Raw genomic sequence first — 68804 nt, 5'->3', positions numbered from 1 at the left:
GAGATTGATCTATATTTGTTCCCTATCTTCTTTTTTCTCCAGTATTTGGCTGTTGGAATTGTGCCAGAAAAGTTGCCTACACCATGCGTTCATCTAAATTATCTTTCCATACGCATAAACTTCAATGATGTGGAAGAGGTTTTAACTGCTCTATGCCTCTTAAGAAGTTCCCCTAATCTAAAAGAACTAGAAGTTTTGGTGAGTTTCTTTCTACTGACTATTAATAATTTAGTACTTGATTTTCATGTCGTGCTGATACTTGACGTTTCGATAGCTAAACTATAAACTGATAATGCATTACCAAGATCATTTGCTTGGGAGGTAAACTTCCAAAGATTTTAATGCCATAGAACTTGTGTAGGCTCGCCCGGTGGAACAGGCTGCCGCTGTGACATTCACCGACTGTTGGAAAGACGTCCGCTGTAGTAGTTCATTCGACCAACTGCGACGAGTGAAAATAGGTGGCATCCTTGGTATAAAACCTGAACTAAATTTCATCAATTTCCTGCTATTAGCTACCCCAGGTCTTGAAAAAATGAGTGTTAAGCCTGCTTCCACCCATGGAGGATGGGAATTGATAAAAGAATTGCTGCATTTTCGGCGATCCTCCAAGCAGGCAGAAGTCATTTACTTGGACCCTTAACACATCAGTGAGTTTGGCAGCCCTAAGAAGGCTGTGGCCTAATGTCTCCATATGGGATTCCAAGTTTAATTATGGTTTAGAATCTCGTTGAAATATAAGGAGATATCATGTCGTTAATGAGAAATAGTATCTATATTTTAAAATATCATTAATAAATAAGTTGTTGATATATCAGAAATTATTGTCACTTACAACACAACAAAAAAAAAAGAAAAAAAAAAAAAAGAGAAGAAATTATTGTAAAAAAGACTATATATATATATATATATATACATATCAAAGAATAAATGAAAAAAGGTGCTGTCTTGTATGTTCAGATATAAAGGAAAATATCACAAATTTACAAAAGAAATTATTAGATTAATTAAATAATGAAATATGGATCGTTATGAAAAATATGTATCTTTGAAGTTGCATCATTATTAGCATTTAGCTAATAACTAGAAAGTCAAGCATCTGGGTACATTCAAATGGTTTGGGATTGTAGTTTCTTCGGTCGTAATTGCGAGAGGTCTTTTATAAAATTCACATGTTTGGGTAGGTATTCAAAGGAGCTGGAAACAAATTCTCTACAATTGTTGGATGGACCAAAACTATTTTCATATTAAAACACTTTTTTTCCCCTTCAAAATACATTAAAAAAACAACAAAAAGCCATGCACATTCAAGGATGAGCTTAATTTTATATAGTAGTCAACCAATCAAAGTACATTCTGGATGCATGTGATAGATTTGATAAGAAAAATACAACTCTATCTTACAGAATTTGTTATAACGAATTAAAAGAAAGGTTGTCTTTTTTTTTCCAAAAAATAAAGAAAGAAAGGTAGTTGTCACCAAATCTCGTTGAGATTTGTGGATCCCATATACAATTGACTCAAAGCAAGTTGATGGACTGTAAAATATTGGGAATGTAGCCAATATTGAAGCAAATTAAAAAAAAAAAAATACTTGTTGGGGAGATACGTGCAATGCGTGTGCTTAATTTCCGATGTTATGTATCATTATAATTGTTAACATTATAATTTAAATATCATATATATATATATATATATATATATATATATATATATATATATATATAACTAAGGATATATAAAAAGTGGTAAAGCCTCTTCAACAGTGACTTCTATTTGACTGTGTGGAATTACGATATATAATCTAGATATTATATTTACAAATTCTATATATTTTTATGAATTTGTAAACAAGTCAAGTTTAACTTAGATATACTGTGATTTAATGAAAGGGATAAAAGCAAAAAATAAAATGATGTCACAAGCCAAGTCCTATTCAATCACTACTCATAATTAATGTTGGAGAAATAATTAGCACTAAGGACACGTGGGTCTAAAGTAGTATCGGGGCCCGAGCCCATTGGGTCGGCCCGGCCAGATCAGACCTAAGTACAAGACCATTCGTTATCTCCAAAAAGACGCATATCCCAAACATATCAAGATAGACTTCTATCCCATCAAATATGGGATAAGGTACCTAATAAAATGACATTAGCTAAAGAGAGTGTCATATACAGTTTGGACTCTACTACCCAATTTAAATTCTATGAAGATAAGATTAAAGGCTATGTGATCTATGACTCAAACTACTAATCAAATTATGCTCCAAGTATTCTAGCAGTTTTATAACTGTAAACTGCGAGCCTATAAATAAGACCACTACGCTAGGTATTTTGACAAGCAGATTCTCTAAGTTCTGAGATTATTGATATTCTCCAGAAAATAAAATGTTTGAACTGACTTAGGCATCGGAGTCGGGGTATGGTTGGCACCCCCACGAGCCGACGAGCCGTTTATTATTTTGCAGATTACGAGGAGAGTTAATTATAAGGAAGGCAACGAATCACAAGACAACACGTCACCGTACCGGAAACTGTACCAACAGTTTGGCGCCGTTTGTGGGAACGAAGAATCGTTCTTACGAAAAAATAAATCCACAACGGTGACTGGGTGATCAAATCAAGTCTGAAATCTCACATCGGAGTTGAATCACACCAAATTGGTGCTGACAATATAATAGATCTACGCTCAGAGTGACACATCTGAAAGCCATGTAGCGCCGGAATTGTTGACTGGCCTTCTTCGGCTACACAGTTCCTCTGAACATCGAGAGAAAAACGAAGTCCAAAGGAAGAAAGGAGACTCTGGCTCTAAACTTGGGTCTGGGTAGGATATTTTACACCCAAGAGGGCTTGATCCAGTAAGCCCAAGCAAGTTGGCCTAAAAGAAAAAGAAGAGAACTATGATCCAGTATTCCGGTTCCTAGTTCCTTCTCTGAAGAAGCTAATGGGCACGAGATCAAAACCCTCATCAATGGGAAAATCCAACAGGAGTCGAAATTGTCAGAAAGCGAAACTAGAATCTGCTCGATCTCAAAGTCTTCGGCGCGACGCTAAACCCAGAAAGTCTCCACCTCGGGTCAGTCTTCGAATCAGGTCGCTATCTCGAAGATCCGGTTTCCTAGCCGCCCAGATGGTCGTCGAAAGCATGTTGTTCGTTTCAGTCCGAGCTCTAGATGGATCCGGAGATGATAAGGCTGGCTCAGGAGCAGATGAGTCGGATGTCACCCGCCGAGTTGGCTCGGATCCAACAACAGATGATGTCTAATCCAGAATTGATGAGGATGGCTTCCGAAAGTATGAAGAACATGAGGCCTGAAGACTTAAAAATAGCCACAGAACAGTTCAGCGTCGCATGTCTCCAGTTGACCTGCTGGAATTGATTAGAAGGGGTTCGGATCCATAACCCCGGGGAAGGAGGGGATGGCCTGACTCGGATGGACTAGCAACGTCATAAGAGCTCGGGTCTTTGCCAGAGGACCAAGGGCTTCAATCTCAAAGCTTTGAACGACACGTGCCCGTACTCAAAACGTTCATATTTAACAGCCAGCCAAGAAGTAATCGAGCTCTGGCTGTGACCCGTAGGAATGTGAAGCCAGATCCGAAATCACCACCGCCAGAAAGGAGATTAGAGCACCTCATTTTTCTAGGGCTTACGGCTCTAGAAGAAATCAGAGACCCAAAACCCCCCAACAGGAGTCAGAGCTGGATCAACCTTGTGGAGAAGGCTTCACAGGACCCCCGAGCTCCGATTTTCGTGGCTATGTGAACCTCCGAGGCAAAGGTGAAGGAAAGAATCACCCAGAAGTTTCTGAAATCCCGAGGATCCGAACCTCCGAGGCAACGAGAGACCCCGAAGATCGGATCAAGTTAAGGAAAGGAAGTCAAAAACCCTCCAATACTCCTAGATGTTGCTTTTGGGGTTGGGTTTAAAAGCATGGATCGCGTCTGGAAATTTAATAAACAGTGTTGGAGATTGTTGCAGTGTCGGTGAATCTGCACGTGGTAAAGACGAGGTGAATCGGTTTCACTTGAGCGTTAGCGTCGAGCCTGATCAAAGATTCGTGTTCCAATTCGGTGGGGAGCCGGAATCCAGTTCTCAAGTGTTTTAGGTCCGCGGGGATGTCAGACGTGCTGTGTTTTATTGCAAGCTTGGTTTCAAGAACGCCAACGACCGAAGTTTGCTATCTAGGCCTACACATACACAGAGTCAAAGAAGAGAATGACACCGAGACCGAGTCATTAGGTTGAAGGCTTGGCTTATCTGTATCCAAAAAAAAAAAAAAAAAAGAAAGAAAAGAAAAAAAGAAAAGAGAAAGGGTATACTTCAATGATGTTTTACCAAGGGGGAAAATTAGACCTGAGGGTGTTCTACCCAAGTGAAAAGTTTGATCCGAGGGCGTTCTACCAAGGAGAAAAGATAGACCCGAGGGTGTCATACCGAGAAAAAAGTATAATCCGAGAAGTTTGATATGATGGCGTTCTACCAAGGAGAAAAGATAGACCCAAGGCTGTTCTACCGAGGCGAAAAGTATGTACCGAGATGACACATACCGAGAGTATTATTCCGAGGGTACTATCCCGAGGACCCTATGCCCGAGCGTCTAGTTCCAAATGGCACACTCCGAGGACCCCTCCAGATTTGCCATCCTCTGAAGTGCATAGTCACATGCCGAGGGACCAATCCGAATCGAGGGTCCAGTTTGAGGAAATCTCCCAAAGAGCCCCATATCGAGTGGCGTGCAAGATAAGGAACTCCAAGTAAGATAGTTCATCAAATTCACCAGATAAGTTCATACTCTTCTTTTACAAACATGATTCATGTTAAAGTAAGGATAAATGTTGGTTTTTATTTTATCAACCAGAAAAAAATATATATATGCATGCACTTGTACGCTTTGCCGGAAAATATATAGATATTGATAAAATAGACTCATGTGTTGAGGCCTCACTCCTGCTGTGAGTGAAAGGATCACGAAATCATCCCGACAGATGAAAAGAATATATGGTGTTACTGTGCATTATGCTATTTTGTTTTAGTATATGCAGTGCTTTGTTAACCCTTTTCGCAGAAAAGATATGGGGAGACAACTCCTACAACAAATTATACAAGGAAAGTCTCTCGGTTAGTCCAACACCGAGAGCCAGGGAGACAACCCTGCAGAGAAAAACAAGGAAAGTCTCTCGGTTAGTCTAACACCGAGAGCCAAGGAGACAACCCTGCAGAGAAAACAAGGAAAGTCTCTCGGTTAGTCCAACACCGAGAGCCAGGGAGACAACCCTGCAGAGAAAACAAGGAAAGTCTCTCAGTTAGTCCAACACCGAGAGCAAGGAGGAACAGAGAGTCCTCAGGTATTGATTGAACTCTGCTAAGAATGTCTGATTCCTTTCCTCGAACGACCCGAAAGGGTTATGGGAAGGATATCAAGGCAAGAAACTTCTTAGTTAGTCCAACACCGAGAGCAAGGAAGAACAGACAGTCCCTAGGTATTGATTGATCTCTGCTAAGAATAAAGCAGCAGTCCGTAACAAAGTAAAAGCACTTCTTCATCAAACTTCTCCAAAGATGATCAAGCTACATCAACAAAGATGAAGACATACCCGACTCCCTTCCTCGAACGACCCGAAAGGGTTATGGAAGGGATACCCAAGATTAGGTTACCTTCCTCGAACGACCCGAAAGGGTTATGGAAGGGAGACCCAGGATAAGGTTACCTCCCTCGAACGACCTGAAAGGGTTATGGAGGGGATACCCAGGATAAGGTTACCTTCCTTGAACGACCTGAAAGGGTTATGGAAGGGAGACCCAGGATAAGGTTTCCTTCGAACGACTCGAAAGGGTTATGGAATGGAGACCCAGGATAAGGTTTCCTTCCTCGAACGACCCGAAAGGGTTATGGAAGGGATACCCAGGATAAGGTTACCTTCCTCGAACGACCCGAAAGGGTTATGGAGGGAATACCCAGGATAAGGTTTCCTTCCTCGAACGACCCGAAAGGGTTATGGAAGGGATACCCAAGGAAGAATCCACCAGACTTCCTTCCTCGAACGACTCGAAAGGGTTATGGAAGGGATGCCTAAGGAAGAAACCCCTCGATTGGGGGTTTTCAAAGGATAAGGATAAGGATAATCTAAGGCTTCATCACCACAAGATATGGCTCCTCAAAGACCGAGAAAAAGGCAAAATTCACCAAAGCTGATTCAAACTCTCGAGCAGAAATCTCGCAAGAAAAGGCTCAAACTTAAAAGGGATACCCAGGTACCTGACTATCCACCTCGAACGACTTAGCCCCCAGTCGCGGACTAAAGTTATGGGGGGTAGCTCAGGGAAGATAAAACTGTTGCAAAGGAAGGGAAAGCTCAGCGACCTAACTACCCACCTTGAACGACTTAGCTTGTGATCGCAGGCTAAAGTTATGGGGGGTAGCTCAAAAAGGTAAAGCTTCAGAAAGGTAAACAGGAAGGTAAAGTTTCAGAATGATAAAACTTCAGGATGACAAAGCTTTAGAATGATAAAGATTCAGGATGATAAAGCTTCAGGATGACAAAGTTTCAGAAAGATAAAGTTTCAGAAAGATAAAGTTTCAGAAAGGTAAACAGGAAGGTAAAGTTTCAGAATGATAAAGCTTCAGGATGACAAAACTTCAGAAAGGAAGGCAAAGATTCAGGAAAGATTCAGCATGATAAAGCTTCAAGAAGATAAAGCTTCAGGATGGCAAAGCTTTAGGATGACAAAGCTTCAGAAAGATAAAGTTTCAAAAAGATAAAGTTTCAGAAAGGTAGAGCTTCAGAAAGATAAAGCTTCAGGATGACAAAGCTTTAGGATGACAAAGTTTCAGGAAGATAAAGCTTCAGAAAGGTAAAGATTCATGATGATAAAGCTTCAAGAAGATAAAGCTTCAGGGAGATAAAGCTTCAAAACGACAAAGCTTCAGAATGATAAAGCTTCAGAATGATAAAGCTTCAAGAAGGTAAAGCTTCAGGAAGGTATGAGGATAAAACCTCTTTAAAAAAATCATCAAGTAAGACTCAACACTTTGATGCAAATAGTTTTTTCTATTCTCCTCTATAGAATTTTTCAACAAACCGATTGTTTGTTCAAAATTTTTAGGGGTAGCTTAAATTTCAAAAAAATTAGACCAGTTCTTCCCTTGGAAAAAACTGACACAAACCGATTGTTTGTTCAAGTTTTGGGGGTAACTCTAGTATAAAAAGTAAGATTTATAAGAAACCGAGATATATCTCGGAAGAAGTTTTTGAGTGAGAAACTTTAAACTTTTTTCTAGGTAAAGATGTTCAATTCAGTTTGAACAATTATGATGTTCTACGGCTAATAAGATAAGGAAAGTGAAAGTCAAAATGTCCAAGACTTCCATTCATTAACATTGAAATTTTGTTCATTACAAAAAAAAAAAAAAAAAAAAAAATTACATGAAAAAGAAAAGATACATTTGAAAAGGAAAGTTCAAGTATTTACAGGCTGAAGCCCCGAGATTCACTCCGAGCTCCGAGATCTCTGTTACAGCATCGTCCAGGATACCAAGAGGACCTGACTATCCGCCTCGAACGACTTAGCCCGCGGTCGCAAACTAAAGTTATGGAGGTAGCTCAACAAAGTTAAAGCTTATGCAAAGGGAAAATCACCGAAGCTGCACCAAGCTCTTAAATTAAGTTCTCTCAAGAGCAACTCGGACAAATATAAGGGGAAACAACCCCTACAACAAACCTTACGGAAGACAACCCCTATAACAAACCATAAGGAGATACCACCTCTACAAAAAAAAAAAAAAATAACCAAGTAAGTTCATTGATTCTAAAAAGATTTTTCCTATCCTCCTCGGTCATAACTTACACAAACCGATTGTTTGTTCAAGTTAAGGAGGATAGCTTAAAGTTTGATTTGTCCCTCCTAGTCCCGGAGGTTGAAACAAAAAGATTTTTTCCCTCCTAGTCCTGGAGGTCGAAACAAAAGATTTTTCCCTTCTAGTCCCGAAGGTCGAAACAAAAAGATTTTTGAAAGAAAAGATTTTTTCCTTCTAGTCCCGGAGGTCGAAACAAAAAGATTTTTGAAAGAAAAGATTTTTTCCTCCTAGTCCCAGAGGTCGAAACAAAAAGATTTTTCCCTCCTAGTCCCGGAGGTCGAAACAAAAAGATTTTTTCCTCTTAGTCTCGGAGGTTGAACAAAAGATTTTTTCCCTCCTCGGCTCGGAGGTTAAAACAAAAGACTTTTTCCCTCCTAGTCCCGGAGGTCGAAACAAAAAGATTTTTGAAACAAAAGATTTTTCTTACCCTCCTCGGAGTTAACTTACGCAAACCGATTGTTTGTTCAAGTTATTAGAGGATAAGTGAGAATTGATTTGTTATGGAAAATTTTTCTATAACAAAGAACTCAAACATTACAAAGTTCAAAAATAAAGATATTCACAGGTGAGACCAAGCTAGATGGTGTTCAGATTAGAAGATTCAGTACGCCAAGCACAAAACCTCGGGCAACCAGAAGCCCCCAGTCGTTGTAAGTCTCGGACAACCAAAGCCTCAGCGCTAGTCTGAGCCTCTAAAGCCGCCAAGAGAGATTTTTGTGGAAGCGGTCTACGAAGCACTACCGATGAAGAAGCTTCGGGTATGTTAAGCCTTTTTCTTCAACGGTTTACCCTTTTTTTTGTCAGACAGAACCTTGATCTCAGGAAAGTTGTACGCAAAGTGTTCTCTCAGAGTGACATTTCATTACAATCTTGGTGAAATCAACTACATCAGTCCGATCCATCTCCTATCGAGAGTAGAAGATCATCTTCACAGCTTTGGCCCGACCGACAATATTATGTAGAGGCACTTATGTAGAAGATATTTATGGGAAGTTGCTATTAGTACTCTGACATATCACAAGTGCCCAAGATTTGAATTGGCATCCATCAAATCAGACGCCACTCCAACCCAAAGATTCGAGGCACTATTCGTCATAATTACTCTGAAAGAGACGGCAATTGTCAAATACAAATTATGGAAGATCCAAATTCAGAAATTGAGGTACTTAATTCTCTTACATTCTAAATTCAAATAAGAGAATTAGGGGGATAACTGTTGGAGAAATTGATGTGGTCTTTTGTTTACCAAAATATATCAATAATAAATAACCACTCGCAATAGGATGAATCCTTGTAGGATAAGGCTATAGAGAGGGTGTCGAACCTCAAAGACTGCAGGGGTATTGCTATCAAGTTTTTCAAGATTAAAAATAACTTAATTAAAAAAAGATATTTGATTTTTCTTTTCTTAAAATAAATACATAAAAGTAAAATACATAAATTTAAAGATAGTAGGGATGAGATAAAGAATAAGGGATTGATTTCACCGCTCACCGTATAACAATGGTCAATCATAAATTAATAAGGGAAATTCATACTATGCATGATAAATGGCTCGTCTCACTCGAGTAGTCAATAAATTACCTCTAAAGAATAAGTATAATCCATCTTCGGTTGGCATGGACCGTCCACCTAACCACTAAGATGCGGTACGACCCGTCTTCCCTAGGCATGGACTAGCTACGTCTTTAATAGGATACACATAATCAATGGAATAGTATAACCCATCTTCGGTTGGCACAAACTGTCTACCTAAATTACACTAAACTAGGGTGTAGTACAATTCGTCTTTCCTAGGCATGGTCTATCTAATCCTCTTGATCATATATCAATTAAAACCGTTGTATAACAATCATTCACATAATCACAGAAAATATGAAGGATTGAGTTCAATCAATATAAAAGACTTTCTAAGACAAGATAAGAAATTCATAATGATTGAATATAAAATTAAGATCAATTCTCACAGTTATACAACCATCATGCATAGAGAAAATCCCAAACTAAAATACAATTAAACCATTGTTACTTGGAAATGGCTACATCAACACCCTATTAGGAATTTAACCGCTCATCGTGGTGCTGGGATGACCTCCTGCCATGTTTTTCTCCTCTTCAACTTGTCAGGCCTCCAAGAAGAATTTTCTGTCTAAATCTAATTACAAGCTCAAGCACCAAGCACCAAGCACCAAGCACCAAGCACACCTTCTCTTGAAGCTTAGGGGTCTATTTATAGGGAGCACACAAGTTCTAGAAGCCTTTGAAATTCCCGAAAAATCGTCTCTTGAGTCTTCTTGTCTAAGTAGGAGATTGAAACTTCAATCCAAGTAGGAAAAGGATTCCAAATTCGGCCAGAATTGTGGTCTTTTATTGCGGGGCGATTTTGGCATAGTAAAAGTCCGAATTATAGAAAAGCTATTTCTGACATATTTGTTGAATATTTTATTAGCTTTCCAACGCCACCAATTTCATTGTAATCCAATATCTGACACAAAAGTTATGATCAAAACACTGAGACATATGCATAATCCAAATTTGAATCCAATCCGATTTTGACTCTTGTTGGAGAAATTTCGATTTAATCCTTCACTTGATTTGATTAAACTTAACCACATCATATAGGTATTCTATTATGATTGGTTAAGCTTAAACATATCTTCTAGGTCTTCTCAAAGTGTGCTTTAAGCCCAAAATTAATGGAATTAATTGCATCTTTATTTAAAACCTGAAAACATTAAAACAACACAAAATCAAACAAATAATAATGCTAAGGAATTAACATATATAAGTTAAGGGGCTTGAATGTGCAACATTTGACGCTTATCAGAAATAATTAGCACCAAAGACACGTGGACCTAAGGTAGTATCGGGGGCCGAGCCCATCGGGTCGGCCCGGCCATATCAGACCTAAGTATAAGACCATTCGTTATCTCCAAAAAGATGTATATCCCAAACATATCAAGATAGACTTTTATCCCATCAAATATGGGATAAGGTACCTAATAGAATGACATTAGCTAAAGAGAGTGTCATATACAGTTTGGACTCTACTACCCAATTTGAATTCTATGAAGATAAGATTAAAGGCTATGTGATCTAGGACTCAGACTCCTAATCAAATTATGCTCCAAGTATTCTAGCAGTTTTATAACTGTAAACTGTGAGCCTATAAATAAGACCACTACGCCAGGTATTTTTGACATGCAGATTCTCTAAGCTCTGAGATTATTGATACTCTCCAGAAAATAAAATGTTTGAACTGACTTAGGCATCGGAGTGGGGGTATGATCGGCACCCCCACGAGCCGACGAGGCGTTAGATTACGAGGAGAGTTAATTACAAGGAAGGCAACGAATCACAAGATAACACGTCACCGTACCGGAAACTGTACCAACAACTAAGTTTTGACCTAAGAATTTAAACCCATCTTGAGCTCATTTGAAGAAACAAACCAAAAAAAAAAAGAACCAAAACCTATGCAGTTCTTATTAAGCTTACACAAATTAACAGTCCAATTACTTGTCAAAATAAAATAGGAAAGACTATCAAAGCCTTACATTCATGCAGACACTCACACCATCTTTCATTCTAAAAACATCAAAAGCATTGTAAAAGTGACTTAGAAATAACAACCTATAATGCAAATTATAGCAGCCAACATACATCATTAGCATTAAAAATGATTAAGTAAAACATATTTGTTCATGATTAACCTATTCTTCTTCATTTCTGACTTGTATGCAACTGTCCAACCCTGACTATTCAAAATCCAAAGCCTCTTCAAACTGATATGCTTTTGTGGAATAAATGTCTGGAATACAGACAATATATATTATAAACCATTGTTGTAATGATTCTTCTTTTTATTAGGTAACATGTATATTTTGTAAAGATAATGTTTGTAAGTTTCATTTCTGCTAAACCTTCACGAGACTTCACTCATCCGCTAGAGTAACCTAGGGGTTTAAAATGCTTGTTGTTTGTAAAGAGGATGTAGGTTAGTTGTTTGTATTTTAATTTCTAGTTGTAATGCTAGGGACTAGCATTGTGTAAGTTTGGCGGTGTGATAAGTCTTGAATTATTCTATTCAAGACCCCTTAATTTGCATTTGTTAGACCTAGTTTGTGTTGTATATATAACGTTTTGTTATAGTTTTGTGTTATGTTTTATTTGTAGGTTTTAGTTGAAATCTAGTTCAAAATACATGAATTAGATCTGAAAATACATAAAGAGCAATTTAGTCATTTTCAGAGTTGAAGGTTGATCCTAAAAAGATAAAAATTGTCCAAGGCATTTCGATCGATCGATTATTTGTATAGCCAATAATTCGATCGATCGATCGACTTTCAGTCGAACCAATTTCGATCAATCGAGATACGATCGATTGATTCTCAGAACACTAAGAATATCGATCAATCGATCGACATTATATTCAATCGATCGACTTCGTATCTTCCAGCAGGTCAAGATATTTTTAAATCTTTATGTGATCCAAATCAAAAGTTGAATTCTATGTACAAAAATGGACGCCGAACTGCTCTGAATATTTGGCTAGAATTAACTCTTGTAGTCTTTTTGTAAATCTAATTCTCTATATATATGAGGATTATGATTTAGGTTTAATTATGCATCTTTTGGGAATTCCGATTTTTTCATGTGTATTTTAGTTAATTTTAGTGCTTTTCATTTCCTTTGATGCACATTTTCTGAGCCAAATTCCAAAGAGCTTGTTTCCTTTGCATTTCTTTTTAAATTTCAAGTTATAGCTTAGGTTTTGTATTTCCTTTTCTTTCTGTTTGTAATATGAACTTTACATAGTTTAATATAGTTGTTGTTCTTTATTTTAAGCTTATTTCTTTACTGTTTTTAATAGAATTCATGCTTAGATTAGTTTATTTCATGTCTAGCTAAAACCCTTTCTTAGGGTTTTGATCAAATTTCTTTCAAAACCATGAAGTGTTCTTGATGTTCTTGAGATTTTCTTAATAAATGTTTGATGATTGAATAAGATTAGAGGATATCAAAACTCATGCTAAAAGGTTTTGTTATCAATATTCTAATCTATTTATTCATGAAAAAGGGATTTACATGCCTATGAGTTTTTTGGATTTTTGAGTAAAACTAACGTTCTAAAAATAGAACGATGTCTTGTGCAATGGTTCTATTTGACATAATGCATGTTCACCTATTAGAGTTATCTTATAGGGTAAGTTAGGAAACACTGGTCGTTTTACACCTTTAGTAGTCTATTGTTATCAATATTCACACCTTTTGTAGTGTAAACGTTTTTTCAATTATAGACTAAGCTTTACGTGGAGTTGTTTAATATGAAACTAGATGCTTTATTTTTACGTCTTAACGAAAGTGTTTTCGTGTCAAGGTCGTTGTAGTGGTTGACGCCCATTATGCGCCCATGTCATGCATGTTAGAAATAACTATATAGACTTGAAACATTTCATTGGTTGAGGATTTGATGCGATCATTACCCTAAGTTTCTTTTGAGTTTGTTTCATTTTCTTTGTTTTCATCACTTGATTCGTTGTAGCTCATCCTACAACTTTGCTTTTGTTTTTATTTTTAAGTTAAGTTAAATACGTTCATTTGAATATCTCATTACTCAAAACAACCCCCTAATTCTTGTGGTTCGATAACTCTTATTATAGTACAATTGATTCATACTATTGCGAGTGGTAAAACTTATAAATTTAAAATCCACGTAGCAATTGGTGCGTTGACCTCTGAAATCCAAGTAGCAGTAGATATGGATAGAAGAGACATGCTAATATCATTTTCCCAACCTTCTCTGCTAGACAAGGCATCAGTCACCTTGTTCTCAACTCCTCTCTTATACTCTGCCTTAAAGCTATAACCAAGCAACTTAGTAAGCCACTTCTGTTGACATGGTGTACCAATCTTCTGCTCAAGCAGAAATTTGAGACTCTACTGATCCGTTTTGACCACAAAGGTTTGCCCTAACAAATATGGTCTCCATTTTTGGATGGCCATCACGAGAGCAAAGTGCTCATTTTCATAAATCAATAAGTGCAAGGCGCGCCCCTTCAAAGCCTTACTAAGAAATGCAATGGGCCGATTACTCTGCATGAGGACAGCTCCAATGCCTACTCCAGTTGGATCACACTCAATGACAAAGGATTGAGTGAAATTTGGCAAGGCCAAGGCAGGAGCATGGGTGACAGCTTCCTTTAACATTTGAAAATCATGATTAGCCTCTTCATTTCTTTCAAAAGCATTCTTTTTAAGTAAAGAAGTCAATGGGATAACAATTGTTTCATAATTTCTTATAAACTTCCTATAACATCCTGTGAGGCCTAAGAAGCCTCTCAAGGATTTTACATTCTTAGGAAGTGGCCAATCAACCATTACCTGTATTTTCTCTAGGTTAGCTTGCACCCCATCACCCAAGACTTTATGCCCCAAATAGTCCACTGTATGACATCCAAATTTACACTTTGAACGCTTAGCATAGAGCTTGTGCTCCCTAAGTAGGTTCAGTGTAAGAGAGAGATGGTTTAAATGTGTGTTAAAGTCTTGACTAAACACAAGGATGTCATAAAAGAAAAAAGAAAAAAAGGATAAACTTCCTCAAATATGGCTTAAAAATAGAATTCATAAGGCTCTGAAATGTAAATAGAGCATTGGTTAAGCCGAAATGCATAACCAAAAACTCATAATGGTCTTCATGGGTGCGAAAAGTTGTTTTTGGCATATTTCCCTCAACTACCCTGATCTGTGTTAGAATATAAAGAAAATATATTATATTTTCTATATATTTCTTATTTGTTGATATTGTAATATTCTCTATTTACGGTGGGGATTTGATTATTATATTAGTATTTACTCTAAGTCCTATGAATAAAGATCTTTGTATTGTAAGCAAGTAAGTTAATAAGAGCACAATGTAGTCCTTTGGGCTTTACCTTATGGACGTAAGTCATAGACCGAACCACATGAATTCTCTGTCTCTTTTCTCTCTTGCTTCCGCTAATATTTTATTTATTATTCAGTTCAAATTAACATGATATCAGAGTAAAATCATCTAAATTAGGGTTCTAGTTTTTCAATTTTCTCTGTGTTGAGGGTATCAGTGTTGTTCTGTGTTGATTTTGGGTGCGATAATTCTACAGTTTATGTTGGGTTGAGTTTGGTTGTTTCGGTGCCTTTTTCGTGATTTTTGTGGTTTTCGATGTGTGGCATCGGTAGATGCTTTTATGGTGGTCGTCGTTTTCACCAAGGTTAGCCTCTCTCCAACGACGTATGTGGTTTTTTACGGCGACCCTTCCAGCAGTTCTGTTTTGTTTACCAGCAACGGTTGGCTATTAATGGTGGTTGTCAACGGCTATTATGGTGCGTTTAATGGTGATTTGATTATAATTCACCGTAAATAAAAAATATTACAATACCAACCAAATGAAGAATATACAGAAAATATAATAACACAATCAACCGAAAAACTCCAATCATCTAATATAACCACAACGTCGTCGAATTGCAAGACCAACTCAACCAATTAGACCATCTCAAACACGAAGCCCAGCTTATAAAAGAAAAAGCAAAGCAAAGGAAATTGAAGAAAAATGAAACTTGGCTGCTGGAGACTCCGTGGGACCCAAGAAAAGAAAGAAGAGAAGAAAACAAGCAGCGCTGTACTGCAGCAGCAGAGAAATTAAAAGAATTAAATTCCTTTCTTCGTAGAAAAAGTGAAAATTCCTTTCTTAATTTCTTTACGAAGAAAGGTTAAAACGGTGCTGTAAAAATTCCTTTACTCTTGACGAAGAAAGGTTAAATTTTTCTCTTATTTAACTGATTTTTTTTCAGTTTTAGCCAGACTCGATCCCACGCACGGCGGAGGAGATCGAAGAAGGAAGAACATAGAGCTTTATTGCTGGAGATTTGTTTCTAATATACAAGTTGTTTCTTTTTCATGTCTTTTTATTTGTACTGCACAATATATTTTAATATATATGATGAGCCTCCATTAAGGCTCTAGTATATTTTTATTATGTATTCTTAAGACTATTTTAATGTTTTTAAATGTTTAATGATTGAATGTTAAGAATGATTTTAAATTTGAGAAAGATTTCATGTTGACTAGTTTTTGATTCATTATCATTTTTGTTTATATCAATTGCTTACTTTTTGTTTGAGTTGTTATGATTCGAATTTATCGTGAACGCTTAATCTCTTTAAACATGTTATTAAAATAATTTTTTTATTAATCCAGGTTCATTCTATATTTTATTTTTCTCTGTGTTTAATTGTTTTATCTTCCGACTAGGAGAGTTGATTTTCTACATAGTTGAGTGAGTTAAATATGTCTCAAAAATACGTAATGGATGCTAGGTGAATCCCTAAAGCCTCAATATTTTCTAATAACTTTCTCAAATTTCACTTTTATTAATTTAGTTTAGATAATTTAATTTTAGTTTATCATCTCTCCATTGATAAACTTTTTAGTAAAAAAATTACTCAATTTACTTTTTGTAGGATAATAAGAATTTTACTTAACATCTACCATTTCCTTGGATCAAACTCGAACTTACCGAGAATTTATTATTTGCAAAAGCTTAAACTAAGATTTTGCACTCTTTTTGAGCCGACATGTTTTATATTTGGATTCTTATTGTTGATGATGGAAGGCTGTTTAAACAGTGATTTGAATAAAGATAAAGAAGAAAAGTTTATTTTCCAAACCGTGTGTTTGAAGGAGGTGTAGGTTCCTTCTAAAGACCTGTATACGGACTCGATATTCAGGTTCGTAACACATCATTTCAGAAATAAAAGCTAATTGAAATGCTCTCTTTTCAACTAAGCAAATCAAATATGTAGAAGGAGTGCAATTTTTTAAAGCACAAGTTTGTGTCTTTATTATGTTCTGTACTTTGTGATGAAACTGAAAATAGGAATTGTTTGGTTAATTGTAATTATTTTCCTGGTTAAATACATTTTGCCTCTGGTTCTTGCAAAGGATTTCGGCTCTCTCCCCCACTCTAAAATGCTCACCAAGTAATAAATACTGATTTCTGATTCCTTTTTTCCTGAAATATTTCAGAAACAAAGAGAAGCACCAAAGTGCCTGTGCTGAACGGAGATGGAGGCAGACAGGATCAGCAACTTACCAGGGAGTGTTATAGATCACATTTTGTCAAATTTGCCAATGAGGGAAGCAGTTAGGACAAGTGTTTTGTCAAGCAAGTGGAGGTACAAATGGGCTACACTTCCACATCTTGCGTTTGATAATCAATGTTTCTCTGTTCCTTTTCAAGATCATACAGATGTCGAGAATAAACTTGTGGCCATTGTTGATCATGTTCTGTTACTTCATAATGGCCCAATATACAAGTTCAAACTATCTCACCCGGATGTTCAAGGGATTCCTAACATGAATAGGTGGATTCTTCATCTATCAAGGAGCTCTATCAAAGAGTTGGTTCTTGAAATTTGGAAAGGGAAACGCTACAAGATGCCTTCTTCTCTATTTTCTTGTCACGATTTGATTCATTTAAAGTCATCTAATTGTTTGCTAAAACCTCCGTTGGCGTTTAAAGGCTTCAGGAGCTTGAAGAGCCTTGATCTGCAGCGTGTGACCATGGCCCAAGATGTGTTTGGAAGTCTGATTTCTAGCTGCCCTCTGCTAGAGAGATTGACATTGATGAACTTTGACGGTTTCACCCATCTCAACATTGATGCACCAAAACTCCAATTTTTTTGTACTGGAGGTGCTTTTGAGGACATTAGTTTTGAAAACACCTCCTGTTTGACTGTCATTTCCATTGGATTATATGTAAATGTTGGTGATAAAAGGCGAGCTTATTCCAATTATAGCAATTTGCTCAAATTTTTTGTCCGTCTGCCCCATATTCGAAGGCTGGAGGTTCAGAGCTACTTTTTGAAGGTAATAGTTGTGTGAGCATAATTAAGGGACCCTCATATGCCACAGGAAAGTGAAGGAGTTCATTGGGTTTTGCAAATTTCTTATGATTTGAAACGAGGTTCTTTCTTTCTGCACTAAAGGGTTTTTCCAGGTTTCAGTTATTGAATTCATTTCTTTGTGTCATTGTGCTCATTTCTTGGCATTTGCACCATTGACTTGTCTGCTTAAATAGTTTTGTAAATCCCAATGAACTGAATCAGTTTTCACGGGGAGGTCCAAGTGCTATGTTACTGCATCTATTGGAGATTGATCTATATTTGTTCCCTATCTTCTTTTTTCTCCAGTATTTGGCTATTGGAATTGTACCAGGAAAGTTGCCTACACCATGCGTTCATCTAAATTATTTTTCCATATGCATGAACTTCAATGATGTGGAGGAGGTTTTAACTGCTCTATGCCTCATAAGAAGTTCCCCTAATCTAAAAGAACTAGAAGTTTTGGTGAGTTTCTTTCTACTGATTATTAATAATTTAGTACTTGATTTTCCTGTCATGCTGATACTTGACGTTTCGACAGCTAAACTATAAACTGATAATGCATTACGTACCATCAGTTGCTTGGGAGGTAAACTTCCAAATATATTAATGCCATAGAACTTGTGTAGGCTCGCCCGGAGGAACAGGTTGCTGCGGTGACATTCACCAACTATTGGAAAGACGACCACTGGAGTAGTCCATTCAACCAACTGCGACAAGTGAAAATAGGTGGCATCCTTGGTATAAAACCTGAATTAAATTTCATCAATTTCCTGCTATTAGCTGCCCCAGTTCTTGAAACAATGAGTGTTAAGCCTGCTTCCAACCGTGGAGGATGGGAATTGACAAAAGAATTACTGCGATACCGGCGATCCTCCAGGCAGGCAGAAATCATTTACTTGGACCCTTAACACATCAGTGAGTTTGGCAGCCCCAAGAAGGCTTATGTGAAGAAAAAAAACTCTGGATTTCATGTCGGTCTGAACATTGAACAATGCGTTTTTCTAACCCTTGTACTGGCATCTATGCTAGCTCCTTGCATTTATTTTCTGCATCAGTGTCGTTGAAGTGTTTTGGACGACTACTTGTAACCATGAAATATGAATAGGAAATGATAATTGCAAACAAACAAGCTGTGGCCTAATGTCTTCATATGGGATTCCAAGTTTAATTATGGTTTAGAATCTCGTTGAAATATAAGGAGATATCATATCGTTAATGAGAAATCATATCTATATTTTAAAATATCATAAATAAATAAATATATATATATATATATATAATTGTGGATATACCAGAAATTATTGTCACAAATATAAGGGAAAATATCACAAATTTACTAAAGAAAATATTAGATTAATTAAATAATGAAATATCGATAGTTATGAAAAATATCGATAGATTTGATAAGAAAAAGACAACTCTTTACAGAATTTGTTATAACAAATTAAAAGAAAGGTGGTCTTTTTTTCCAAAAAAAAAAAAAAAATTGAAAAAGAAAGAAAGGTAGTTGTCACCAAATCTCTGGATCCCATATACAATCGGCTCAAAGCAAGTTAAAATTGAAACATTATATAGACATTAGAGAAAAGATAATAATTAGAGAGAGTACACTGTACACATATAGTTTAACTCTAATTTAAAATGATCATGTGTTGTTATTTTGGATATAAAATGATTAGGAACCTACCTTTCTAGGTCAAACCCAAGCTAAATTTTCAAGTTGGGCGGGTAGCAGCAAGCACTTTTACGGTTTTACCCATCGCCCACTTTGAATAATCTCCCTTTTGCCACTTATCTGCTCACCCATCTTTCAAAACAAGTGCAACTGAATTTTCAGCTTTCACCCGTCTTTCATGCATCCACGACACTAAAAAGAAGAAAAGAAGGCATAGATAGATAGACAATAATATGACTCATTGAGTGAAGTAATATCCTCCAACGAAAATAAAATAATAAAATATATATATATATATATATAATATTTTGTAATATTAATTTTGTACCATATTCATGTCGTTGCAATTTCAGCTTCCCAAAGTGGAGCCTGCAGGCTTTTAATATTTATCATTTAATTTGATTCAAAAGGGAAACTTATGAAATTTAATAGCTAATGAAATCTCAGTTTGCCTCGACCTTCAAAGGCTTGAGCCTTGTGTTGTTTCTCTTACTCGATCTTATCCAGTCAAACTCCAACAATCAAGAACTCAACTCAGCCCCACACAGCCTTGGATGTTGGATCTATCATTCAAAGCGGCTGATGAACGACCGAAACAATACAAAGCTATCTTTTTTCTTTTTGCCAGAAGAAGCATAATTTGTTTTTTTCCTTTATTTTGGACACAATTTTTAATTAAACTTAGATTCGTCTTTAGAAAGAGTAATGCTATAAATGATTTTGCTATAAATATATTTTGACTATAGGTAAATCGGAGACATCAAACAATGGCCGGTGACTTCCAACGGACATCAGTGGGAGATTTTGGGGAGCTCCTTCAACCTGTAAGCGATTTCAACAAGCTCCAATAGCATTTTTTAGCGAGCTCTGTAGGCTAGAGGTGAATTTTGATGGCAACAGTTTAGGGTTGACAATTTTTTACACGACCCGCGAACTCGACATGGAAAAATAGGGTTAGGGTCTATTGTAATCGGGTTCGGGTCATAATCGGGTCAACCCGATTAGAATCGTGTTTGGCGGGTTGACTCGACAGACACGATTTTGACCCGGTTATGTTTAAAAAAAAAAAAAAAAAAAAAGGCAGTCGGTCGTCGAATTAGTATGCCTTGAGAGCATGGTCCGCTGGAGAGCATTTCGGGCTGGGAAGCGAAGAATGTGAAGCGGTTGAAGAGATGGAGAAACTGCTCGCTGGAGAGCATTCCGGAGCTCTGCAACTGCGGAGTGGCCATAGAAGACACCGACATTTTTGGAGTCCCAGCCAGAGCCTCTTCTCGAATGACTATGCCTTTGTCGTGCACGCCTTCTTTTCTCGTTAAAAACCCCCAGCCTCACGATCGAAACTTTGTTTGCTCCTTTGATATTGTGGATGCTAGTGCTACTCAAGGCATGGTCTGCACCAGTATTGATCAATTACGAACCGAGTGGAAAATGAAAAAAGAAAAGAAATATCAAAGAAAGAAACCGGCAATTGAAGACATGAAGGTAAAAACTAAAATTGATGGTTGAAACTTGAAACATGTGAAATTGGTGTCGGGTCGGGTCAACGAGTAACACGATTATTAGCCGTGTTTATCGGGTCACGTGTCACAACCCGATTAGTAATCGGGTCGAGTTCGTGTCGAACTCGTTTATGTAATAGGGTTGACACGAACCCGACCCGAATGCACGAATTGCCAAGCCTAGCAACAAACAATGAATTGAGAGATAATATGCACAAGAAGGATAAAAGCTTAAACTCGAAAATAGTTTATGGTTTTAGAAAAGAAATACAATTTTATAGAAATTAAAGATGATTTAATAGGTATCAGAGCTAAAAGTCCTAAGTTCGAATATTGACTCCGCAATTTACCGTTATTTCAATTAAACATTTTACGTATTAAGCCTCATCTATTAAAAGGGAGAGAATTTGAGCACACACACGAAATGGAGTATTAAAGTATTGATTAAATGATTAAATTTATTTTATTAATTTAAACTTAGATTTAACCTAAACGAAAGGAGGTGGGACAATAAACAATGACAATGAACATTTTGTTTTGGGACATTAATGATTTTTAGCTACCTAACAATTGCACACTTGTTTTGGGACATTAATAATTTTTAGCTACCTAACAATTTGGTCATCTGCAACAATCCTGTGGACTGGTCAGCCGACTCAGCCCCCAAAATGAAGGAGCTAAACCCTTTGTAAAACCCTGCTCTATTTCCTACGTGCTACTTGCTTTCCTCCGATGCCCGAGTGTTCACAGCCACACGCTCACGGCACAACCGTCACCGTGCTGTACTGTGCTGTGTGTTTTACCACACACAAAAAGACAATTTGGAGGATGCGGTTGTGGGTCCCAGCTAAGACAACTTACGTGTGGGCCGTGACGATCTTTGTGGCACCTACACGTGGCTAAAAAAAATCTCCCCGGGTCTCCCTGGGTTCAGACCACACCTTGAAAGGGGGGTAAACAATTAAACAAGAACAACCTTTCAAACACGACCAGTGGAGTTTCCATACCTACCTGGTTAGACAACGAACCACAGATCGTTAACTAATCCAAAGCTCTAATCCTCGGATATTTACTTATAAGATAGAGAGCCATGGCCGTAGTTGTAGCACTAGCGGCAGTGGGTGTGTGGTTGTTGAAGCAAAGCCATGGGCGTAGAGACTCCCCTTCTCACGAATAACCATAGCAACCATGAGGACGAAAAGCCGGTGAGCTATGTTAAGGAGTTCGGGCATGAGTCGAAGAGGCTTTGGAAGCTTGCCGGCCCGGCTATCTTCACCTCGATATGTCAGTACTCGCTGGGTGCGCTCACTCAGACATTTGCGGGTTTCGTTGGGGAGCTCGAGCTCGCCGCCGTGTCTGTTGAGAACTCTGTCATTGCCGGGCTTGCCTTCGGAGTCATGGTAATTTTTAGTCGTTTGTTTAATTTTTCTTAGCTATCAAATTAGCACCAATCTTGTTTCAGTTCGTTTTGCATGAATGAATATATACCTTTGGAAAATAACACAAATTAAAGAATCGGGTGGATAACTAAAATGAAAAGAGAAAGTGAAACTGGGGGTGGATTCGTGGAACTTCTACTGTTGCCTTCCCACCTAATGTACTTAAGAATGAATTCCTATTCTGATATCAATCTCTCTCTCTCTCTCTCTCTCTCTCTCTCTCTCTCTCTCTCTCTCCTTTTTAAAAGAAAAAAAGGAATTTAAATCTACTCGGATTAGTCCATCTTACTAATTACTTTAAAACATTCAAAACTATAATTTTATTTTATGTTACAACTTACATCAGAAAAAAAAACCCAAAAATGCATTAACAAACTAAGCCTAAAGAGATTTTAAATTGTCTTCTTTTTTCGTACACAAACTAACCAATGTAAAAAGCCTTTTCAAACAGTCTTAAAAGCTGTCTTTATTTATATATATAAAAATATAGTCTTAAAAGCTGTCTTTATTTATATATATAAAAATATAGTCTTAAAAGCTGTCTCGTTGGCTGGACAAAAGTCCAAAGTCCCGACAAATACAAAGTGAAAGTATAAATTCCGCAATGGGGTTTGTTCTTGCACGACAGGTTGTGTACAAACTTGTACGCAACCTATTCACATGGGTGGAACCATTCACTTAGGTGAGAGTTGTGCACAACCTAACTTTTTCCTTCCCCAATATACAGCTGCTGAGGTGCTATAATTTTACTACATTTTTTTTAATAAATTGAAGTAGCCGTAATATTAGTCATTAAAATATAGATTATTATGTAGTAATTTATATAGCACTCATTTCCATGAAATGTAGGCTATCTCGTGAATTTATAAATGTCAAAAAAAAAAAAAAAAAAAAAAGCTCTGTACAGTAACCCCAAGTATTTACCCTGAAGTACATCAAATTTGTAGAGTCTCACAATGTCATAACTACTCATAGTTAATGAGTTTTCAATGATGCCATGACTCATAATATTCTGTCTCTTTTTTGTTTTGGAATTTTTGGGTGAAATCAGTTGGGAATGGGAAGTGCATTGGAGACGCTTTGTGGGCAAGCATACGGTGCGGGTAGCATCAGGATGTTGGGGGTGTACATGCAGAGATCGTGGGTCATTTTATTGACTACAGCTTGTCTTTTGGTTCCTATCTATGTTTGGTCCCCTCCCATCCTTGAGGCCATTGGGGAGACCGATGAGATATCTGAGGCCGCTGGTCAGTGTTTATTGCTCTTATTTTTATAATCTTATATACTCAACACAATAATAAAAAAATAGACATAGTAATTCCATTAATTTTATTAAGTTAAAATAATTAAAAGAACTGGACACTCCGCTGCAGGCAAATTTGCTCTTTGGATGCTTCCACAACTGTTCGCGTACGCGCTCAATTTTCCAATCCAAAAGTTCCTACAAGCACAGAGGAAAGTCTTAGTCATGGCTTGGATATCGGCTGTGGTCCTTGTGATACACACATTCTTTAGCTGGTTTCTGATATTGAAGCTTGGGTGGGGCTTAACTGGAGCGGCAATCACCTTGAACATATCGTGGTGGCTCATTGTTATTACTCAATTGCTCTACATTTTCATTACTAAGTCCGACGGTGCGTGGGCTGGATTCTCATGGCTCGCATTTGCAGACTTGTGGGGCTTTGTGAAGCTTTCATTGGCTTCTGCTGTGATGTTATGGTGTGTGTTTCTGTCCTCCTTTTTACTTGGGTTACTCGTATTGTGTCAGGTGATACTGAGTTTTGCCTGTCAATTGAATTTCAGCTTAGAGTTTTGGTACTTGATGATACTGGTGGTGATAACAGGCCGTCTTCAGAATCCTCTGATTCCAGTTGACGCCATCTCTATTTGGTATGCTGCTTCTTCATCACCGTTTTGGATGGATTACAGAATATTTCAATTTCATAAACTCTCCTCATTTGTCCTTTCCATACTTTTGCAGTATGAACATACAAGGATGGGATGCGATGATTGCCCTTGGGTTCAATGCTGCAATAAGGTAATCTTCCCTGCAAGCTCTGCTCTTTACTTGTTGCTTACATGATATGTACAAATTCCTAGTCAATCAAGATGGTATACAAATTGGAATCCTACAATGACTATTCAAACCCCATATAGTTGGAGGATTACAATTTCCTTGTATTTTCCTCTTTCCTTCTCACTTCTCAGTAAGCAAAAATAAAGAGAATTGTATGAACTTACTTACCATTGCTGTTCCAACAGTGTGAGGGTATCGAATGAACTTGGAGCCGGCAATTTTAAGACTGCAAAATTTGCAGTGATTGTCGTTTCAGTCACATCCGTTGCCATAGGAGTTGTTTGCATGAGCGTAGTGTTTGCAACAAGGGATTATTTCCCTTACCTTTTCACCAGCAGTGAAGCCGTTGCCGTGGAAACTACCAAACTTGCTGTCTTGCTAGGAATCACAGTGCTTCTAAACAGCCTTCAACCAGTCCTATCTGGTAAGTACAACAACAAATAATATTGCAGCCTGACAAACATAAACATAAACACAAACATAATGTTATTCCCTGTTGGTAAAGGTGTGGCTGTTGGAGCCGGATGGCAAGCTATTGTCGCATATATCAACATCGGGTGCTACTACATTGTTGGATTGCCTGCCGGCATACTCCTCGGATTCACATTTGGTTTTGGAGCTGAAGTGAGATATTAGAACTATTCTCTTGGACTTTCTTGGTACATCAACGTACCATCTTTTTTCTTTCTTTATTGATTCATTTGATTTTACTACTTCCAACTTGCAGGGTATTTGGTCAGGAATGATTGGAGGCATTTGTTTGCAAACCTTAATCTTGATAGTGGTCACTTCAATAACCAACTGGAGGAGAGAGGTTAGTTATCTTTACTCTTATCCATTCTCTGTTTCATTTTTGAAGCCTGAAGTTCTTCATTGTTGAAACTGGAAGAAATAATTGTCTCTATAAATCAAATCTGCAGGCTGAACAAGCAGAGACCCGTGTGAAGAAATGGGGAGGAGGGTCAACTGGAGAGGACTGATCTTTATTCAGAAGGGTGACATCATTGTTGAGAGACCATTGACAGCTTGACACACGATTGTGTTGGGAAATTTTCTGTCAATTTTATGCAGGAGTTTAAGGAGTGAAATATTATGTCACCTCATCAAGCTGAATGCCTCTTCACTGTGCTATATTTAGGAGTGCTTTTGGTCATTCAATTTTGTTTTGCTTAGGAGTGCTTTGCACATTTAAGATATTCTAAGACAGTCGCTTAACGCTTCTCTGACCAAGTAATGCAATCAGATCCTTTAAAAATATTGGGTGCATTGATATCTCCTTCTAATGAAGTTGTGTTTACTCTTTAGTCTTTCCCTCTGTACAAATTGTTGAGGTTGATCGAATCGGGTCTTTCAAATGCATTTGGATCCTTCATTTCACCAAATTAAACTCAAATTATATGATTGTCTGATGTGATGGTAGGATAATTCTATAAATTATGGCTTCCTTTAAGTCAGGATGGTTCAAGAAACCTAAAGCCTCCCAATTACAAACGTTAAAAGTTTGACAAAATATAACTTCGATCTCTTCCTCATTTTATTAAAGCTTTAACTCTTTAAATAAATTACAAGAATACGATTCCTAAACAACTTTAACTCTAATATTCACATGTACGTGTCAATATCTTCGTTTGCTTCAGAAGCTGTATTGTGCAGCTTATTTTTTTTGACTTTTTGTCCAACATTTTCTATTTATTGTTTTTATGTTCTGTATTGTATTTTTATTTGGGTTTGTTGTTAGAGAGCTTACTCTCTTTTCTATTTTTTTTTTTTTTTTTTTTCATATAAATCTTTTTCAATTTGGTTGAAAAAAGAAAAACACACACAACCTCTTATCCTTAAGTCCACCTTGCACGTATGCATCACTTTGGAATGATAGCTCCCAGCCTGCCAACCTTCTCCCCCCCCCTTTGGGAGCAATCAATCAATCAATCAATCAATCTCAGCGTGTTGGTAGGCGATTCTCCACTTGCAAGGTGGGCTCATTTGAACCCTTGTTTTAATCTATCTAATAATTTTTTTTTTTTCCTTTACATGTTCACATAAGAAAGTGAAAAAAATTTAAATTATTGACTTTTGCTTCATGAAATATAATCTCCAACCAATTGAGTTATCCATTAGGGACAATCCATCTAATAATTAACAAGCTTTTTATTTATCCTTTTGCAATATATATATATATTTTAAAACAAACCAAGATAATGATGTTGATAAATATCAATCTTCTTGTAACTTTGAAGTTCAAGATAAAACTAAAGGCTTATCACTTATCCAATAGAAAAATTTTAAACTTATTATTCTTTTATAATTTGCAAAAAAAAAAAAAAAAAAAACATTTCGTATCTAGAATGTAACTAGACCGTGTTAAATTTTTTTAGAGGTTAAAGTAACTTTAATTACATGTTAGCAAATTGTAAAAAAATTATACGGTTCATAATTTTTTTTAGTGACTACGTGACTCTAATCACAAAATTAAGGGTCAAGATCTGATCACGCCACCATCAACGGCACTGACGAGGTCGACTCCTGGCTCAACCTCGTGGAAAGGCCGAGTTGGCCCCCCTCAGAGCGAAAGATGGTGGATAGCTCTCGTTGCATTCACGGCGCATTATTAACCGTAGATCTAGTTTCTGATTCGACGTGTCGCATTCTTGTCAAAAGAAAAGGGGGACGGCGACGAGTTAGACTCCAATAGTACGGACTTTTGACGTGTGTTTGTTTCATAGTACAACACAAATTATTTGACTTCAGAAGCCTAAACCTATAAAAGAAAGCTGATTATCCTCTGCGGTGTCCGCAAGACAAGCCAGTAGCGTTGGTCAAACCATTCACCCACCCGTCACTTTACTTTCTAAACTGCCCTCAGTCCTCACCATTTATATGGGAAATCGTTGATCGAGCTGTGTATGCAATACTCGTGGGTATCGGCTATGGAGGACTATTTTAGCAGCGGCGACGAATTCTGGTACCACGATCACTGCGACGACGACGATGATCGAGACGCTTCGTATGGGTTACAAGAGATTGAGACCGAGGTGCCTTTGCCCTTTACCAAGGTTCCGTCCAGCGAGGTAATTGAATGCGAGCACTTCAAAAGGTTTTTCTTTTAGTCCTTGTTTGGCTGCGGAAGGGGGAAAAAAAAAAAGAAAAAAGAAAAAAGAGAGAATTTTTATCAAAACCATTATTTTTCTAAATATCAACTAGCAAGTTTTGGTTTTTGTTAAGAGAACAGCGAAGAAATTAAGTGGAATATGATGGGTCTCTTATTCCCATTGCAGGTAATCACAAAAGAATCTCTTTTGGCTGCACAGGTATTGTTTCTACTGTGATTGTAAGCGCGTGTTGCTTAATTTTTTTTTTTTAATGCTTTTTGTTATGAATTATAACAAAAAAATATGTTGGTATTGATTTGTTCAGAGAGAGGACTTGCGCAGGATAATGGATTTGCTTTCATTGAAGGAACACCTTGCGCGAACCCTACTCATTCATTATCGCTGGGATGTTGACAAGGTGATTGCGGTTCTTGTAGAGAAGGGGAAAGATAAGTTATATGAAGAAGCGGGTGTGACAGTTTCGGAGCATGATGACAATCTTTCCTCGGAGCTTTCTTCGACAGTTATGTGCATTATTTGCATGGAGGAAGTGTCTGCAAGTGAGGTGACAAAGATGGACTGCGGTCACTACTTTTGCAACAATTGTGAGTCTTGTTTTAGGCATTTTCTTCTTTTCTAAATCACAGCATTATTTGAGTGAATTTTCTCAGCTTTAGATTCAACTCAACAAAAACTAAATTACTCGTTTCTTGGGGTTGGCCAAAACAATATCAGATAATCTGTTCATTTTTTCCCAACTTTTGTCTCTTAGATCCAAAAGAAAGAAGAAGTGAACGATCCTATAAACGAAAAAGGGGTGAGCTCCCTAACAATAAACTCAAAATAAACTAAAACAGTTCTAAAATAATTAAAAATGGTAGAACATGGGTTAAACAAATGACATGGTTCTCTTAAGGGACCGCACACATAAGCTTTTAAGACAAGCCTATATGTACCCCCACTTAGGAACGACAACAACCACCCGAAAGAGGCTGAAGCGGTAAAAGCACTGTTAAAGTCTGAACATGAAACTGCAGAAAAGAGATGCACTAACACAAATTCAAATACAAAGAGTCTCCCCTAAAAGGAGACAATAACCCAAGTAAGATAAAATAACATAAAAGCAGCAAAAAAATCCAAAACATTGCAACAATAGGGACTGGTAGGGGGGATAGCTCTGACACGTAAGATCTACGCGCCGGTGCAAGAGGTCCATGCTTTGGTGCGTGGATGGCGGAAGAAGACGAGCTAGTGTTGGGAAGCTGGATCGCTGGTGAGAGCGGTGGAGTGGCACGTGGGATGCCGGGACCAACGGAGGAAAGTAGATCTGGCTTTGAAAAAACTAAATTTAAGAGCTTTGAAACTAGTCACCAACGCGGGGGAGAAACCGGCAAACATGGAGGAGGAAGAAACCAACGTGGTGGAGAAGCCAAGACCCTGAGGTTTCATAGCCGGGCGAGATAAGTCGTACGAAATGACAGATAAAACCTCATGAGAGGTGAAAAGGGCTAGAGAAACCTTTAGGCTAAAAGCAACAAAAGCAAAAATATTCATAGAGAAAGGAGGAGGAAAAGAGGAGGGAAGAGATGAGGTCCTTCCCCCCTCCCTGAGCAGCTGAATCGAAGGCAAGCGGATGGCGGGGTTGTGCGAAAAAAAAAACTTTCGCTTGCAAGTGGACGGCCGATGTCGGCTTAGTTTTAACCATAATTTTGTGTTAAACTGTCTAAACTATACCAAATTGGTTCAAGATGATGCTTCTAAAAGTGCTCTTGGGATCCACGTTTTAAATTCATTGAATTTTTGTTTGCCAAAGCAAAGATTTGCTGCTACTAAATTAAATGACGGATCCTGAATAAAGAGATAGTGGCTCTTAATTATCACAACACGAACACTTCATTTAATTAGTTTTTTCTTTCATGACCTGACGTTTCATTATAAATATGTAAAAAAAAAAAATTGATTGTTGGATTTGGCATGGATAACCAAACTGAGATTTCTTATTCAGCTGCACGATCACATGTCCTCTTGCCTTGCAAAAGTAGAAAAAAAAAGGGAGGAACTCATAAAACTGCATTAAATCCCTACTTACAGGAGAAAACTAGGAACTTTAAAGCCCTGCTTATAACTGATATTGTGTACAATGATTTTATTGGAAGCCAAAATGAGGTTCTTACAGCACCCATGGTCGGAAGCTTTGTTTTCATATAGGATGTTCCCTCTTGTTATATTTGTCTATATCGTGTGGCTCAATATAACTTTGCTCTCCAATGGTTGGAAATATTGTAACTGATCAGTTTCTTTGTGCCTAGGTTGGACAGAGCATTTTATTGTGAAGATAAATGAGGGTCAGAGTAGGCGTATTAGGTGCATGGAATACAACTGCTATGCTATTTGTGATGAAGCGAAAATCAGAAGTCTAGTCAGTGAAAGGGATCCTAACCTGTCAGAGAAATTTGATCGCTTTCTTTTAGAATCATATATTGAAGATAATAAAAGGGTTAAGTGGTGCCCAAGTGTTCCCCACTGTGGAAATGCTATTCGTATTAAAGATGATGAGTTTTATGAGGTTGAATGTGCCTGTGGTCTACAATTCTGTTTTAGTTGCTTAACTGAAGCACACTCGCCTTGCACATGTCTAATGTGGGAACTCTGGACCAAGAAGTGCCAGGATGAGTCAGAGACGGTTAATTGGATTACAGTCCACACGAAACCATGCCCCAAATGTCACAAGCTGGTTCAGAAAGATGGAGGATGCAACTTAGTATGCTGCATTTGTGGACAAGCATTTTGGTGAGATATCTTATCTGCATGTTTTCACTTTTTTTTTTTTTTTGGAGGCAATGTTTTCACTGTTTTTGGGCTTTATTCTTGGGTTTTTTTTTTTTTTGGTGGGATGTGGAAAGCATAACATATATTTATTTTTGTAGATTGCACAAGATAGTTGTTTCTTTAAGGATATCTTGGATCAATTATTAGTTTCGGACCTTGTCATGGGTATGCATTTGTACTACTTTTGCTTGTTTTCTGAAGTCTGGCTGGAATCTGTTTTATTTTTGTTGAGTGTCTGGGAAGCAATTAAATTTTAATTTGCCATTCGTCCTTTTCTTCTTTTGCTGAATACATTTTGTAATCAGTTAGCTATTTACTTCCTGTGACTTTAAATGACTTCCAGAAGAATCTACCCTCTAGAGACAATGGGTTTTTCTTTCAGTTGGTCATTTTCGAGCTGACAAAGCTGTCTGTTCTGAATGGATCATTGTACTTTTAATTCTGTATGTATTGAAGTCCGTTTGGACTTTTGGATGTTAAGATGGTCAAAAAACATCAAGAGCAAGTCCTTGTTTATCATAGGTCAGAAAATGATGTGGTCAGTTTCACTTAACCATGTCACTGACTGATTAAGCCACACATCACAAGCAGGCTCACCATGTGCACATGGTACAGCCCACATATGTGCGTTGACCAATCAACATGCCATGGTAATAGCCCCAAGAAGGTCTCTTTACAAATGTAAAGTTATTTCCCTGAAGTATTTTGGTGGCTAGTTGCATGTTTTCATAATACCCAGGGTTATTTTGTTGAAGGGAATGTAAGATACTGTGAACTGGATGTTGACCCATGTTGTTTAAACAGATTGTGATCTTGTACATTTTTTTACTCAAACTTGAGATTTCAAGTATCTGTTAAATTCTTTTTTCAACTCAAAATGTCATAATTAATTTTAATGGGCAGAGATATACAAATATTGCTATTATGCAGATGAGAACTGAGAAGAGTAAGTGCTTTTTCAAAGCGTTTAATGGAGTGGGTGTCTATGAATAGAAACAGTAGAAAGAGATTTTAGATTTTATGCTTTGATTGAACTTGTATGTAGCCTTTTGACAAGATAGAATAGCAATGCAAGATCTCTGCACTTGACCTCTAGTATTATCGCAATGATTCATAACAGAACTACCATGCAACTCATGTTTGTGTCAAATGTGAGGATCTCATTTAAAGCTTAGAACGTTATCAAAGCCAATGTGGTAATTGTGTCATCTATTTTCCTAATCGCATTCCTGTGAGAAATTTCGGGTATTCTTTTACTTTTAGGCTGCCTTCTCTGCATAAATGTATTGTCAAATGTGGAAGCAGATGATATTTGATCATGTCTACAATCTAGGTAGTTATTGTAAAAATTTATAGCCTATTGCAAACTAGCAAATTTTCTTCATATGACATTTTTAAAAAAATAAGCAACAATTTCTTTGTATTTTTTCATTTTAACTTAATGCGTGAAAGTCTGGTGCAAATCTTAGTAAGGGAGCTTGGATTAGTGATATAACCCTGGGAGAGTCACATTGTACGTGTTTTCGCTTATGTGGATGACCAAATTGTTAATTTAGGGTTGTTTTGAATGCCTCCTTTAAATGATTTAATTTAACTATTTCATACTTTTGTACTGCTGTCACAATTAATGTAGGTTTTCATCTTTGTCTTGTATTTAGTACTTCAGGATTGTATCTGCAATATTCAAACTAATATTGTATCTTTGTCTTATCAAAAAAAGGATTGTATCTGCAATATTATAACAAAAACTAATGGACCAACTTCATTTCAATTATCTATAAATCCTTTTATTCTTTGTTTCACACTTCAATTTTAATTGACCATGCTCAAATTTTTTTTTCTTCCCCCTCCCAACCACGTTTTTGGCCTTACTAATTGCCATGAAGATCAATTTATGTGGCAGATTAGACATATCTTGTCCATCTGTGTAATGCACCGGGATAATGAATTGATGCTCGGAGTAGTTTTTCTAATTTTTTCCTTTCTTATTTAGTTGGCTCTGTGGTGGCCCAACTGGTAAAGAACATACGTGGACAAGCATCAGTGGTCACAGTTGTGGCCAATACAAGGAAGACCAGGAGAAGAAAACTGAGCGTGCAAAGATGGACCTACTCCGCTACATTCACTACCATAACCTATTCAAAGCTCATACGGATTCTTTTAAGCGTGAAGCTGAGTTGAAGGAAACCATACAAGAAAAGATATCACATCTGGAAGAAAGAGAATCATCTAAAGATTTCAGTTGGGTTATAAATGGACACGACAGACTCTTCAGGTCAAGGCGGGTTCTTTCCTATTCTTACCCATTTGCATATTACATGTTCAGTGACTTGTTCAAACTTGAAATGACAAAAGAGGAAAAAGAAATAAAACAGAGCTTGTTTGAGGAACAACAGCAGCAGCTTCATGCAAATGTTGAGAAGCTTTCATTGTTTTTGGGGGAGCCTTTTGATCGATACCCAGAGGATGAAGTTGAGGAACTAAGAATGAAGATCATAAATCTTTCTGTGATTACTGACAGACTTTGCAGAAAATTGTGAGTGAATTGCAATCTTGAGTTCTTTTGGGTGGCATGGACGTTGTAAGTTGTTTATATAACTCTTTTGTATGTATTCTCTATTTGCAGGTACGAATGCATTGAGAATGATTTGTTGGATTCAATCCAGCTGGCACCTCACCGTATTGCTCCTTACATGTCAAGGGGCTTAGAGAAAGCGTCAGATCTTTCAATTTGTTGGGAGACCGAGGCCTGAATGCCACAGCTGCAATTCTCTTACATGGTAACAATTCTTTTTGTGCAACATTTTTCACATCCTTTGTCATGACCTCTTCTATCTTATATTCTATATTTCATTAACTTTTTTCTTTCAATTGCAGTTTTATTGGAAGAGGATTGGAAGATATAAATAAAAGGAACACGTCTTTCAAAAGCTACTGACACATACGTATGGAGGAGGAACAATGGAACCTCTTCATTGACCTTCATATGGCTTTGAGAGTTCAAATATGGACCCTCTTCTGAGAAACATCCAGAAAATTAACCCTATTGATCTAAGCTTGACTGCAGATGTGACATATAGGAGGTGATTTGTTATGGGGGGCCTATATCTGCATCTTTAACTTCATACTGGTCCCTTGTTATTACCTGGTTGATGTGTTGCTATGAGAATCAGCATTCACTCTCCACCCATGTTAAGTTTTCTGATCTATAAGTATTTCTCTTTGAGTAATTCTACACCTACAACTCTTTTACAATTTGCTAACATGTGTCAATCACATGTTGACATGTGTCAACAAGCTCTAAAAGAGCTGTAGGTCTAGCATTTTTCTAATTCTTAACCTCAATTTATATCTTTTACAGTTCTTTTTAGTACCTTTATCAATGTACATACCCTATGAAGTGGGTTATATGCAGAAATATATACTTGTTCAAGTTATAACTTATAATTTGGTTGGCTGGGTTAATTTGGCAAGGAGCTGGATAAACCAAATAAATCAAGATCCTTAGTATTGCTGTAAAGTGAAAAATTTCCTCCTCCCAATCGGCAACTTAATCCAGTTCAGGGTAAAATTTAGGTAACCTTTTCAATGTGTTTTCGTGGTTAATGTTGGTGTTTTGTTTCTCAAACTGGTCGGCAAGTGCACCTCCTTTTGAGTTGTTAATTGACTTACTTCTAGTTAAACCGCTCACCCTCTCTTCTGGTAAGAGGCTCACTACAGTGCAGGGTGTCAACTCTTTTGCAGTGTGTATTTGTGTCTGCTTGTTTGAGTAACGCTTTGATGTCCACTGTTCTTGTAGTGAACTTTTTCTTTGGTCTAATGTTTATGCCGTATGAGAGATGCTTATGGGTTTTATTTGGTGGAATGGCAAGATTTTTCTTCCACTAATGATTGAGGAAAGATATTAAGATATTTTTTACTTATTTAGAGCATTAGCAGCAGATTTTCAACTATTTTCCCTATATTTAGGGAACAAAACTACTTTTGTTTCCTTATAAAAAAATATCCCACAATAGATTCTCTTAGTTTTCCCTATAACAATTAAATATTATTTTGTTACTCTTATTTTATTATTTTTCTCTTTCCTACTTTTTCTCTCTTCCCTATATCAATTAATTATACTTCTTTTATATTAAAATAATACATAGGGAAGGAATAGTAAACATGTATACATAGGGAATTACTATTCATTCCCAACCATCTCATCTAAATATAGGACATTTGCTGTGGGAGGTTTTTTGATGTTTTTCATGAAATTTTTTCTAAATATAGGGTAACTGCTACTAGTGCTCTTAGTCCCAGACTTGTGAAGTAGTCCGGGTTAAGGTGTTTTACTTTATAAAAGTGAGTTCAAATTTCAAATCGTGTAACTCTTTGATGGGCACAATCACATCCAATTTCGGTCACTTCTGCCCTCATTTAGTGGTAATTTATTACAAACCGACTTATAGAAAATTTTATACAAGCCTTTTAATAGTGATATGTGTCATTTATATGTGAGAATCAATTCCCTTTTTGACTTACATATCCATTTTGCCAACTTCCCTTGCCTACATTGTTCTATTGGCCTGAGGTTGTTTACCTTGGAGACTCGATGTGGTTATGAGTACGACTGGGCGTGGATGACACTCGATCCTCCAGATTTTCAAGGGTTGTCGGCGGCACATCGGACACCACACGAATGCTCTTCTAGCTGCTGGACTCTACCTTTGGCTGAGCCATTTTCAGGGTAGGCAAACTGTTAAACAAAAAATATAACTTTTCTCGAGGTCCCCGCCGACATCTCCAGACTATCTCTAGTCTCTTTTTCCTTTTTCTTTTTTGGGTTATAGAATTTCAAATTTTTTTTTAGATACAACAGAAACCGATTACAAGAAGAAATAAAAAGCACAAATACAATCGGGCTTGGGCAGCCCAAAATTTAAACTATGAACGTAAGTACACGGAGGCAATACTTCCGAAGATGCAGGTCATTTTGGCTCGAGGTACGAATGCCACAAAGTCAGTGTTACTATTGAAGTTAATTTGACAAGTATATTGAATCACAAAGACATGAGTAAATATGGGGAGAGAGATACAACAAATAAACCCAGTAATACAAACAAGCAAACACAAAAACAGCAACAACAAGTCTAGCGGGGTGGGAATGGTGGGAGCCTTCCCGAGAGGCGTGTGAGAACCACGCGCCGCCCATGGACGGCCTCTCAGTTTTTAACTCATACTTTATTAGACATAAAGGTGAAACTTATCCCTTTAACTATCCCTTTAACTATCACAAGTTTTGTAATATTATCCCATATTAAAAGTTGCAGCGTGGGTATTTAATTTTTCAATCCCCCTTCGGCCCTTCCGTTAATTTTTAATTAACTCCTAACAGAATAAATAAAATAAAAAATGATTAAAATATCATTATATATATAAACAGAAAAGAAGAAGAAGAAGAAGAAGAACACAGCCGTGGGTCTGCACTAAGGTCCTGGTGACTCGGCGTTGCTGCTGATTTTCTGCCCCCTTTTATATTACATTTTTGTTTTCGTTTTCTAATTTTTTAATATTTAATATTTATAAATTTTTATAGAGTAGACATTTTATTTGTCAGCAGTTTCAGTTAAGAACTTAAAAAAAAAAACACCTTAACGGACGGTATATAGAATTGGAAGAAGCTGAAAAATTGAATATCACGTTGCAACTTTTGATCATTTGGTGGCGCCATCGTAAAACTCGAGATAGTTTGAGGGTAGGTGAAAGAAAGAAAGAAGAAGCTGTCTTTCATTTCGTTACAATTACTCTCTTTCCCTAAGATCCCCTGAAATTCCTGCAACCACCTATCCCCCATCGATGTTCAGCAACAACAGTATATCAATCTCAGTCTCCGACGACGACTCCGACGAGCTCGGTCGGATGCGAGTCCGGGTCCGACGGAAGCGCAAGAAACCTGGTCACCGGGTCAAGAACGAGTTGGTTCGGCGAGTGATTCGGGCGCTCTTGAGGTACTGGACGCTCCTGATCTTCCTCCCAGCCGCTGGACTGCTTGTGTTCGAGGCCTCGAGGATTGGCCGGAAACCGAGCCTGGTGGTGAACTCGGAACTCGGTGCGGCGAAGAAACCGAAGTCGGAGGGAAATTTGAATCGGCTTGATCCAACCACTCGGGTTGTTGGCGGCGTTAGAGAGCGTAAGTCGGTTTTGAAATTTGATGTTGAAATAGTTGAGTTGGTTTAGAATTTGAATTTTATTTCATCAAATAGGTTTGAAGAAAATTTATTTATCTATTTATTTGATATGAATATGTGTGTGATTTTACATATTGTTGTAACTTGTTTGCCTATGCGTATCAGATTCAGTCATTATGATAGTTGCAACTTAAAATAAATGGAGCTTGAGTGAGGTTTTGTGTTGTTGTGTTTCATTGATGTTTGGGTTGGGCTTTGTTGAAGTGTTGCTGTCACTTATATGATATTATGGTGGCTTTCTTCAATGGAAAGACTGATTATGTAGAAATGGTGGAGATAGGCTTGCTTCGGATATATCGATTGAAAGGAAACTCATTGGTAGTTTGTCATTGAAACATGAAGAGGAGTTTCATTCACAAAAGGGTCTGAGAAGAGGATAGTATATAGCTAATTTCTACCGTCATTCTTTTGAGTTTCTTTTCTGGGTCAAAATACATGGTGGGTTTCTCGCTCCTGATTTCCTTAATCATATTGTTTAGGAATAACCTAGAAGATAATACAGTGAATAGAAGTCGTCAGTAGCAGAAGCTTTTTTTCTTTTTTGTTATCAGGTTTTAATTGCATCTTTTTTCTTTTCTTTTCTTTTTTTTTTTCATTAATTTTGAATGTGTGGAGCATATTGAGTGCGATTGGACTTGAGATCTAGAGTACAATCAATTTACTGCTGTTGGATACTATTTTTGGAAAGTAAATATGAATTCTTGTTCTCTTTGGTGCCTTTGATTTTATTCATCATCTTATACCTAAAGGACGTCAAAACCAGTTTTACGTATAACACACATTTATGGATCGTGTCAGGTTGCTTGAAGCTCCTGCCCCCTGAAGAACTTGAGCATCTGGGTCTTCCTGAGGGTGAAGAATCCACTAGTCCGGTGAAAAAAGTATTATACATATCAGAGAATGATACACCATTTTTAGAAGAAAACACTGCCCTGTCTCAGCAGCGCACTGGAGCAACAAGATTTATTTTCTTTACTGGAAACCAAACTTTTGATCAGAGAGAGAAAAGTTTCAAGGTTATGAGCTGCATTTTATTATATTTGATGGGGGCTAGGACAATAGATGCTCATTGTCGTGTAAAAGCTGAATTGAAATTTAGGTCCCTTTTGAATTTTCTATAGAGACTGCTTTTAGCCATAAAGTCTGATGAATTTCTGAACCCTACACTTACTCTGAACTTAATGCTTCTTTATATTCTAGGCATGCTCATTTCCATTAGAAATTTGTTACTTACAGGTGAATGAAACTCCTGTGGTGCATTGTGGTTTTTACAGTGAAGATGGAGGGTTTAAAATTTCTAACAAAGACAAAAATTACATGCAAAGTTGCAAAGTAGTGGTGTCTACTTGCGCATTTGGTGGTGGAGATGATCTTTATCAACCTATTGGAATGTCAGAGTCATCACTTAGAAAGGTTATTTATAGTTCAGAAGTCATATTTGTTGGGTACAGTTTACAATTTCACTTTGCTTAGATGCAAAACGTTTTGGGTGGATGCAGGTTTGCTATGTTGCATTCTGGGATGAAATCACTTTGAGTGCACAAGAATCAGCGGGACATAGAATTGGTGAGGATGGATTTATTGGGAAATGGCGTATTGTGGTTGTTCAGGAACTTCCTTTCACAGACCAAAGATTGAATGGTAAAATCCCAAAGGTAGGCAGAGTGAACGTTGGCTTTGTATTTCTTATGATATTTTACTTCTAGAAAAATTTATGTGCAAATAGGTCATTCTGTGTTGATACCTGTCATCGGTGCTCCTCTGTCATATTTGTCTCAGTCCATCTAGTGCATTTCTGTTTCTTTTCCTCGTTCTTCCTGTCATTAAGAAAATCTTACGAATGTTCAATTGACTCAGAAATTAATATAGGAGTCACAAAGTAGAAACCAAAACTGTGGCCATACATATTCCTTGCGATATGAATATTTTACTCCTTTGCAACAAACATTCCTGCTTTCTTAGCCGTGCAATTGCCAATTTTATTTAAGTCATTGAGTGATTGGTTAGTTCCATTTGCTGATCGTGATAACCCTTTCATTGGTTGGTTGTGTAATCTTTTGAATCAGTTGCAAGATGCTTGGATATTTTTTGGTGGAAAATGGTTCCAGGAAATCAATTTAGATCGAAACAGTTGGCATAGCAAAAAATGAATGCCAAATAGAAAAGGGAAATCAATATATAAAAATTGTGTTACTCTTTTTGGGCCAATGATAGCTTAACTTCTCTCAACTATTCTTTTTAATTTCCTTTGAGCGTATTCCCTTAAATGCTTTATGAAATGAAATAGGTCGACTTGTGGTGTGTTGATGAAATCCATAGGTAGATCTGAGTGGCAATGGTGAAGTGCTGCCTGGTGCATCTCTTTTTTCTGGTGCGTAGAATCCTTTGAGCATCATGCTCGCATGCAAGGTGTATAAATTTGGTTTCGCCTGAAGGTGTATGCCTGTCTCTTCTTTTTGATCTGTTTTGGTTTCCTTTGATCCGTGCCAGATTTCTTCTTATAAATTAGAAAGCATAAGTTTCCACCCTTTCTCTTTGTGTAGTTTGCTACAAAGACAAAGTAGAAATGCGTAGCTTTCCTATTTGTGCGATTGTGTACCTCCTCCTAGTCTCGACTGGTATATGTTTTTAGAAAATTCCTTCCATTTGCATGCCTTTTTGTGTCTGTTTTGAATATCTTAGAATTTCTTATATTCCTGTTGTCTTCAGATGCTGGGTCATCGTCTTTTCCCTCATGCAAAGTACTCCATATGGGTAGACTCGAAGTCCCAGTTTAGGAGGGACCCTTTAGGCGTGTTGGAAGCCCTTCTCTGGCGTTCAAATTCAGTACTAGCGATTTCAGAACATGGAGCTCGCAGCAGTGTCTATGATGAGGCTAAGGCTGTTGTCAAGAAAAACAAAGCCACCCCCGAAGAAGTTGAGGTGCAATTGACTCAATACCGCCACGACAACTTCCCTGAGAACAAGAGATTTAATGGAAAGAAAGGTATGCATCTGTTTGTTGTTTCTTGTTCTGACATGATCATATCAAAACCAACAATAACAAGAAGAACAGCTATAATTTAAAAGGTCACAGGAATTTAGAACTGCCCTTGGATGTTGTAGATCTAGTTGGATTCTATAAAAAATTTCAGTCTCTACGTGTGAATTCCTACTTTCAAATTTTTACTTCTGTTCTTTTTTATTTTACGTACTTCAGCATATGGCTCTTGTCAGCCTTCTTGCCGCCTACCTCCCTTTTTTTTCCTTTCCCCGTAATCTGAGATATAATGAACCTGGGCGGGGCCTACACTAAGAGTCCATTTGGCTATGTGATTTCACAGGCCAAAAGTGCATTTTTTAATCAAAATTTTGGAAAGGATTCCGTTTGGGATTGCGTTTTTAAAATATAGCAGTTTAAAAATGTTAAAAAACAAAATTACGTTTTCAAATTGCAGGCCTGTGCGTTTTTAAAACCACACTATTTTAAATGTTAAATTATGATTTTAAAGTTCAAACTGTAATTTTACCAAATATTTAACTGTATATTTAAAAATCGTATTTTAAAAATCATAATTTTTCAAATCGCATGTTTTAAAACCACTAAGCCAAATGAACCTAAGGCCTTAACATTGACTGAGAGAGCCAAAAATAATGTTATGAATCATTGGAACTAACCTGTAAGAGCGAAGGTGTCTTGCATTAACCAAATTTGGACCCCAGAAATTTGATAGATAATTGTCATTTTTTTTTTTGTTCTTCTGGTGCAGCTTTATCTGAAGCTTCTGTCATCGTGAGGGAGCATACGCCATTGACGAATCTGTGTATGTGCCTATGGTTTAATGAGGTTGTCCGTTTCACTTCACGGGATCAGCTAAGCTTCCCATATGTACTATGGCGGCTGAAAGTGCTCAAGAACATCAACATGTTCCCTGTCTGCATCCGCAAAGATCTCGTCAATAGTATGGGCCACATACGTAAGGCTAAGCCTTTGATAACTTGACTCTTTAGTGCTCTACAACGTGTTTCACTTGTTCATTGTTAGAGCATCCGGGCTTAAGAGGAAATTAGCTGTATCACCATTCCTTTTTGTTCGTTTCTTATTAAAGGCTTTATTGGCGGCATTGATCTTCAACTAGTCTTTTTTGAGCTTTTTCTGTTTATAATTTTTGGGTCCGAACATGGCTAGATTTTTATTAACTGCACAATTCGGCCATTAGAAAAAAAGGAGATCCAGCCTAGTTACTACTTTTGAAGGACTTGCTGGTTGCCCTGCCCCCAAGAGATTTGGCTATTACTATTTGCCTATAGGGGAAGACAAATGCTCCCTTAATTTTTTTATTTAATTTTTTTTAAAAAAAATTAATTTTTATTTTTATTTTTTTTTATAAATGTATTATAATTCTATGAGTCGGAGCGCGATTTGAAAATGGTCCCTCATTTTAAAAAATTGAGTTTTAACTCCTTCAGGTTTTCGCGAATCTGAAACGAGTACTTCCGTCCATTTTTGTAACTTTAGTTAGTGTCGGTTAGCCTTTTTGCCACGTCACCTTAAAATATTATTTTTTAATAATTTTATTTAAAAAGAAAAATAAAAAAAAAATTAGAGAAAAAAAGGAAGAAAGCAGCCACCCCCCTTGGGAGGGGGTGGCCTGTGACCGTAAGCCACCCTCAAAGGTAGCCGTGCTCCTCCCCCTAGCTCCTAGGGGAGGCTTTCGAGCAACGCCTAGATTCATCTAGGGGTGGCCGCCTCCCCAAGGCTCCAATCATTCATTTTTTATTTTTTCCTCTTCTAGCACTATTGCGAGGCTAGTCCAAGTTTTTTCATTTTCTTGAGCTGCTTCCGGTCCATTGAAAATGGCACGATGCTGTCAATGGTTGTTGATGATATCAAAGGTGCTGCCTTGTTGGGGCCCAACCGCCATTGTCTCTTGCTACAGTTGCCCACTGTTGTCTAACATGATGTGCGGTTAGATAGGGCATTAATTTTTCTGGTGATTATTGGGTGCTTTCTCTTACAACAATGGTTACATAAATGATTTATCAAACAAATAATGAGATAAATGGTTAGATTTTGAGAGAAATTAGACTTTAAAATTTTTAGGAGAACCAAGACATTTTCAAATACAAGATTTATGATTAATTTTATTTTATTAACAAATTTATCTCTTTAAATAGATGAACATAACCTACACAAATTGAGTTCTACACTCGAAAAGAGACTCCTATTATGACTCTATCAAAAGGAAATAAACTTCATCCGGAACTAAATATCTACAAGCAATAACATATTTATATGAAAATAAACTCCTAATGAAATATCAACTCTCATACAACCTAATGACTCCTAATACGAATAAACTAGTCAGAGATAACTCTTATTCTAATTTGAAAGGTAAAAAATAAAAATTTATTATTAAATAATTTTTGTACCATAATGCTACAAGGAAATAAAAGACGGACTTAAATAAATAACTATCACTATTTAATATAATTCCACGACTTCTAACTTATCGGCATGTTAGTTCCATAACAGCGACCTTGGCTCTGCACGAGCACCATTTGAGCAACTCCTCTGTATTAATTTATCGCTAAAATTTCACCGGTCATTGATGCTTTATTATTAAGCATTTTTCCATTGATGCTTATTCACCATCCACTCGCCAACCGAGTCTTCGTTGGCGTTCGTATCGTGGACTTTACGTAACAGAAAAAAAAACACGTGTCACAATAATGGCCACTTCCTTTGGTCTTACGCCAGCCAGAATCCGCGTAAAAGTAACCGACTCTGGATAGGACCAGACCTTTCCACCGCCTCGACTGACTATAAATACCCCACCCCCGCCTTCATATTTCTACGTTTCAAATTCACGCTTCTTTCTTGTGTTAGGTATTGAAGATCGCTCACAAGGGATATTTCTCTTTGTGAGAAATTAGGATTTCTTTGGTAAATTTCGGGCTCGCTTTTAGGTTTTCTTTCCATACGTTGGTGATCGATTTCAGGGAAGCTTTGCTTTATGTTTGGTTTTGATGCATAGCAAGTAGAAGATTTATGCCGTCTTTGTTTACAGATTTAGTTTCTGTTCAAATATGTTGTTGATCGCTTACAGGGAAGAACTTCTTCGTTACAAATTAGGGCTTCTTTTATTGCGCCGGTAAAGGCCTTCAGGGAAGGTTTTCTTGCAATACCTTGGTGATGGCTTTCAGGGAAGGTTTTGTTTGTGTTTTTGGTTTTGATGCATCTTTGTCACAGAATTGTCAATAGCCAATAGAAGATTCCTTCCTATCATCTTTGTTACAGAATTGGTTTTTCTTCCAATACGTTGTTGATCGCGTGCAGTAAAGATTTTTCTTCGTTACAAATTAGGGGTTCTTTCTAATACGTTGGCGCGTGCTTCAGGGAAGGTTGTCATCTTCACAAATTAGGGTTTCTTTCAAGACGTTGGCAATGCTTTCAGGGAGGATCTTCTTTTCGCTGGGTTTCGATGGATTGCCAGCGGAAGATTTCTATAATCTTTATTACGAATTTGTAGTTCCTTCCAATACTTCGTTGAACGTTGCAGGGAAGATTTCTAGTTACACACAGGGCTTCTTTTTCCCCGTTGGTGAATGCTTCTTGGAAGGCCGCCTTCTTCACAAATTAGGATTTCTTTTAAGATTTTGTTCGCTTTCAGGGAAGATCTTCGTGCTATGTTTAATTTTACAAATTTGGCTTCTTCCAATACTTTGTAAATTTTTTGCAGGGAAGATTTTCTTGGTTACATATCAGGGTTTTTTTTAATATGCTGGTGAATGCTTCAGCCAAGGTTGTATTCAACATAGGGTTTTGAAGATGGTGGTGATCGGTTCCGGGAGGATCTTCTTTGTGTTAGGTGATGTATAGCTACTTGCTTCTCATCATCTTTGGGCTTTCTTGCAAAAAAATTTGTTGATCGCTTGCAGGGTAGATTTTCTTCGTCACAGATTAGGATTAGTGATGGCTTTCAGGGGAGGTTTGCTTCGTAGGGTTTTCTTTCAAGACCTTGGTGATCGCTTTCAGGGAAGATCTTCTTCGTGTTAGGTTTTGATGCATCCCTACTTGATCTATCATCTTTGGTACCAATTTGGGTTTTCTTCCCGAAAAGCTTTGTTGATGGCTTGCAGGGATGTTATGAGCAGGCTCATAACAAGGGAATATTTTAATTATTTCGGATTAGGGTTCTTTCAATATTGAATTATTCCTTTCATGGGAAGGTTTTCTTCGTCACAATTTAGAGGTTTCTTCCAGTAAGTTTGATGACCGCCTTGGGAATATCTGTGTGTTAGGTTTTGATGCATCGCTGGTAAGTATTCCTATCATTCTTGTAACAAATTCGGTTTTCGTCCTATATGTTGTCGATATAACTTCGCTAAAGATAATTTCTTTCAATATGGTGTGGATCATTTTTGTGTGATTCGTTTTGTCGAGGGAGATTGATGGCAGAGACTTTTGCTTCTTGCTTATGCATCCTAATAATATAAAGTAGTGTTTGTGAATTTAGGCTTTTTGTGTATAAAAAGGCGAAATGTTTATTTTTTCCCCTCTTTATATTTCGTGTTGTTTAAAAAATTTCTATATATTTATTTTCTCAGACGTCCCTATTCCTTGTTTGATTTATTTTATAGGTTTTGCTGTGCATCAGCTTTTTAAAACGTTGGGTTCTTGCAAAGTTGGCTTCTCGGCGTTGGTTTGTTTTTGTTTTTTTAAAATCATTCTAAATGTCGTATCTTTATGGTTAGCTAGCTTGGTTATCATGAATTCAAAAATTTTCATTGCTTCCATGTTTGACACTTGGTGCTTGGATTGTGTGTATTTCAGGTTGCGGTTGCGCAATTTTTTATGAATATCAGCGGTGCTCAGCATGTTTCTTCTGGTTATTGTTTCTACCAGAATCTAATTGCACTTTTCACTGATATACTTACGAACTTAAACATTTTTAGTTCAATCATTTAGTTGCGACTTCTTATGCAGATTGGAACTTTGATCAGCATTAGCGCTTATTATCATTTGGAAAGTATAACTGCTGTATCGTGTTGTTGATTGTGCCTTTCTGATTCTTGGTTTTACTATTTTGGTGCTAGCATATCTACAAAGAGGGCAGAGATATTGATTGGGTCTTTCTTTTTCTTGGTCGACAGAGTTTGATGTGGCTATAAGATCTCTCTTCCTATCGATTTCGAAGTGATTCTTTCTGCTTGTTCTAATTTTCTTTGTTCTTGTTTTAATATTGCGGCTGCTACTACTTTTGTTTGGCAGTACGTCATGTCATCGCGGTTTTATTGATATTTAAGTTCACTCCTGGGGGCGAATAACCATTTTGCGGCCTTTGGACTTCAGTCTATGCGCAGAACCATCTTTTGAAAGTAAAATCACGGGTTTTTGCTTTACCATCTTGTGATTGACATTTAGGCGTTTTGATATTTGGATTGATTTAAGTTACATTACTGGATTTGCGTCACCAATTGGTAATTTCAGATTAATGCTTATTGAATTACACGAAGTAAGTCGGTGGGTATGTGAACCAGGTCTGTTGTCTGAAGTTTTTCCAGTTCCGTGAGGATATTTGAGCACCGAGTAACATATGCTTCTGCCGGTGATATTTGTTTTCTGGTTTTGTGATGTGTAGTTTCCAATTCCTTGGAGTTTTAAGGTATACGGACGAGGAAGGTGTTTGAAAATGTCGCTGATGTTGGGAATGTTAGCTAGGTCTGCAATTTGAAGTTTTTCCAGTTTTGGGTGGATATTTGAGCACAGAGTAACATATGCTTCTGCCGTTGATATTTGTTTTCGGGTTTTGTGACTTGGAGTTTCCTATTTCATGAAGTTTTTGGAATACTGATGAGGAAGGTTTTTGAAAATATGTGGTTGACCTGTTGACAGGTGGAGGTTGTGATTTGGGCTTTCTTGTGTTTGAGCAAGAGTTTTTGAATTTGGTCTTTCTTCGGAAATAAGTGAAAATGCTTTTTCTTCTACCATCGGAAATAAGTGAAAATGCTTTTTCTTCTCCCACTCTTTATTTCACACGTTGTTTAGAAGTCTCTACTATATGCTGTTCTCTCAGACATGTCCCTATTCGTTGTTTTGATTTATTTTATAGGTTTTGCTGTGCATCGGCTTTTTACAACTTTGGGTTCTTGCAAAGTTGGATTCTCAATGTTGGTTTGTTTTTGTTTTTTAAAATCATTGCTAAATATTTTATCGTCATGGTTAGCTGGCTTGGTTATAATTCATTTAAAAGTTTCCATTGCTTCGTATTTCACGCTTGGTGCTTGGATTGTGTGTATTTCAGGCTGCAGTTGCGCAATTTTTTATGAATATCGGCGGTGCTCAGCATGTTTGTTCTGGTTTTTGTTTCTACCGGCATCTAATTGCACTCATCACTGATACTTAAGAACTTAAAATTTTCAGTTCGTTCATTTAGTTGCGACTTCTTATGCACAGATTGAAACTTTCTTCAGCATTGTCGTTTATTATCATTTGGAATGTGTAACTGCTGTATCGTATTGTTGATTGTGGCTGGCTGATTCTTGGTTTCACTACTCTTGTCATTCTAAAAAAGGTGTGAAGAATTTGGTGCTAGAATATCTCAAAGAGGGTGGAGATATTGATTGGGGCTTTCTTTTTACTGGTCTCCAGAGTTTGATGTGGCTATAAGTTCTCTCTTCCTTCGATTCCGAAGTGATTCTTTTTGCTTGTTCTAATTTTCTTTGTTCTTGCTTTAATGTTGTGGCTGCTACTACTTTTGTTTGGCAGTACGTCATGTCGTCGCGGTTTTATTGGTATTTAAATTCACTCCTGGGGGCGAATAATCATTTTGCGGCCTTTGGACTTCAGTTTCTGCGCAGAACAATCTTTTGAAAGTAAAAACACTGGTTTTGGCTTTACCATTTTGTGATTGACATTTAGGCGTTTTGATATTTTGATTGATTTAAGTTAAGATTGCTGGATTTGCGTCACCAATTGGTAATTTCAGATTAATTAACATTGAATTACTCGAAGTAAGTTGGTGGGCATGTGAACCAGGTCCGTAGTCTGAAGATTTTCCAGTTCTGTGAGGATATCTGAGTACCGAATAACATATGCTTCTGCAGGTGATATTTGTTTTCTGGTTTTGTGATGTGTAGTTTCCAATTCCGTGAAGTTTTTTGATATACGGCTGAGGAAGGTGTTTGAAAATATGTTGTTGATCTTGGGAATGTCAACTAGGTCTGCAATGTGATGTTTTTCCAGTTTTGAGCGGATATTTGAGCACCGAGTAACATATGCTTCTGCCGGTGATATTTGTTTCCTGGTTTTGTGACTTGTAGTTTCCTATTCCATGAAGTTTTTCGGATACTGATGAGGAAGGTGTTTGAAAATATGTCGATGACCAGTTCTCAAGTGGAGGTTGTGATTTGGGATTTCTTGTGTTTGGGCAGGAGTGATTGAATTTGTTCTTTCTGCGAAAATAAGTGAAAATGCTTTTTCTTCTCTCCCCCTCTTTATTTCACACGTTGTTTAGAAGTCTCTACGATATGCTGTTCTCTCAGAAATGTCCCCATTCCTTGTTTTGTTTTATTTTGTAGGTTTTGCTGTGCATCGGCTTTTTACAACTTTGGGTTCTTGCAAAGTTGGATTCTCGATGTTGGTTTGTTTTTGATTTTTAAAATCATTTCTAAATATTGTATCGTTATGGTTAGCTGTCTTGGTTGTCACTAATTTAAAAGTTTCCATTGCTTCGTAGTTCACGCTTGGTGCTTGGATTGTGTGTATTTCAGGTTGCGGTTGCGCAATTTTTTATGAATATCGGCGGTGCTCAGCATGTTTGTTCTGGTTTTTGTTTCTTCCAGCATCTAATTGCACTCTTCACTGATACTTAAGAACTTAAAATTTTCAGTTCGTTCATTTAGTTGCGACTTCTTATGCACAGATTGAAACTTTCTTCAGCATTGTCGTTTATTATCATTTGGAATGTGTAACTGCTGTATCGTATTGTTGATTGTGGCTGGCTGATTCTTGGTTTCACTACTCTTGTAATTCTGAAGAAGGTGTGAAGAATTTCGTGAAACTATATCTACAAAGAGGGCGGAGATATTGATTGGGGCTTTCTTTTTCCTGGTCTCCAGAGTTTGATGTGGCTATAAGTGCTCTTTTCCTCTCGATTTCGAAGTGATTCTTTTTGCTTGTTCTAATGTTCTTTGTTCTTGCTTTAATGTTGCGGTTGCTACTACTTTTGTTTGGCAGTACGTCATGTCGTCGCGGTTTTATTGGTATTTAAGTTCACTCCTCAGGGCGAATAACCATTTTGCGGCCTTTGGACTTTGTGCGCAAAACCATCTTTTGATGGTAAAATCACGGGTTTTTGCTTTACCATCTTGTGATTGACATTTTGGCGTTTTGATATTTGGATTGATTTAAGTTACATTACTGGATTTGCGTCACCAATTGATAATTTCAGATTAATGCTTATTGAATTTCACGAAGTAAGTCGGTGGGTATGTGAACAAGGTCTGTTGTCTGAAGTTTTTCCAGTTCTGTGAGGATATTTGAGCACGGAGTAACATATGCTTCTGCCGGTGATATTTGCTTTCTGGTTTTGTGATGTGTAGTTTCCAATTCCTTGAAGTTTTATGGTATACGGACGAGGAAGGTGTTTGAAAATATCGTTGATGTTGGGCATGTCGACTTGGTCTGCAATTTGAAGTTTTTCCAGTTTTGGGCGGGTATTTGAGCACAGAGTGACATATGCTTCTGCCGTTGATATTTGTTTTCGGGTTTTGTGACTTGTAGTTTCCTATTTAAGTTTTTGGGATACTGATGAGGATGGTGTTTGAAAATATGTGGTTGACAGGTGGAGGTTGTGATTTGGGATTTCTTGTGTTTGGGCAGGAGTGATTGAATTTGTTCTTTCTGCGAAAATAAGTGAAAATGCTTTTTCTTCTCCCCCCCTCTTTATTTCACACGTTGTTTAGAAGTCTCTACGATATGCTGTTCTTTCAGAAATGTCCCCATTCCTTGTTTTGTTTTATTTTGTAGGTTTTGCTGTGCATCGGCATTTTACAACTTTGGGTTCTTGCAAAGTTGGATTCTCGATGTTGGTTTGTTTTTGATTTTTAAAATCATTCCTAAATATTGTATCGTTATGGTTAGCTGTCTTGGTTGTCACTAATTTAAAAGTTTCCATTGCTTCGTAGTTCACGCTTGGTGCTTGGATTGTGTGTATTTCAGGTTGCGGTTGCGCAATTTTTTATGAATATCGGCGGTGCTCAGCATGTTTGTTCTGGTTTTTGTTTCTTCCAGCATCTAATTGCACTCTTACTTATAAAAAAAAAATACTTATCAAAAATTGCACTCTTCACTGATACTTAAGAACTTAAAATTTTCAGTTCGTTCATTTAGTTGCGACTTCTTATGCACAGATTGAAACTTTCTTCAGCATTGTCGTTTATTATCATTTGGAATGTGTAACTGCTGTATCGTATTGTTGATTGTGGCTGGCTGATTCTTGGTTTCACTACTCTTGTCATTCCAAAAAAGGTGTGAAGAATTTGGTGCTAGAATATCTCAAAGAGGGCGGAGATATTGATTGGGGCTTTCTTTTTCCTGTTCTCCAGAGTTTGATGTGGCTATAAGTTCTCTTTTCCTTCGATTCCGAAGTGATTCTTTTTGCTTGTTCTAATTTTCTTTGTTCTTGCTTTAATGTTGCGGCTGCTACTACTTTTGTTTGGCAGTACGTCATGTCGTCGCGGTTTTATTGGTATTTAAGTTCACTCCTGGGGGCGAATAATCATTTTGCGGCCTTTGGACTTCAGTTTCTGCGCAGAACAATCTTTTGAAAGTAAAAACACTGGTTTTGGCTTTACCATTTTGTGATTGACATTTAGGCATTTTGATATTTTGATTGATTTAAGTTAAGATTGCTGGATTTGCGTCACCAATTGGTAATTTCAGATTAATTAACATTGAATTACTCGGAGTAAGTTGGTGGGCATGTGAACCAGGTCCGTAGTCTCAAGATTTTCCAGTTCTGTGAGGATATTTGAGTACGGAGTAACATATGCTTCTGCCGGTGATATTTGCTTTCTGGTTTTGTGATGTGTAGTTTCCAATTCCTTGAAGTTTTATGGTATACGGACGAGGAAGGTGTTTGAAAATATCGTTGATGTTGGGCATGTCGACTTGGTCTGCAATTTGATGTTTTTCCAGTTTTGGGCGGGTATTTGAGCACAGAGTGACATATGCTTTTGCCGTTGATATTTGTTTTCGGGTTTTGTGACTTGTAGTTTCCTATTCCATGAAGTTTTTCTGAAACTGATGAGGAAGGTGTTTGAAAATATGTCGATGACCAGTTCTCAGGTGGAGGTTGTGATTTGGGCTTTCTCGTGCTTGAGCTAGAGTTCTTGAAGTTGGTCTTTCTTCAGAAATAAGTGAAAATGATTTTTCTTCTCCCCCTCTTTATTTCACACGTTGTTTCGAAGTCTACTCTTTGCTGTTCTCTCGGACATGTTCCCATTCCTTGTTTTGATTTATTTTATAGGTTTTGCTGTTCATCGGCTTTTTACAACTTTGGGTACTTGGAAAGTTGAATTCTCGACGTTGGTTTGTTTTTGTTTTTTAAAATCATCCTCTAAATGTTGTCTCTTTACGGTTATCTTGCTTGGTTATCATTAATTTAAAAGTTTCCATTGCTTCGTATTTGACGTTTTGTGCTTGGATGATGTGTATTTCAGGTTGCGGTTGCGCAATTTTTTATCAATATCAGCTGCGCTCAGCATGTTTGTTCTGGTTTTTGTTTCTACCAGCATCTAATTGCACTCTTCAATGATTTTTAAGAACTTTAAATTTTCAATTCGTTCATTTAGTGGGGCCTTCTCATGCACAGATTGAATCGTTCTTCAGCATTGTCGTTTATTATCATTTGGAATGTATAACTGCTGTATCGTATTGTTGATTGTGGCTGGCTGATTCTTGGTTTCACTACTCTTGTAATTCTGAAGAAGGTGTGAAGAATTTCGTGAAACTATATCTGCAAAGAGGGCGGAGATATTGATTGGGGCTTTCTTTTTCCTGGTCGACAGAGTTTGATGTGGCATTAAGTGCTCTTTTCCTCTCGATTTCGAAGTGATTCTTTTTGCTTGTTCTAATGTTCTTTGTTCTTGCTTTAATGTTGCGGTTGCTACTACTTTTGTTTGGCAGTACGTCATGTCGTCGCGGTTTTATTGGTATTTAAGTTCACTCCTCAGGGCGAATAACCATTTTGCGGCCTTTGGACTTGTGCGCAAAACCATCTTTTGATGGTAAAATCACGGGTTTTTGCTTTACCATCTTGTGATTGACATTTAGGCGTTTTGATATTTGGATTGATTTAAGTTACATTGCTGGATTTGCGTCACCAATTGATAATTTCAGATTAATGCTTATTGAATTTCACGAAGTAAGTCGGTGGGTATGTGAACAAGGTCTGTTGTCTGAAGTTTTTCCAGTTCTGTGAGGATATTTGAGCACGGAGTAACATATGCTTCTGCCGGTGATGTTTGCTTTCTGGTTTTGTGATGTGTAGTTTCCAATTCCTTGAAGTTTTATGGTATACGGACGAGGAAGGTGTTTGAAAATATCGTTGATGTTGGGCATGTCGACTTGGTCTGCAATTTGAAGTTTTTCCAGTTTTGGGCGGGTATTTGAGCACAGAGTGACATATGCTTCTGCCGTTGATATTTGTTTTCGGGTTTTGTGACTCGTAGTTTCCTATTTAAGTTTTTGGGATACTGATGAGGATGGTGTTTGAAAATATGTGGTTGACCTGTTGACAGGTGGAGGTTGTGATTTGGGATTTCTTGTGTTTGGGCAGGAGTGATTGAATTTGTTCTTTCTGCAAAAATAAGTGAAAATGCTTTTTCTTCTCCCCCCCTCTTTATTTCACACGTTGTTTAGAAGTCTCTACGATATGCTGTTCTCTCAGAAATGTCCCCATTCCTTGTTTTGTTTTATTTTGTAGGTTTTGCTGTGCATCGGCTTTTTACAACTTTGGGTTCTTGCAAAGTTGGATTCTCGATGTTGGTTTGTTTTTGATTTTTAAAATCATTCCTAAATATTGTATCGTTATGGTTAGCTGTCTTGGTTGTCATTAATTTAAAAGTTTCCATTGCTTCGTAGTTCACGCTTGGTGCTTGGATTGTGTGTATTTCAGGTTGCGGTTGCGCAATTTTTTATGAATATCGGCGGTGCTCAGCATGTTTGTTCTGGTTTTTGTTTCTTCCAGCATCTAATTGCACTCTTCACTGATATGCTTAAGAACTTAAAATTTTCAGTTCGTTCATTTAGTTGCGACTTCTTATGCACAGATTGAAACTTTCTTCAGCATTGTCGTTTATTATCATTTGGAATGTGTAACTGCTGTATCGTATTGTTGATTGTGGCTGGCTGATTCTTGGTTTCACTACTCTTGTAATTCTGAAGAAGGTGTGAAGAATTTCGTGAAACTATATCTACAAAGAGGGTGGAGATATTGATTGGGGCTTTCTTTTTCCTGGTCGACAGAGTTTGATGTGGCTATAAGTGCTCTTTTCCTCTCGATTTCGAAGTGATTCTTTTTGCTTGTTCTAATGTTCTTTGTTCTTGCTTTAATGTTGCGGTTGCTACTACTTTTGTTTGGAGTTCACTCCTTTTTTTTTTTGATAAGTAATGGCAATTTTATTAAAAAGCGTAAAAGGGCGCAACCCTTATACACGGGAAGTATACAAGAGAGCCCCTAAAAGGGTCGGATTGGAAATACATTTAGAAACTCTACAAAAGTAAAGACACTCAAACTATGATGTGTCGCTATCCAAGAATATAAAGTAGTTAGCCACCCCTTCCGTAGCTCCACCATAGTCGTCTCTACATCTTCAAACAGACGAGCATTCCGCTCCCTCCAAATACACCACATCAAGCATAGAGGAGCTAACCGCCAAGCCTCTTTGAGTTGACCATTCCCAATCGCCGCCCCCCAACTATTCAGTAGCTCCAACACCGTTCGAGGCATAATCCACTCCACCCCAAATAAAATAAGCACGTAGCTCCAAAGAGTCCGGGCGACCTCACAATGAAGCAACAAGTGATCAATAGACTCCCCACTCTTCTTACAAAGACAACACCACTCCATTACTATTACATTCCTCTTACGCAAATTATCATGCGTCAAGATTTTGCCCAAAGCTGCTGACCATACGAAGAAAGCCACCCTTGTTGGAGCCTTAACTCGCCAAATATTCTTCCAAGGAAAGAATGAAAGAAATGGACCATCTTTCCTAAAGAGTTCTTCGTAGAATGATCTCACCTCAAATAAACCTTTTTTAGAGGGATTCCACACTAATTTGTCACCCTCTCCATGACGAATTGAAGTGGAATATAATCGGTCGAAGAAAGAAATGACCATATCCATTTCCCAATCCTGGATTTGTCGTGTGAAAAGAACATTCCACTGCGTTACACCATTATGGACCGCCAAGTTATCCGCCACCAACGCATCTTTGTTCCTTGCTAAACAAAAAAGAGCTGGAAAACATTGCTTCAAGGAACTTTCCCCACACCACCAATCTTGCCAAAAACTAATATTAGATCCACTCCCCACTTCAAAACGAACAAAATTGCGGAATTTCTCCCACCCTCTCCTTATATGTTTCCATACACCCACTCCATAAGAACCCGAAACCTCTGTCGAGCACCACCCGCCCTTTAGACTCTGAAATTTGGTATCAATCACCAAACGCCATAGAGCCTCCCTCTCCTTACCATATCTCCATAACCATTTACCCAAGAGCGCTCTATTGAACTGGATGAGGTTGTGCACTCCCAACCCACCTGCATACAAAGGTGTACAAATCTTGTTCCAATTCACTAGATGGAATTTTTTCTCCTCCCCAATGCCTCCCCAAAGAAAATCCTTTTGAATTTTATCAAGGCGATTAGCAACACTCACTGGAATAGGAAACAAAGATAAGTAATAAGTGGGCATGTTGGAGAGCGTACTGTTAATAAGAGTCAACCGGGCACCCTTCGACAAGTACATCCGCTTCCACCCCGCCAACCTCCTTTCCATTTTTTCAATAACACCATTCCAAATAGATTTGGACTTATAAGAAGAACCCAACGGCAAACCCAAGTAAGTCATGGGCAAAGAGGCAACCCTACAGCCAAGAAGATTGGCCAACCTTTCGACCTCCTCTACTCCACCAATTGGAACAATTTCTGATTTTTCCAAATTAATTTTCAATCCAGAAGCCGCCTCAAAGCCTAATAAGATACATCTCAGGTGACGAATCTGTTCTTCTTGAGCACCACAAAAAATCAATGTATCATCAGCGAACATCAGATGATTCACTACAAAGGCCTCTGTATCTCTGGAACCCACTGAAAACCCTGTCAAATTACCCTGAATCAAAGCGGCATTGAACATTCTACTCAGAGCCTCCATAACCACCACAAACAACAATGGAGAAAGAGGGTCTCCTTGTCGCAAACCACGAGAGCTACTAAAGAAACCCGAAGGGGTTCCATTTACAAGAATAGAGAATCTCACCGTGGAAATACAGAAACGAATCCAATTCCTCCATTTTTCCCCCAATCCACATCTTTGTAGCAAATAGAGCAAGAAATCCCAGTTCACATGATCATACGCCTTCTCCAGATCTAGCTTACACAGGAGTCCGGGTTCCCCCGATCGAATTTGACTATCCACACATTCACTTGCAATGAGCACAGAATCTAATATTTGTCGACCTCCAATAAAAGCATTCTGAGTGTTGGAGATAATCTTACCCACAACGGATTTAAATCTGTTGGCAAGAACCTTTGATATAATCTTGTAAATCCCCCCTACCAAACTAATAGGGCGAAAATCTCTGACATCCATGGCTCCATTCTTCTTAGGAATCAAAGAGACAAAGGTAGCATTCAAACTCTTTTCGAACTTGCCTCTCTCGTGAAACTCTGCAAAAACATCCATAATATCAGTTTTTAAAAAAACCCAGCACTTCTGGAAGAAAGCCGCAGTGAATCCGTCAGGACCCGGTGCCTTGTCTCCATTCAAATCCCTGATTACATCCCACACCTCCTTCTCCTCAAAGGCTCTTTCTAACCCCCTGCTCTCCTCCGCATCAATGGATGAAAAAGGTAGGCCCTCCACCCTTGGCCGCCACCGGATTTTCTCCAAGTACAAATTACTATAGAAATGGACTAAGTGCTCCTCAATCTCCGCATGATTTCTGGAAATTAAACCGTTAATCATCAAAAGAGTCCACTTGGTTGAATTTACGGTGTGAGTTGGCAACCCTATGAAAGAATTTTGTGTTCTTATCCCCCTCCTTTAACCACAAAGCTCTAGACTTTTGCCTCCAGCTTGTTTCCTCAAAAAGGAGGGTCTTCTCCATCTCTCTCGCCATATCTGCCCTTTGAACTTTTTCCTCCTCCTCTAGGCAACGATTTTCTTCTATTAACTCCAGCTCTCGAATACCCTCCAATAATTCTTTCTTCTTTTTCCTTAAATCACCAAACACTTCTTCATTCCATTTCTTCAAATCAGCCTTCAAGGCCTTCAGTTTTTTGGCCAAAACGAAGCTTGGCAAACCCGAAAAGTCATAAGACATCCACCACTTTTGCACCAGCTCAACAAAACCCTCATGTTTCAGCCACATGTTTTCAAACTTAAAAGACCTGTTTCCTCCTCTATTCTTCTCACAATCCAACATTAAAGGAAAACGATCGGAGAACAGTCTTGTCAACCTCCTCTGAGAGACTTCAGGAAAACGGTCCTCCCACTCCGGAGAAATTAAGAACCTATCAATCCTTGACCAAATTTGATTTTCTTGACCATTAGACCAAGTAAAGTAGCCATCTTCAAGGGGAAGGTCCACCAAATTATGCATGAAAATGAAGTCAGAAAATTCTTCCATAGCTGCAAAAGAGCCAGCACCACTAGACCTCTCACTAGGAAAACGTACCACATTAAAGTCTCCCCCAATACACCAAGGCATCTCCCACCAACTCATCAATCCCGCTAACTCAGCCCACAAATCCCTTCTCTCCCTGTCATCGTTCGGACCATATACACCCCCAAAAGCCCAAACAACATTATCTCCAGTGTTACGCAAAGAACAAGCAACAGTGTAACTACCAGTACACTCTTCCACTTTCTCTACCACCCTTCTATCCCACATTAACAAAATTCCGCCCGACGCTCCATTGGCTCCCAAGTAACACCAATCAACATGAGTGCAACCCCATAAACTTCTCACCACCTCCCTAGAGATAACAGCCATCTTTGTCTCCACCAGGCATACAATATCCGGCTTCCAAACCCTTAGAAGCCCTCTAATCTCCTCAGGGCGAATAACCATTTTGCGGCCTTTGGACTTTGTGCGCAAAACCATCTTTTGATGGTAAAATCACGGGTTTTTGCTTTACCATCTTGTGATTGACATTTAGGCGTTTTGATATTTGGATTGATTTAAGTTACATTTCTGGATTTGCGTCACCAATTGATAATTTCAGATTAATTCTTATTGAATTTCACGAAGTAAGTCGGTGGGTATGTGAACAAGGTCTGTTGTCTGATGTTTTTCCAGTTCTGTGAGGATATTTGGACACCGAGTAACATATGCATCTGCCTGTGATATTTGCTTTCTGGTTTTGTGATGTTTAGTTTCCAATTCCTTGAAGTTTTATGGTATACGGACGATTAAGGTGTTTGAAAATATCGTTGATGTTGGGCATGTCGACTTGGTCTGCAATTTGAAGTTTTTCCAGTTTTGGGCAGGTATTTGAGCACAGAGTGACATATGCTTCTGCCGTTGATATTTGTTTTCGGGTTTTGTGACTTGTAGTTTCCTATTTAAGTTTTTGGGATACTGATGAGGATGGTGTTTGAAAATATGTGGTTGACCTGTTGACAGGTGGAGGTTGTGATTTGGGATTTCTTGTGTTTGGGCAGGAGTGATTGAATTTGTTCTTTCTGCGAAAATAAGTGAAAATGCTTTTCCTTCTCCCCCCCCCCTCTTTATTTCACACGTTTTTTAGAAGTCTCTACGATATGCTGTTCTCAGAAATGTCCCCATTCCTTGTTTTGTTTTATTTTGTAGGTTTTGCTGTGCATCGGCTTTTTACAACTTTGGGTTCTTGCAAAGTTGGATTCTCGATGTTGGTTTGTTTTTTATTTTTAAAATCATTCCTAAATATTGTATCGTTATGGTTAGCTGTCTTGGTTGTCATTAATTTAAAAGTTTCCATTGCTTCGTAGTTCACGCTTGGTGCTTGGATTGTGTGTATTTCAGGTTGCCGTTGCGCAATTTTTTATGAATATCGGCGGTGCTCAGCATGTTTGTTCTGGTTTTTGTTTCTTCCAGCATCTAATTGCATTCTTCACTGATACTTAAGAACTTAAAATTTTCAGTTCGTTCATTTAGTTGCGACTTCTTATGCACAGATTGAAACTTTCTTCAGCATTGTCATTTATTATCATTTGGAATGTGTAACTGCTGTATCGTATTGTTGATTGTGGCTGGCTGATTCTTGGTTTCACTACTCTTGTAATTCTGAAGAAGGTGTGAAGAATTTCGTGAAACTATATCTACAAAGAGGGCGGAGATATTGATTGGGGCTTTCTTTTTCCTGGTCGACAGAGTTTGATGTGGCTATAAGTGCTGTTTTCCTCTCGATTTCGAAGTGATTCTTTTTGCTTGTTCTAATGTTCTTTGTTCTTGCTTTAATGTTGCGGTTGCTACTACTTTTGTTTGGCAGTACTTCATGCCGTCGCGGTTTTATTGGTATTTAAGTTCACTCCTCAGGGCGAATAACCATTTTGCGGCCTTTGGACTTGTGCGCAAAACCATCTTTTGATGGTAAAATCACGGGTTTTTGCTTTACCATCTTGTGATTGACATTTAGGCGTTTTGATATTTGGATTGATTTAAGTTACATTTCTGGATTTGCGTCACCAATTGATAATTTCAGATTAATGCTTTTTGAATTTCACGAAGTAAGTCGGTGGGTATGTGAACAAGGTCTGTTGTCTGAAGTTTTTCCAGTTCTGTGAGGATATTTGAGCACGGAGTAACATATGCTTCTGCCGGTGATATTTGGTTTCTGGTTTTGTGATGTGTAGTTTCCAATTCCTTGAAGTTTTATGGTATACGGACGAGGAAGGTGTTTGAAAATATCAGTTGCTACTACTTTTGTTTGGCAGTACGGCATGTTGGATTTGCGTCACCAATTGGTAATTTCAGATTAATGCACATTTAATTACACCAAGTAAGTCGGTGTGTATGTGAACCAGGTCTGTAGTCTGAAGTTTTTCTAGTTCTGTGAGGATATTTGAGAAATGAGTAACATATGCTTCTGCCGGTGATATTTGTTTTCTGGCGTTTTGATATGTGGATTGATGTAAGTTACATTGCTGGATTTGCGTCACCAATTGGTAATTTCAGATTAATGCACATTGAATTACACCAAGTAAGTCGGTGGGTATGTGAACCAGGTCTGTAGTCTGAAGTTTTTCCAGTTCTGTAAGGATATTTGAGAAATGAGTAACATATGCTTCTGCCGGTGATATTTGTTTTCTGGTTTTGTGATGTGTAGTTTCCAATTCCTGGAAGTTTTTTTGTATACGGACGAGGAGGTGTTTGAAAATGTCGTCGATGTTGGGCATGTCAACTAGGTCTGCAATTTGAAGTTTTTCCAGTTTTGGGCAGATATTTAAGCACTGAGTAACATATGCTTCTGCCATTGATATTTGTTTCCGGGTTTTGTGATTTGTAGTTTCCTATTTCATGAAGTGTTGGGATACTGATGAGGAAGGTGTTTGAAAATATGTGGTTGACCTGTTCATAGGTGGAGGTTGTGCTTTGGGCTTTCTCGTGTTTGAACAGGAGTTTTTGAACTTGGTCTGTCTGTGGAAATAAGTGAAATTGATTTTTCTTCTCCCCCTTTTTATTTCACGTGTTTATAAGTCTACTATATGCTGTTCTCTCAGACATGTCCCCATTCCTTGTTTGGATTTATTTTATAGGTTTTGCTGTGCATTGGCTTTTTACAACTTTGGATTCTTGCAAAGTTGGGTTCTCGATGTTGGTTTGTTTTTTTTTTTAAAATCATTCCTAAATGTTGTATCTTTATGGTTAGCTGGCTTGGTTATCATTAATTTAAAAGTTTCTGTTGCTTCTTGTTTCACGCTTGGTGCTTGGATTGTGTGTTTTTCAGGTTGCGGTTGCGCAATTTTTTTATGAATATCGGCAGTGCTCAGCATGTTTGTTCTGGTTTTTGTTTCTACCAGTATCTAATTGCAATCTTCACTGATACTTAAGAACTTAAAATTTTCAGTTCGTTCATTTAGTTGCGACTTATTATGCACAGATTGAAACTTTCTTCAGCATTGTCGTTTATTATCGTTTGGAATATGTAACTTCTGTATCATATTGTTGATTGTGGCTGGCTGATTCTTGGTTTCCCTACTCGTCATTGTGAAAAAGGTGTGAACTACAAAGAGGGCAGAGATATTGATTGGGGCTTTCTTTTTCCTGGTCGACAGAGTTTGATGTGGCTATAAGTTCTCTTTTCCTTTCGATTTCGAAGTGATTCTTTTTGCCTGTTTTAATTTTCTTTGTTCTTGTTTTAATGTTGCGGCTGCTACTACTTTTGTTTGGCAGTATGTCATGTCGTCGCGGTTTTATTGGTATTTAAGTTCACTCCTGGGGGCGAATAACCATTTTGCGGCCTTTGGACTTCAGTTTCTGCGCAGAACCATCTTTTGAAAGTAAAAACGCGGATTTTTGCTTTGCCATTTTGTGATTGACATTTAGGCGTTTTGATATTTTGATTGATTTAAGTTACATTGCTGGATTTGCGTCACCAATTGGTAATTTCAGATTAATGCACATTGAATTACACCAAGTTAGTGGGTATGTGAACTAGGTCTGTAGTCTGAAGTTTTTCCAGTTCTGTGAGGATATTTGAGCACCGAGTAACATATGCTTCTGTCGGTGATATTTGTTTCCTGATTTTGTGACTTGTAGTTTCCTATTTCATGAAGCTTTTGGGATACCGATCAGGAAGGTATTTGAAAATATGTCGTTGACCTGTTCACTGGTGGAGGTTGTGATTTGGGCTTTCTTGTGTTTGATCAAGAGTTTTTGAATTTTGTCTTTCTGCTGAAATAAGAGAAATGTGTTTTCTTTTCCCCCTCTTTATTTCACATGTTGTTTTGGAAGTCTTGTATATGCTATTCTCTCGGGCATGTACCTATTACTTGTTTTGATTTATTTATAGGTTTTGCTGTACCTATTACTTGTTTTGATTTATTTTATAAGTTTTGCTTTGCATCGGCTTTTCACAACTCTGGGTTCTTGTAAAGTTGGCTTCTCAGCATTGGTTTTATTTTATTTTATTTTTAAAAAAAAATCATCCTCAATGTTTCATCTTCATGGTTAGCTGGCTTCTTACTTGACACTTGGTGGTTGGATTGTGTGTATTTCAGGTTGCGTTTGCGCATTTTTTTATGAATATCAGCGGTGCTCAGCATGTTTGTTCTGGTTCTTGTTTCTTCCAGCATTTAATTGTACTTTTAATAGATACTTAAGAACTTAAAATTTTCTGTTCGATCATTTAGTTGCTGCTTCTTATTCACAGATTGGAACTTTGATCAACACTGCCGTTTATTATCATTTGGAATGTGTAACTTCTGTATCACATTGTTGATTTGTCTTTCTGATTCTTGGTTTCATTATTCTTGTAATTCTGACAAAGGTGTGTGGAGAATTTGGTGCTAATATATCTACTAAGAGGGTGTACATATTTATTGGGCCTTTCTTTTTCTTGGTCAACAGAGTTTGATGTGGCTAGAAGTTCTCTATTCCTGTCGATTTTGAAGGGATTCTTTCTGCTGCTTCTATTTTTTCTTTGTTCTTGTTTTACTGTTGCGGCCTGCGACTACTTTTCTTAGGCCTTATGTCCTGTCGTGTTTTTATTGGTATTGTAGTTCACTCCTGGGGGCGTATAACCATTTTGCGGCCTTTGGACTTCAATTTCTGTGGAAAACCATCTTTGGAGAGTAAAAATACAGGTTTTTGCTTTATCATCTTGTGATTGAGATTTGTGGTGTGTGCCTGCAATTTATGAGGTACATGAACTAGAAAGGCGAAGTTTGATTCGGACCTGTAGGGAGATTCGGACCTGTAGGGATAAGCTGTCATCTCCTCTGCTTGTATAATTTCTTTTCTTAATGCTTTATCTTTGATCCACGTTTCTTATAGCTTGGTAATGGCTTGCAAGGAAGATTCCCTTTACAAATTATTTGGTTCTTTTAATACGTTGGTGAACATTTCAGGGAATGCTGTCTTCTTAAAAAGTTAGGGTTTCTTTCAAGATAACGATGTTCGCTTTCAAGGAAGATCTTTGTGCTGGGTTTCCATGCATTGCTAGTGGAAGATTTCTTTATCTTTATTGCGAATTTTTAGTTTCTTCCATTACTTTGTTGATCATTGTTAGGGCTCCTTTTCCAATGTTTGTGAATGCTTTAGAAAAGGTTTGTCTTCTTTGCAAATTTGGGTTTCTTTCAGGACAGTGTTGGCTTTCAGGGAAGATCTTTGTGTTAGGTTTCGATGCATTGTTAGTGGGATTTAATTACAGTTTTTTAGCTTCTTCCAATACTTTGTTGACCGTCTGCTGGGAAGATTTTCTTGGTTACATATTTGGGCCGCTTCTAATATGATGGTGACTGCTTTAGGGAAGGTTTTCTTCTTCATTTTAGGGTTTCTTTGAAGATGCTGGTGATCGATTTCAGGGAGGTTCTTCTTTGTGTTAGGTGATGCATTGGTACTTGATTCCCATCATTTTTGGTTTTGCTGCCAAAAAACTTCTGTTGATTGCTTGCAGGGTAGATTTTCTTCGTCACATACTAGGGTTCTTTGATACGTAAGTGATTGCTTTCAGAGGTTGTTTTCTTCGTAAGGTCAAGACTTCTGTGATCGCTTTCAGGGATGATCTTTGTGTTAGGTTTTGGTACATCACTACTTGATCTATTATCTTTGTGGCAAATAAGGTTTTATTCCAAAAAACTTTTGTAGATTGCTTGCAGGGAAAAGATTTTACTCGTCATAGATTGGGGGTTCATGAGGTTTTCTTCGTCACCATTCAGTGTTTCTTTTAGTACGTTTGATGACCGCTTTCAAGGAAGATCTTTGTTTTAGGTTTCATTGCTGTTAGAGAATTCCCATTATGCTTGTCACAAATTCAGTTTTTGCCCAATATGTTATTCTTTTGCAGCTAAGATTGCTACAAGTTTTGTTGATTGTTCTCGGGGAGAATCTCCTTCGTTAAAGATTAAGACTTCTTTCAATATGGTGGGGATCACTTTTGCTTGATACTCTGTGTCAAAGTAGAATTTATTTGAGACGGTAAATGATGGACTTTTGCTTCTTGCTTATGCCTCCGAATGCTATGGAGGGGAGTTAATATGTTTGAAGAATTTGGTGCTAATTTGTCCACAAGGAGAGGATGATTGGGGCTTTCTTGTACCTGTTCGATAGAGGTTGATGCGGTGATAAGCTCTCTTTTCCCCTCGTTTTTGTAAGGAATTATTTCTGCTTCTTTTAATACTGTGGCCTGTGACAGTTTTTCTTAGGCATTATTTTCCAAGGGGAATGCTTCAGGGAAGGTTGTCTTCACAAATTAGGGTTTCTTTCAAGATGTTGGTGTATGCTTTCAGGGAAGGGTTTCGAAGCATTGCTAGTGGAAGATTTCTATATTCTTTATTTCAAATTTGTAGTTTCTTCTAATTCATTGATTGTCGCTGGGAAGTTTCGTATTACAAATTAGGGCTTCTTTTTCTGTGTTGGTGAATGCTCCAGGGGAGGTTGTCTTCTTCAAATATTAGGGACGATGGTGGTCACTTTCAGGGAAGATCTAAGTGTTAGGTTTTGGTGCATTATTAGTGGAAGAATAATATAAATTACAAATTTGTAGTTTCTTCTAATACTTTATTAATTATTTGCTAGGAATATTTTCTTTAGTTACATATGAGATCTTCTTCTAATATGTTGATGAATGCTTCAGGGAAGGTTTTATTCTTCACATATTAGGGTTTCTTTGAAGACGGTGATCGATTTCACATAGTATCTTCTGCTACTTGATTGGTGGCTGTTCGTCACAGATTAGGGTTCTTTCAATACGTACTAGTGACTTCTTTCAAAGGAAACCTCCTTTGTAGGCTCTTTCAATATGATGTTAATCTTTTGCAGCTAAGATCGCTACAAATTGTGTTGATTGTTCTCAGGCAGAATCTCCTTGGTTAAAGATTAAGATTTCTTTCAATATGGTGATCATTTGTGTGTGATACTGTTTGTCAAGGGAGAATTGATTTTAGATGGTAAAGGATGGACGTTTGCTTCTTTCTTATGCATCCTAATGCTATGGAGAGGAGTTATGGTTTCGGAGTTATTTGGAAATATATTATATTGATTGATTGTCTTTGATTTTTCTGGGAAGGTGTGTGAAGAGTTTGGTGCCTAATATGTCTACAAGGAGTGGAGATTTTGATTGGGGCTTCTTGTACATGGTCGACCGAGTTTGATGTGGCAATAAGTTTTCTTCTCCTCGGGTTTTTGAAAGGAATTCTTTCTGCTTGTTGAAATTTTTCTGTCTTATTGTTGTGGCCTGTGACTGCTGTTCTTAGGGGCATTATGTTCCAAGTGGATCATGAATTCTAGATTGAAGTTAGGTTGTCCCCTCGTCCTGTTGTTTTTTTATTGGTATTTTAGTGGACTCCTTGGGGCGAATAATGAGTATGTGGCCTTTGGACTTCAATTTTTGTGCAAAATCAACTCTTGACAGTAAAAACACAGGTATTTTGCTTTATCATCCTGTGATTGACATTAGCCTTTTGAGATTTGGATTGCTTTAAGTTACATTGCTTTAAGTTAATGCTCATTACATTACACAAAGTCAGTCGGTGGGTATGCCAGGTTTGCAATCTCAAGTTTTTCCATTTCTGGACGGATATTTTAGGACCGAATTCTATGGCCCGTGATGTTTGTTTCATGGTGTTGTGACCTATAGTTTCCTATTTCGTGAAGTTTTTTTGACATAATTGATGAGGAAGATGCTCGAAAATGGTGTTGTGATCTACTCGTACTTTAAGCTTAGGTTTGTGTTTTCCCTTTTGCCTTTTGTATATGAGTGTTTTGGGTTCAGAGTTGTGTGGACGTCTTCTATGTTCTTGGACGGTTCAGGCATGTAGCAGTTTTGTGATTTGTGGTATGCAGTTGCTGCAGTTATGATATTTAAAGAATTTGATGTCGATATGACCACGTGACTTTTTGATTTGGGTTTTCTTATTGCTACGGCTTGCAACTGCATTTTTCTTAGCCTTTTGGTTTTAAAGTTTGGCAAATGTAAGTATTCTTTTTCCTCAAGGTGGTGGCTCAGTTCAAATATAGGAAGTAGATATTCTAGTTACTATTCATTGGGGTTGCCTTGAATTGGGTTCACTAACATTTTCAAGTTTCTGTGTGTCTTTGTTGATCGTTTGGTGCTGAACAAGAAGAACTTAGCCTTTGTTACTGGATTTATGTGGACAAGCATCTTTGGGCAGCGAAAGAACAGGGTTTTACTGGTTTTGCTTTATCCTCGTGATTGACGCAAGTTAAGCATTTTGAGGTTTGCATGGAATTAACCTCTTGTTGTCTTTGTTTTAAATTCTGAATTTGTTTTAATCTCTTGTTGTCTGATCAAATTCCTAGTCGAAGAGAGTGTGTAAGTTGATGTAAGTTAATGCCTTAAATGTTGGACACAACTGTGTAGTGGATTGGATTTTTTACGGTTATTTACAGATTCTGGTGAGCGACGGTCTTTTGCAGCTCTTTGGCGTCTAGCATGCATAGTTTGGCTTGTCTTTGGTATTCAATGGAACTGTTAATTATTTGTACAAGCAGCTTTTGTTAGATTATAAAGTTGGTGTGCTGGTTTCGTGTTGTAACTTATGCAGTAAGCGTTGTGATTTATTGTAATCTGTCAGTTGTCTAAGAATTGTCCCAGAGTTGCAGGCTCTTAAGAGATGGGGTCCGAAGTAATGTTGGATCGTTTGGGCATATAGCATTGTGGTATCTAATTCCTTCAATTATGATATTTAAAGAGCTTAATGTTAATATGTATACAGGAAGTATGCTTATTGAGAGGCGAAGCCTGACTAAGACGTGGCGATATTATTTTTTATTGTATTGAGAGTTTGGTGAACAAATGTAAGGGTTTGTTTGGCCAAGTTCTAAAAATTAGTCTCTAAAGAGAAAAAGAAAAATGCGAATGGATTTTTCCAAGTGTGTCCAACTACTAATATGTATTTCAAAATTAATTATAGATTCTTTTGTAGAAAACAGTGAGAATCATAAGTGCATAAACTATTATCGCTAATTCATTGTTATTTTCAAATCGATCAGTTTGGAATGTGAATAGTGAGTCTCAAAAAAAACGTGCGACAACCTAAATGCATAAGAGAGAGAGAGAGAGAGGGCTCTTAATAAATGCTTTGTGGGCGCTTTGGTTTCAACTGCTCCTTGCATATATTTTGGACCCCATGTTTCTCAGACCAGGATCTCAATGTGTAAGGGATATAATTTATCAGGAGTCTCACTCAAGCAATCCCACTCAGAAGACCATTATATTGAGTAACTACTCACTCTGTGAAACTAATGGCATAAGTCCACTACATGAAAAATAATTGCATCTTTATGAAGTCTCTTATAAGGACACTCATACTCTGATACGCGCTCTTTATCTAAAAGCTTTTCTATTCATTTTTTTTTTTTTCAAAAGATATATATACTGACTTAAGCATCGGAGTATCCCCGGTCCCTCGGGGATCGGTGGATTTTTTGTGACAATTTTTTTTATTTCGTAGGTGGCCTATCGCCCGTTCTACTGTTTTGCTTCTAATACCATGATGGAGCTCAAACTGGTAACGTGTTGTTTAAACACATGTTTGGGGTGATAATTCCACAACTTGGGCACAACAATCCATATAGTTTATGATTAAAAAAAATGCTGAAATATCATTAACCATATGCGGGTGGTCATTCCAAATAAATATAATGTTTTTTTTTATTATTAAAAGATATATATACTGACTTAAGCATCGGAGTATCCCTGGTCTCTCGGGGATCGGTGAATTTTTTGTGACAATTTTTTCTATTTCGTAGGTGGCCTGTCGCCCGTTCAACTGTTGAAAAAATTGCTTCCAATACCATATGATGGAGCTCAAACTAGTAACGGGTTGTTTGAACACATGTTTGGGGTGATAATTCCACAACTTGTGCACAACAATTCATATAGTTGATGATTAAAAAAAATGTTGAAATATCATTAACCATATGCGGGTGGTCATTTCAAATAAAAATGTTGTTTTTTTTTTTTTTTATCAAAAGATATATATACTGACTTAAGCATCGGAGTATCCCTGGTCTCTCGGGGATCGGTGGATTTTTTGTGACAATTTTTTCTATTTTGTAGGTGGCCTATCGCTCGTTCAACTGTTGAAAAAATTGCTTCCAATACCATGATGGAGCTCAAACTGGTAACGGGTTGTTTAAACACATGTTTGGGGTGATAATTCCACAATTTGTGCGCAACAATCCATATAGTTGATGATTAAAAAAAATGCTGAAATATCATTAACCATATGCGGGTGGTCATTCCAAATAAATATAATGTTTTTTTTTTATTATTAAAAGATATATATACTGACTTAAGCATCGGAGTATCCCTGGTCTCTCGGAGATCGGTGGATTTTTTGTGACAATTTTTTCTATTTTGCAGGTGGCCTATCGCCAGTTCAACTGTTGAAAAAATTGCTTCCAATACCATATGATGGAGCTCAAACTAGTAACGGGTTGTTTAAACACATGTTTGGGGTGATAATTCCACAACTTGTGCACAACAATCCATATAGTTGATGATTAAAAAAAATGTTGAAATATCATTAACCATATGCGGGTGGTCATTCCAAATAAATATATTGTTTTTTTTTATTATTAAAAGATGTATATACTGACTTAAGCATCGGAGTATCCCTGGTCTCTCGGGGATCGGTGGATTTTTTGTGACAATTTTTTTCTATTTTGTAGGTGGCCTATCGCCCAAAAAAATTGCTTCCAATACCATGATGGAGCTCAAACTGGTAACGGGTTGTTTAAACACATGTTTGGGGTGATAATTCCACAACTTGTGCACAACAATCCATATAGTTGATGATTAAAAAAAATGCTGAAATATCATTAACCATATGCGGGTAGTCATTCCAAATAAATGTTGTTTGAAGCTCAAACTGGTAACGGGTTGTTTAAACACATGTTTGGGGTGATAATTCCACAACTTGTGCACAACAATCCATATAGTTGATGATTAAAAAAAATGCTGAAATATCATTAACCATATGCGGGTAGTCATTCCAAATAAATGTTGTTTTTTTTTTTTTTATCAAAAGATATATATACTGACTTAAGAGACTTTTTTAAGAATTTTTTATATGCATACATAAACAGGAGTGGGATCTCAGTTGGATAGCAGTGGGCACCCCAAGCCTCTACTGGACCAGGAGTAGAGCATTATAAAATATTAGCCTCTTAACTTTAAGGGAAAGTATGCATTTAATACGATTGGTTCAGGTTGAAGAAGTGGATTAGGTTGCCGAAACATCTAGCAATGTGGAGCAGTTTCACTTTACCACGTTCACTTTACCCATTGAAGTATTAAAGTGTAGAAGCTGGAATCAACATTTTCGATAAGGAGACCCCTGCTGCAAAATGCTAGCCAGAGTTATATTTTGCTCTACGGTCTCTTTGGCCATTTTGGCAGTCGTTCTATTGGCTTTTCTCTCGCCCATACCCCATAGAAAGTCATCACAGAGTCACACAAGGCCGCCATGGCTGGCTCTGTCCTTGTACCTCCAACAACCACACACTATAAGCTCTAGCTCGCAACCCGTGGCAAGGTCCGATGCCGAAGCATTCATCTTTCATCGTACGCTCACAGAGGGACCTGAGAACACTTCCCGGGTCGTGGGAAAAGCCCAGAGCTTCATAGTTCCTGTTGAAGACTTTGCTCACTCGGCGTTCAATATCATATATCTGACCTTCGACACTTCCGAGTATTCCGGCAGCCTTAGTGTCGAGGCCAAGCATGTCGCTCATAGGGACGCAGAACAACTCACTGTGGTGGGCGGGACAGGGTCTTTTGCTTTTGCACGTGGGCTTGCTGTTTTTGCTCAGACCGATCACCAACCATCTGACATGGATGCATCCTACCGCGTAAAACTTCAACTTAGATTTCCAAATCGATCTCAGACAATACCAGGATGATTCATAGGTCTGGAATGTTACTGTCTTGCTTAATTTTTTGTTTGCAATATATATTATAATTATTTCTTTGACTCGAGAAAGTCCAAAATGTAAAAGCGTCTCAAAGGAGGCTGAAGGCCTGTTTGTAGAACATTTATAATTATATAACTATGACCACATGAATTATAGCTCAGTATTACGACATTCATGAAGGTGGCACAATATTCTATTTTATACTTCATAGTGGGGACAACGGATTGGAATTCCTGAAACTAAGATAATCAAATTTTATTGAAATTTGGACTTTGTAAGAAAGAGAGTTGTCGTCCAAGAGGGGCCATTTACAATGATTGTCGTACCATTGTGATGAGATGACAGTTGAACTTTACTTTTAGATTATTACTTGTAAAAACAAATGAGATATGATTCTACACCATCTAAATATATAACTTTTCACCACCTTGCCACATAGATAAAGTGGTGAAAAGTTGTATATTTAGGTGGTGAATAATCATTTCTCAAAACAAATATTACAATGGCCATACGATCTCCCGTCTTTCTCACTCAACTAGCCACACAATCTTTATTTAAAAATAAAAAATAAAAATTTACAAGCAAAGTGTCAACTTTATATCTGTTTTTATTTTCTAAAAATGTGTGTTTTATTTTATTTTTTAAAAAAATTAGGGTAGATGTAAAATTAATTCATGAGTAAAAGCACTTTTACATATCACTCCCTAGGTTTTTTTTTTTCTTCAAAAACACGAAGTTTTTCACAATTTTCAATTTGGTCATTTCATATGTTTTTTTTGCCCAATTTAGTAACCTCCTTCGGCGTCATGTTAG

General features: G+C 37.5%; 6 protein-coding genes and 4 long non-coding RNA genes across 18 annotated transcripts in view; all 10 read left to right on the top strand.

Annotated features, from left to right (window-relative positions):
- LOC133867410 (F-box/FBD/LRR-repeat protein At1g13570-like) overlaps window positions 1-683 on the top strand; it is a 2541-nt gene extending 1858 nt beyond the window's left edge. The window contains exons 3-4 of the mRNA XM_062304167.1: window positions 43-198; window positions 362-683. Coding sequence (XP_062160151.1) covers window positions 43-198; window positions 362-643 — 438 coding nt within the window. The 3' untranslated portion in view covers window positions 644-683. The remainder of the gene's footprint in view (window positions 1-42; window positions 199-361) is intronic.
- A 14795-nt stretch (window positions 684-15478) lies between these two features.
- On the top strand, window positions 15479-18922 carry LOC133867274 (F-box/FBD/LRR-repeat protein At1g13570-like). 2 transcript variants are annotated; one of them, XM_062303994.1, is made up of 4 exons: window positions 15479-15660; window positions 16932-17774; window positions 18098-18253; window positions 18418-18922. In XM_062303994.1, exons 2-4 carry the CDS (start codon window positions 16971-16973, stop codon window positions 18697-18699), a joined length of 1242 nt encoding a protein of 413 aa, XP_062159978.1. In that variant the 5' UTR covers window positions 15479-15660; window positions 16932-16970; the 3' UTR covers window positions 18700-18922. The 2 variants fall into 2 exon arrangements, with proteins under 2 accessions (XP_062159978.1, XP_062159979.1); XM_062303995.1 differs by lacking the exon at window positions 15479-15660 and adding an exon at window positions 15694-15789.
- Window positions 18923-21956: 3034 nt separating this feature from the next.
- On the top strand, window positions 21957-25736 carry LOC133867373 (protein DETOXIFICATION 33). The gene is made up of 9 exons (XM_062304111.1): window positions 21957-22365; window positions 23456-23651; window positions 23778-24123; window positions 24208-24294; window positions 24386-24442; window positions 24667-24905; window positions 24987-25105; window positions 25209-25295; window positions 25402-25736. Exons 1-9 carry the CDS (start codon window positions 22111-22113, stop codon window positions 25459-25461), a joined length of 1446 nt encoding a protein of 481 aa, XP_062160095.1. The 5' UTR covers window positions 21957-22110; the 3' UTR covers window positions 25462-25736.
- A 1500-nt stretch (window positions 25737-27236) lies between these two features.
- Window positions 27237-33583, top strand: LOC133867354 (probable E3 ubiquitin-protein ligase ARI1). Its single transcript, XM_062304091.1, has 7 exons — window positions 27237-27549; window positions 27757-27789; window positions 27896-28175; window positions 29880-30360; window positions 32393-32935; window positions 33026-33179; window positions 33277-33583. The coding sequence occupies exons 1-6, from the start codon at window positions 27385-27387 to the stop codon at window positions 33150-33152; spliced, it is 1629 nt and encodes a 542-aa protein (XP_062160075.1). The 5' UTR covers window positions 27237-27384; the 3' UTR covers window positions 33153-33179; window positions 33277-33583.
- A 2290-nt stretch (window positions 33584-35873) lies between these two features.
- On the top strand, window positions 35874-40732 carry LOC133867355 (probable hexosyltransferase MUCI70). Of its 2 annotated transcripts, XM_062304093.1 has the most exons (7): window positions 35874-36571; window positions 37428-37645; window positions 37866-38042; window positions 38129-38284; window positions 38949-39000; window positions 39173-39247; window positions 39339-39546. In XM_062304093.1, the coding sequence occupies exons 1-7, from the start codon at window positions 36238-36240 to the stop codon at window positions 39404-39406; spliced, it is 1080 nt and encodes a 359-aa protein (XP_062160077.1). In that variant the 5' UTR covers window positions 35874-36237; the 3' UTR covers window positions 39407-39546. The 2 variants fall into 2 exon arrangements, with proteins under 2 accessions (XP_062160077.1, XP_062160076.1); XM_062304092.1 differs by lacking the exons at window positions 38949-39000; window positions 39173-39247 and adding an exon at window positions 40379-40732 and having other exon boundaries at window positions 35891-36571; window positions 39339-39615.
- Window positions 40733-42483: 1751 nt separating this feature from the next.
- Window positions 42484-48917, top strand: LOC133866032 (uncharacterized). Of its 7 annotated transcripts, none has more exons than XR_009899859.1 (4): window positions 42484-43930; window positions 44253-44314; window positions 44446-45578; window positions 45725-48917. It is a non-coding gene; the product is annotated as an uncharacterized LOC133866032 (long non-coding RNA). The 7 variants fall into 7 exon arrangements; XR_009899858.1 differs by having other exon boundaries at window positions 42484-44314; window positions 44446-44500; window positions 44599-45578; XR_009899854.1 differs by having other exon boundaries at window positions 42484-42782; window positions 43177-45578.
- A 33-nt stretch (window positions 48918-48950) lies between these two features.
- On the top strand, window positions 48951-52252 carry LOC133867294 (uncharacterized). The gene is made up of 3 exons (XR_009900025.1): window positions 48951-50903; window positions 51016-51065; window positions 51167-52252. It is a non-coding gene; the product is annotated as an uncharacterized LOC133867294 (long non-coding RNA).
- A 4433-nt stretch (window positions 52253-56685) lies between these two features.
- On the top strand, window positions 56686-62384 carry LOC133865990 (uncharacterized). The gene is made up of 2 exons (XR_009899848.1): window positions 56686-61632; window positions 61709-62384. It is a non-coding gene; the product is annotated as an uncharacterized LOC133865990 (long non-coding RNA).
- Window positions 62385-62848: 464 nt separating this feature from the next.
- Window positions 62849-64606, top strand: LOC133865991 (uncharacterized). Its single transcript, XR_009899849.1, has 2 exons — window positions 62849-64022; window positions 64175-64606. It is a non-coding gene; the product is annotated as an uncharacterized LOC133865991 (long non-coding RNA).
- Window positions 64607-67065: 2459 nt separating this feature from the next.
- On the top strand, window positions 67066-68170 carry LOC133867045 (pterocarpan synthase 1). The gene has a single exon (XM_062303719.1). The coding sequence runs from the start codon at window positions 67425-67427 to the stop codon at window positions 67977-67979; it is 555 nt and encodes a 184-aa protein (XP_062159703.1). The 5' UTR covers window positions 67066-67424; the 3' UTR covers window positions 67980-68170.
- Window positions 68171-68804: the final 634 nt, after the last annotated feature.

The sequence above is a fragment of the Alnus glutinosa genome, chromosome 4 (genome assembly GCF_958979055.1).
Source record: "Alnus glutinosa chromosome 4, dhAlnGlut1.1, whole genome shotgun sequence".
Classification (NCBI taxonomy): Eukaryota; Viridiplantae; Streptophyta; class Magnoliopsida; order Fagales; family Betulaceae; genus Alnus; species Alnus glutinosa.
Note: the sequence above shows the minus strand (reverse complement) of the source record. Positions and strands in the feature narration are given on the sequence as shown.

What these genes read in the sequence shown, in the direction of transcription:
- LOC133867274 (XM_062303994.1), top strand. Translation starts at nt 16,971, where the DNA reads ATGGAGGCAGACAGGATCAGCAACTTACCAGGGAGTGTTATAGATCAC. An exon ending in TTCAGAGCTACTTTTTGAAG is followed by an intron (nt 17,775 to 18,097) that starts GTAATAGTTGTG and finishes TTTTTTCTCCAG; the next exon opens with TATTTGGCTATTGGAATTGT. An exon ending in TAAAAGAACTAGAAGTTTTG is followed by an intron (nt 18,254 to 18,417) that starts GTGAGTTTCTTT and finishes GAACTTGTGTAG; the next exon opens with GCTCGCCCGGAGGAACAGGT.
- LOC133867373 (XM_062304111.1), top strand. Translation starts at nt 22,111, where the DNA reads ATGGGCGTAGAGACTCCCCTTCTCACGAATAACCATAGCAACCATGAG. An exon ending in GGGTTCAATGCTGCAATAAG is followed by an intron (nt 24,443 to 24,666) that starts GTAATCTTCCCT and finishes CTGTTCCAACAG; the next exon opens with TGTGAGGGTATCGAATGAAC. An exon ending in CATTTGGTTTTGGAGCTGAA is followed by an intron (nt 25,106 to 25,208) that starts GTGAGATATTAG and finishes TCCAACTTGCAG; the next exon opens with GGTATTTGGTCAGGAATGAT.
- LOC133867354 (XM_062304091.1), top strand. Translation starts at nt 27,385, where the DNA reads ATGCAATACTCGTGGGTATCGGCTATGGAGGACTATTTTAGCAGCGGC. An exon ending in AATCTCTTTTGGCTGCACAG is followed by an intron (nt 27,790 to 27,895) that starts GTATTGTTTCTA and finishes TGATTTGTTCAG; the next exon opens with AGAGAGGACTTGCGCAGGAT. An exon ending in GACAGACTTTGCAGAAAATT is followed by an intron (nt 32,936 to 33,025) that starts GTGAGTGAATTG and finishes CTCTATTTGCAG; the next exon opens with GTACGAATGCATTGAGAATG.
- LOC133867355 (XM_062304092.1), top strand. Translation starts at nt 36,238, where the DNA reads ATGTTCAGCAACAACAGTATATCAATCTCAGTCTCCGACGACGACTCC. An exon ending in TGTTGGCGGCGTTAGAGAGC is followed by an intron (nt 36,572 to 37,427) that starts GTAAGTCGGTTT and finishes GGATCGTGTCAG; the next exon opens with GTTGCTTGAAGCTCCTGCCC. An exon ending in TGAATGGTAAAATCCCAAAG is followed by an intron (nt 38,285 to 39,338) that starts GTAGGCAGAGTG and finishes TGTTGTCTTCAG; the next exon opens with ATGCTGGGTCATCGTCTTTT.
- LOC133867045 (XM_062303719.1), top strand. Translation starts at nt 67,425, where the DNA reads ATGCTAGCCAGAGTTATATTTTGCTCTACGGTCTCTTTGGCCATTTTG.